Below are 72,089 nucleotides of genomic sequence, written 5' to 3' on the forward strand. Positions count from 1 at the left end.
TGACATTTATTTATTAATGTATTATTATTATTATTATTATTAGTAGTAGTAGTAGTAGTAGTAGTAATAGTAGTATCAATAAGACCCAAACAAAATAAATAAATAAATAACCTCAACTCCTAATCCAAACCTTTTACCCTAACAGAAAAATATATAATAATAAATGAATAATATTGATAATACTATTAAATAAACAAATAACAGCTGATCGAAAAGCTAAAAAAAAACTGAAATTCCTAGCAAAAAAATGATAGTTTTCTCTATTGACTAATTAAAAAATGCCAAAGCTCAAAATCTTGCATAAAAACGCACCAAAATCGCACATAAAAAAAACGAATGCACTCAAAGAAGCCTTAGCTCTCGCTAAGATCTTGCGATTTGGAATCATGGGCAGAATCATGGCGATTTTGCCTATGATTTTAAATAATTTTAAATTGCATCTGGGGCCTAAGTATCTGTCTGTTTTCAGGATTTCGGATTGATGGAGAACATGCAAGACCCTGGTTTGTATTTATTAATTATTTTGGGTTAGGGTGTTTAGTTACTTATTATTATTATTTTATTTTTTAAGGGTTAGGGTTAATTGTTTATTATTACCTAATATTCATGTATTGAATTTATTTGTTACTTATTTATGATTATTTGTATTTATTTGTGTATTTATTTTACTTTTATTTATTAATTTATTATTAGTTTTATTATTATTAGTAGTAGTAGTAGTAGTAGTATTAATATGACCCAAACAAGATAAATAAATAAATAAATAACCCCAACTCCTAATCCTAACCTCTTACCCTAACAGAAAAAATATATAATAATAAATGAATAATAATGATAATAATATTAAATAAACAAATAACAGCTGATCGAAAAGCTAAAAAAAATGAAATTCCTAGCAACACTGTCACACTAATGGTGGCAGAACCCATGAAACACATGTTTGGGTGCCATTATTCTTTATTGGCACCCCAAATGCCTAGTTTTCTCTATTGGCTAATTAAAAAAATGCCAAAGCTCAAAATTGCACATAAAAAAAACACAAAAACACCGGAAAAACACTCAAAGACGCTACGCTCAGATGTGAATGCAGCCTTAGCTCTCGTTAAGACCTTGCAATTTGGAATCATGGGCAGAATCACGGCGATTGTGCCTATGATTTTAAATTGCATCTGAACGGGGCCTAAATATCTGTTTTCAGGATTTCAGATCACTGGAGAATGCACAAGACTCTGGTTTGGGTGCCACTATTTTTTATTGGCACTCCAAACAGTTAGATTCTGCCACAATTGTTGCATGACAGAATTATTGCAGCAAAACGTGAGTTTAAAAATTGCGCAAAGCTTGTTGCTCAAAAAGTAGCAGGAGCTTCTTTTAGGCGACAAATACGCATAGGGCAGCCCATTGAAGTGAATAATAATCGCGATAAGTTTGTCATCAAAAAAGCAGCAGAAGCTTGCTTTTGGGCAAAAAAAAAAATCACATAGGGCAGCCTATTGAAGTGAATGGGCTGCTCTATGAGCGACACATAAAATTGCATGAAAATCACACTTTAAAAATCGCATGCTGGAATACTCGCTGCACGAGGCCTGAACGGGGTCTTCAAACTCACAATGACACAGATTAACAATAATTGTGGCAGAACCCAGGGGAGGCATGTTTGGGTGCCATTATTCTTTATTGACACCCCAAACGCAGTGCGATTCTGCCATGATTTTTGCATGACAGAATCGTGGCAAAATGTGAGTTTAAAAATCACACTAAGCTAGTCACTCAAAAAGGAGCAGGAGCTTCTTTTGGGTGACAAACACAAATAGGACAGCCCATTGAAGTGAATGTTCTGCCCTATGCTTGACACACGAAATCTCATGAATATTGCACTTTACAAATTGTGTGTGGGAATGCTTGTTTCCCCTGCACAAGTTCTGATAGGGGCCCTAAACTCACAATGACACAAAGGAACAATAAAACACAGTCACACTAATGGTGGCAGAACCCATGAGACGCATGTTTGGGTGCCATTATTCTTTATTGGCACCCCAAATGTCATGTTTTTATCACAATAGAATCACATGGCAATCGCAGCAAAAAGCACGTATAAAAATCGCACTAAGCACCTCACCCAAAAAGGAGCAGGATCCTCTTTTGGACGACAAACGCACATAGGCCAGCCCATTGAATGAATGGGCTGCCCTGTGTGTGACATGCAAAATTGTGTGAAAATCTCCCTTTAAAAATTGTCTGCAGAAATACTTGTTTCTACCACTCGAGATCCCAACAGGGTCTTCAAACTCACAATGACACAGTGGAACAGTAAATTACAGTCACACTGCTAAGCAGGAGGCAGCCTGCATTTTTTATGCACAAATATTGTTCCCTTTATGTACATCCAAACACATTTTTTCTGTGGACTGCTGAAACTGGAAAACATTGAATCAGTTCCTGAAAGCAGGAAATCATGGATCCATCATCTTTAAGTGTACAATGTAATAAGCATACAACTTGTAATAAGGTGGAGGAGTAGTCATGGTTCTACTCTCAGGAGCCCAGAAGTAGTTCCCTCTCTGCCACAATATTAATACTCCTAAAGCCTCATACACACGATCGGACTTCCATCTGACTTTTTGTCCGAATGGGAGTTGGCCATGAACTTGTTCTGCATACACACAGCAGAACATTTTCAGCCATCTTTCACCAAATCACGTGGTTTTTCAGCTCTTTACCACCATCCTTTGGGCAACTTCTGCTATTGATGGCTGATGTTTAGCATTGATTCTGAGCGTGCGTGTTTGTACTTTGGACTTTAGTCTGATGGACTTGGGTACATACGATCGGATTTTCCTCCATCGGACATTTGTTGTCGAAAAGTTTGAGAGCAGGAATAGAGAATATTTCTGTTGAAAAAGCAACAACAATTGTCCAATGGAGCATACAGACGGTCGGATTGTCCTATAAAACAGGTTTGTCGGGAATAAATTACGTACAGAATCCCTGAAGATTACTAAATTGGAACTTTCATGGACTGGTAGATTAGCAGCGTTCAAAATGATGCACTTACCTCAAATACTTTACCTATTCAGAACTCTACCAATCCCCATTCCCAAATATTTCTTTACATCCCTACAAAGGCTACTCAATCAATGTATTCGGTATGGAACAAAACCTAGATGTGCTCATTCCAAATTAAGAAATCACAAATTGGCGGGTGGGTCAGGCTCTATTGATTTCGAAGATTACTATATAGCAGCAATAATTGATCAATCTAAAGAATGGTTCCAAAACCCTCCAAGTAAACTCTGGAGTAACATCGAACATACCTTTCTATTAAGTCCCGGACTAAAGAACTGGCTTCTAAGTACTCCACTAGGGACTAAAATACCCAAAGATTTACCTCCCACCATGATTGCCACGACCAAAGCTTGGAAAATGTTAAACTAAGAAATTCATTGTGAATCTAGTATACCCCAAATGACGATTCCTATTGAATCCTTACATCATCTTTCACATGATCTATCTCTTCATCATTGGACTCAAAAAGGCATTAATCATATAAACCAACTTATTACAGGTACACAAATACAATCCTTCTCTGAGCTACAAAAACAATTTAATTTACTTCATTCAGATATATCTACATATACCCTACTACAAAATTGCCTCAACAAAATCAAACTTCCTCTATACAATATTTCGCCAACAATATGGAAATTTCTTAATTCCTCCTTAACTCATAAAAAAGGAATCTCCTTAATTTACAATATTTTACACCTCAAAAGTATATTTACGAAATCCACCTCTCATTCACATTGGGAAAATGATTTACAAAAATCCTTTACGGATCAACAATGGGAACAAGCACTTAAAAATATCTATAAAACTACTAAAAGCTCAGCACTATGGGAACTTACTCAAAAAATTTCACTTAGATGGTATTTGACGCCATCAAGACTAACATCCTTTAATTCATCTTTGTCGGATTTATGTTGGAGATGTAATTCCGCTAAAGGCGATATGTTTCATATTTTTTGGAGTTGCGATAAACTCCAAGAGTTCTGGAAAAGTGTCTTTCTTATATTAACAGACATAACTCAAATGCAGATTCCACTTCTACCTGAGTTAGCGATATTAAACCTAACTATAGAAAACATACCATACCCTTTTCGTCATGTAATGACACACGTCTTCCTGGCAGCCAGACTGTCCATAACCAGACTATGGAAATCTACAACACCTCCAACTGTCTATCAACTTTTAGATACTGTATCCTTACACTACAACTATGAATTAATGATGGCCTCCATTGCAGGCAATTTACCAAAAGAAAAATGTAGGTGGTCACCTTGGGAGGGATGGTCAAAATCCGCTGATTTTCTGAAAAAATCTTAAACAATATTTAGGCATACTTTACTGAGTTTTCAATTCCTGGTTTCATTATTTTTGGTTAATTTTTAGCTCTATATGTCTACAATGCTTAATATTGGCAACATTTCCCTCCCCTAGGACACAGCTGAGTACCCATAGAGGTGTTTAAGGGAGGCTAATATTTTTCATTTATACAATTAAAATATTTGTATTAATTAACTTTATGATTTTATGTATGTACTCTATTATTAATATCTTATTGCGTGAACTAAAAGTATTTAAGAATAAAAAAAAAATATATATATATATATATATATATTTTTTTTCCATTATTGTTCTTTTGTTTACGCGTATTTGAAATTTATTGTACAATGTACTTTCTATATGCTTTATTTTTAAAATCAATAAAAATCGATTGATCAAAAAAAAACAGGTCTGTCGGACCGTTGTTGTCAAAAAGTCTGATTGTGTGTATGGGCCTTAAGGTAGCTCTGTAGCTGTAGTATTTGGAGATACAGAGCATTATTTATAAAGGTGATCTAGAGGAGTACCCATTGATCTCCAATGCTCATATAAAAGTGCAGGCCCCTTTAACTTCTTTTCCGACAACACCCTAGGTTCCTGGAAATGTCCAGGGAAGGTAAGTCCTTCAGCCTAGGAAAAGTGAAGAGAAATGGGTGTTTGACGATGACCCCTTGGTATGTCTTATATCACCAAATACAAAAGACGTTCTAAAAATTCATAACTTTATTACAAAACGTTAAAAAACATTTTGCATTGGGCAGACTGTATGAACCCCCCCATGTATAAAACTAGAAAGATGGCAGCAGTCAGACTGTTTGGTGAGCTTCCCACCCATTTCGCAGCCACTTCAGGGCTTCAGCCTCTCATCATCTGACTCTAATATAAGTCAAAGTACATACATGAATCTATGCATATTTATAAAAATATTCAAACACCCCCTATTCAAAAAATAATAATACAACAGATACCTGGTGTTGTTATTTTTTTCTCCTTTTTCAATGGGGTGGGATAGGGGGTGTTTGAATATATTCAGAAATATGCATGATTCATGTATGTACTTGCATCTATTTGATTATTTATATTAAGCATTTGATTGAGAGAGAGTTGATTGATGAGAGACTGTAACCCTGAAGAAGCAGTTACGATCACTACGCTATGAAATGTGTAGGAGCTCTCCAAAGAATCTGACTGCTGCCCAGCATCAGTCTGTCCATAAGGGACCCAGGGGCGCTGGCCCCCAATCTCTATGCACTGGCCCCTAATCTCCATGCAGGGCGCCAGACGCAGAGTTCTACAATTATTATTTTCTTGTGAAGCACATGATTACAGCACAGAGCACTGCTCCCTGAGCCCACTCACTTGTGACATTAGTGAATGTTGATTCACTATTGTCTTCCTGCTTTTCCTCCCAGCCAGTCAGGACAGGAAGCATGTCCTAAAACTGGATTGGCCAGGAGGAGAAGCAACCACATTGGCCGGGGCGGAGAAGCCACCCGCACCCCGGATGTGGTAAGTGCCGGGCTTGCGAGTGGGGCTGGTGAGTGAGGGGGGGGGGACATGTGGGGGCTTTGTTTGCTGCCCCCCAAAAAATGGAGCACCAGTTGGCATCGTGGCTGCCATCTTTCTGTTTTTTTGATGTAAAATGTTTTTTAACATTTTGTAATAAAGTTATGAATTTTTAGAACGTTCTTTGTATTTGGTTATATAAGACATACCAAGGGGCCATCATCAAACACCCATTTCTCCTCACTTTTCCTATTTTTGACCATAAGTATCGGGTTGATGGCCTTTTGGTATAGAGCTGGATTAGTCATTTTAACCTGCCCCTCTCACATACCATTTTCATTGCGGTACTCATTTCTTTAGCCTCCTTCACTTAGAATCTCAGAAAGGCCATACCCCGTGAAGCAGAAGTAGCTGGGTAAGTGATCTGCACCTTCCCCAAAAGATACAACTTATGTGAGGCACCCCAATTGCTGTTAGGTTCCTGGTGATGAGCCCGACTTGATGGAAGAAGACTTCTCTTACAGCTCTGGTTCAGGGACCACTGGAATGGACACAGTGGCCCCGTGAGCGCAGCGGGGTAGGAGTGTCTGACTGGAAGCAGCGGCTGGTTACTTCTGGATGCTGGAACTGCAGAGAAGTTGGTAGACAGGCAGGCAGTGATCAGCAGGCAAGGCAGTGGCAGCAAGGACCGGGTGCAGCACACTTGAACAGCAGGGCCGGGTCACAATGGATAAGCAGACAGGTAAGTACAGCAGGCAGAAGAGAAGTGCAGGCAGGCAGAGGTTCGGCAACAGAGGTACAGTCCAAAGCAAGGTCAGGCAGGCCGGGGTCAGAGCAGGAGAGGTCAGCGAGGTCAGACGGTAGCCGGGTCAGATATCACAACAGCAGGCAGATAGCAGGTAGTTCAGGTACAGAGCTGCAGACAAACAGCACCGAGTAGATGCAGTAGCCTCCTTTAAATAGGCCCACTGGCGCCAAACTGTGCTAACGCGCATGCCGCGCACGCGAACGCGAACGTCATGATCGTGTACGCGAACGCCGCACGCGTACGTGCACATCGCGTACGCGCACCTGCGCATCCGCCCGTTCCGTGTGGGAGAAACCCTGACAATTGCTACCAGATTACTCTCATCGCAGTGGGGTGTCACTTTATATTTGGATTCCTCCATCAGTTCACTTTTGTTAGCCAGACTCTCTGTATTTATAAAGTCTCATAGAGACTGTGTTATTCAGTCACCCTATTTGAGTCATAGAGGCATTATTTGAAGAGCCCACATTTGAAGAGTCCACAAAAATACCAGCCACCAACTTTCCAAATAGCCAGTCCAGCACATGCCTGAAAAAAGGTACTGTCATCCAGCCTTCCCTTATAGCCAGTTCAACACATCTGTCAAAAAGACTACTGGCCTTAATCCTCCCCTAATAGCTGGTTCAACACATGCCTGAAAAAGAGTTCCAACCTCTCCTCATAGCTGGACCAACACACGCCTGCAGAAAAAAATACTGGCCTCCAACCTCCACTCATAGCCATCCAATGCATGCCTGCAAAAGACTACCAGCCTCCAACCGCCCCTCATAGCCAGTCCAATGCACACCTGCAAAAAAGACTAGCGGCCTCCAACCTCCCCTCATAGCCAGTCCAACAGACACCTGCAGAAAAGACTACCGGCCTCCAACCTCCCCTCATAGCCGGTCCAACGCACACCTGCAGAAAAGACTACTGGCCTCCAACCTCCCCTCATAACTGGTTCAACGCATGCCGGAAAAAAGACTACCATTCTCCAACCTCCCCTCATAGCCGGTTCCAATGCATGCCTGCAAAATCAGACTACCGACTTTTTGTCTGTCTTCTTTCTGGACAGAGTAGCACCCTGCTCATTTAAGTGCAGTCTGCTTCGCTATAAAGCCAGTATTCAATCATAAAGTCAGTCCAGTTCTCAAGACAGTTGGTTTGAGGTACAGGCAGTATTTCTGAAAACACTGCCTTAGAGGTTCATATCTTCAATATAGCTCCTAAGTCCCTACATTCATTTTGTAGGGTGCTCCATCTTCCACCCTACCACTAGTACCTGTCTATCCTTTTCTGTAACCTTGCCCCATCTTCACTGGAAGAGATGGTTCCCCTGGCATTTCTTTGGTGTCTCAATGTGAACTTCACATTCTGGTGAAGTCTCAATGTGAATGTCACATCCTGGTGGAGTCTTAAGCTGTCGTTTGCCTTTTTCTGCTGTTTCTTTTGCCTGAGATGACTGGAGATTCTTCTGCAGAGGGAGCACATTCTGATGGAGACTCAATCTGAATGTCACTTTTTAGTGGAGTCTTCATGTGAACATCACATTCTGGTGAGTCTAAATGTGAACGTCACATTCTGGTGGAGTTTCAATAACTCACCCTTTGGACGCTACTTGTGTCGTTTCGTGGTGTGCTGGCAAATATCTTCACTATTCTGTCAATGTGGATACCCATGTATAAAGCTAGAAAGATGGCAGCAGTCAGACTGTTTGGAGAGCTTCCCACCCATTTTGCAGCCACTTCAGGGCTTCAGCCTCTCATTATCTGACTCAATGCCTAATATAAGTCAAAGTACATACACGAATCTATGCATATTTATAAAAATATTCAAACACCCCCTATTCAAAAAATAATAATATAACATATACCTGGTATTGTTATTTTTTTCTCCTTTTTCAATGGGGTGGGATAGGGGGGTGTTTGAATATATTCAGAAATATGTATGGATTCATGTATATACTTGTACTTATTGCATCTATTTGATTATTTATATTAGGCATTTGATTGAGAGAGAGTTGATTGATGGGAGACTGTAGCCCTGAAGAAGCGGCTACGATCGCTACGCTACGAAATGTGTAGGAGCTCTCCAAAGAATCTGACTACTGCCCAGCATCGGTCAGTCCATAAGGGATGCAGGGGCGCTGGCCCCCAATCTCTATGCGCTGGCCTCTAATCTCCATGTGGGGTGCCGGACGCAGAGTTCTACAATTATTATTTTTTGTAAAGCACATGATTACAGCACAGAGCACTGCTGCCTGAGCCCACTCACTTGTGACATTAGTGAATGTTGATTCACTATTGTCTTCCTGCTTTTCCCCCCTGCCAATCAGGACAGGAAGCATGTCCTAAGACTGGATTGGCCAGGAGAAGCAACCAGACATACCAAGGGGCCATCATCAAACATCCATTTCTCTTCACTTTTCCTATATTTGACCATAAGTATCAGGTTGATGGACTTTTGGTATAGAGCTGGATTAGCCATTTTAACCTGCCCCTCTCACATACCATTTTCATTGCGGTACTCATTTCTTTAGCCTCCTTCACTTAGAATCTCAGAAAGGCCATACTCCGTGAAGCAGAAGTAGCTGGGTAAGTGATCTGCACCTTCCCCAAAAGACACAACTTATGTGAGGCACCCCAATTGCTACCAGATTACTTGCATTGCAGTGGGGTGACACTTTATACTTGGATTTCTCCATCAGTTCACTTCTATAAGCCAGACTCTCTGTATTTATAGAGTCTCATAGAGACTGTGTTATTCAGCCACCCTATTTGAGTCATAGAGGCGTTGTGTGAAGAGTCCACATTTGAAGAGTCCACAAAAATACCAGCCACCAACTTCCCAAATAGCGAGTCCAACACACGTCTGAAAAAAGGTACCGTCATCCAGCCTTCCCGCATAGCCAGTTCAACACGTCTGCCAAAAAGACTACTGGCCTTTATCCTCCCCTAATAGCCGTTTCAACACATGCCTGAAAAAGAGTTCCAACCTCCCCTCATAGCTGGACCAACACACGCCTGCAGAAAAAACTTCTGGCCTCCAACCTCCACTCATAGCCATCCAATGCACACTTGCAAAAAAGACTAGCGGCCTCCAACCTCCCCTCATAGCCGGTCCAATGCACACTTGCAGAAAATACTATTGGCTTCCAACCTCCCCTCATAACTGGTTCAACGCACGCCTGAAAAAAAACTACCATCATCCAATCTCCCCTCATAGCCGGTTCCAATGCATGCCTGCAAAATCAAACTACCGACTTTTTGTCTGTCTTCTTTCCAGACACAGTTTCACCCTGCTCATTTAAGTGCAGTCTGGCCCCGCTATAAAGCCAGTATTCAATCATGAATTCATTCCAGTTCTCAAGACAGTTGGTTTGAGGTACAGGCAGTATTTCTGAAAACACTGCCTTAGAGGTTCATAGCTTCAATATAGCTCCTAAGTCCCTTAATTCATTTTGTAGGGTGCTCCATCTTCCACCCTACCACTAGAATCTGTCTATCATTTTCTGTAACCTTGCCCCATCTTCACTGGAAGAGATGGTTCCCCTGGCATTTCTGTGGTGTCTCAATGTGAACTTCACATTCTGGTGAAGTCTCAATGTGAATGTCACATCTTGGTGTCTTTTGCCTTTTTCTGCTGTGTTTCTTTTTCTGTTTCATTTTTCTTTTGCCTGAGATGACTGGAGATTCTTCTGCAGAGGGAGCACATTCTGATGGAGACTCAATGCGAATGCCACTTTTTAGTGGAGTCTTCATGTGAACATCACATTCTGGTGAGTCTAAATGTGAAGGTCACATTCAGGTGGAGTTTCAGTATGAACGTCACATTCTGCTGAAGTCCCGTGATCATCACATTCTGGTAGAGACTTAATTTGAATGTCACATTCTGGTGGAGACTCAAACTGCCTTTTTCTGGTGTGTTTAATTTTTTTGCCTGGGATAACTGGGGGTTCTTCTGCAGAGGGAACACATTCTGGTGGAGCCTCAATGTGAATGTGATTTTTGGTGGAGTCTCAACGTGATCATCATATTCTTGTGACGTCTGAATGTGAACGTCGCATTCTGGTGGATTCCAATTTTTTTCCAATGTTTTGAACATTTTAGAGCTGCTCTGCTCATTTAAGTGCAGTCCATCCTTGCTATAGACCCAGTATCTGATTGAAAAGTCAGTCAAGTTCTCCATGAAGCCCATCCTCTCCTTCCTGCACCGTTCCTGAGCCACTTGTTAAGCTTCCAACGGTCCTTCTGCCTCCTTGGTATGGCTTCAGGTACAGGCAGTATTTCTGAAAATACTGACTTGGCGGTCCTTTTTTCTCTTTTCTTTCATATAGCTCCTAAGTCCCTGAATTCATTTTGTAGGGTGCTCCATCTTCTTCCATAACTTTGTCATTGGTACCAATATGTGCCATGACAGCTGGGTCCTCCCCAGCCCCCTCCAACAAGCTGCCCATTCAATCTGCAATGTCCCAAACCCGAGCATCAGGAAAACAACATACTGTTTGTCAATCACAGTCCTCACAGTGACAGATTGCCCTATTTGTTCCTATAATAATTGAACCCCCTACCACTAGTTTCTGCCTATCCTTTTCTGTAACCTTACCCCATATTCACTGGAGGAGGTGTTTCCCTGGTTACCCTGGCATTTTGGTGGAGTCTCAATGTGATCATCACATTCTGCTGTGGTCTCAATGTGGACGTCATATTCTGGTGCAGTATTATTGTGATCATCACATTCTTGTTGGGGGTCAATGTAAATGTGACTTTTTGGTGTAGTCTCAATTTGAATGTCACATTCTGGTGGAGTCTCAATATGTACATCACATTCTGATGTAGTCTCAATGTGAATGTCACATTCTGGTGAGTCTCAATATGAAGGTCATGTTCTGGTGAAGTCTCAATGTGAACATCACATTGTGGTGGAGTTTCAATGTGATGTCATATTGGGGTGGTCTTAATGTGATCATTACATGCTGGTGGAGTCTTAATGTAAACGTCACATTCTGGTGTAGTCTCAATGTGAATATCACATTCTGGTGGAGTCTTAATGTGATTGTCACATTCTTGTGGAGCCTTAATGTGAACTTCACATTCTGGTAGAGTCTCAATGTTGAATGTCACATTCTGGTGGAGTCTCAATGTGAACGCCACATTCTGGTGGAGTCTTAACGTGAACTTCACATTCTACTTGAGTATCAATGTAAATGGCACATTCTGGTGGAGTCTTAATGTGAACATCACATTCTAGTGGAGGGTCAATGTTAACGTCACATTCTGGTGGCGTCTCAATGTGAATGTCGTATTCTGGTGTGGTCTCAATGGGAACATTACATTCTAGCGGAGTCTCACTGTGAACATATCATTCTGGTGGAGTGTCAATGTAGAGGTCACATTCTGGCGGAGTGCCAATGTGCACATCATATTCTGGTGGAGTGTCAATGTTAAAGTCACATTCTGGTGAGTCTCAATGTGAATGTCACATTTTGGTGGAGTCTCAAGCTGTCTTTTGCTTTGTTGTGGTGTGCTCCTTTTTCTGGTTCATTTTCTCTTGCCTGGGATGACTGGGGATTCTTATGCAAAGGGAGCACATGCTGGTGCAGGCTTAATGTAAAAGTTACTTTTGGTGGAGTCTCAATGTGAACATCACATTATGATGGAGTCTCAATGTGAATGTCACATGTTGGTGAAGTCTCAATGTGGGCGACACATTCTGGTAGTGTCAATATGAATGTCACATTCTGGTGGAGTCTTAAGCTGTCTTTTGCCTTGTAGTTTGTTTCTTTTTCTGTTTTGCTTTTACCTGAGATAACTGGGGATTCTTCTGCAGAGGGAGCACATACTGATGGAGACTCAATGTTAACGGCACTTTTTGGTAGAGTCTCAATGTGAACGTCCCGTTCTGGTGGAGTTTTAATGCAAACGCCACATTTTGGCAGAGGCTTAATGTGATTGTCCTGTTCTGGTGGAGTCTGAATGTGAACGTCCCAACGGAGCTGCATCCTACTCATTTAAGTGCAGTCCATCCCTACTATAGAGCCCATAACCATTTGCTCCCCTCTGCAAACACCTTGGGCAACAGTTTGTGCTTAGGGTCCTGTCAGTAGATTCTGATTGCCTCATTCCTGTCTAAAAACTGTCCTCAGTATGTACAGTGGGGAAAATAATTATATGATCCCCTACAGATTTTGTAACTTTAGCCACTTGAAAGGTCTATAATTTTTATCATCATAGGTGTATTTTAAATGATAGAGACAGACTATCAACCAAAAATCCAGAAAAAAAAACACCTGGTACAAATGTTATAAATTGAGTTGCAGTTCAGTGAGTAAAATAAGTATTTGATCCCCAAGCAAAACATGACTTAGTACTTGGTGGAGAAACCCTTGTTGGAAAGTACAGAGGTAAGACATTTCTTGTAGTTGGTCACCAGGTTTGCACACATCTCAGGAGGTATTTTGGTCCACTCTTCTTTACAGATCTTCTCTAAATCCTTAAAGTTTCTTGGCTGTCACTTGGCAACTCAAAGTTTTAGCTCCCTCTATACATTTTCTATAGGATTAAGGTTTGGAAACAGGCTAGGCCACTCCATGACTTTAATGTGCTTCTTCTTGAGCCACTGTCAGGGCTATGCTCAGCCCTCCCTTCTCAGAGCTCAGCTGTGGGTTAATTGCCAATATTAATTCCACAGTGACTCACCTGATCATATCTTGTTTTTCAATCATTGAAGCTGCTTGCATCAGATCTCCTGTGGCTTCGCCTTGGTCAACATATCCAGATACTACTCTCTGCTGTGTTTTCCTGTTAAAGACTGGCTGACTTCCCTTCTGGTTCCTGATCCTGTTTACTGCCTCTGACTACGCTGATCTCTGGATTCCTGTTTTACTGGCTTATTCTGAATACCTGCTCTGGTTACTGAACCCTGGCTATGTTTTGACTGTTTACACTGTTTGTACCTTTTTATTAAAAAGTGTGATTTTTACCGCACATCTGTCTCAGTCTGATTCATAGTTCCTGACAGCCACTCCTTTGTTGCCTTGGTGGTATGTTTTGGTTCAATGTCATGCTGGAAGATCCATCTTCAGTGATCTGGCTGAGGGAAGAAGGTTCTCATCCAAGATTTTACATTACATGGCCCTGTAATTTGGCAAAGTCGGCTTGTACTTTTAGGAGAGAAACATCCCCAAAGCATAATGTTTCCACTTCCGTGTGTGACTGTAAGAATGGTGTTCCTAGGGTTATAGTCAGCATTTTTCTTCCTCCAAACGCAGAAAGTCAAGTTAATGCCAAAGAGCTCAATTTTGATTCAGAGAAGGATTGGGAGAAAGTGCTGTGGTCAGCTGAGACCAAAATTGAGCTCTTTGGCATTAACTCGACTTGCTATGTGTGGAGGAAGACAAATGCTGACTATGACCTTAAGAACTCCATCCCTACAGTCACGCACGGGGGTGGAAACATGATGCTTTGGGGCTGTTTCTCTGCTAAAGGTACAGGCTGACTTTGCCGCATTGAAAGGCCAATGGACGGGGCCATATATTGTAAAATCTTGGATGATAACCTTCTTCCCTCAGCCAGAATACAGAGATTATTTTTGTGATGTAGACCAAGGTGAAGGCAGAGATCATCTGGACTGGACGGCTTATGTAGACAGGACTGACGAGTAGGATCATCTACAGCTGAGTAACTGTGGAGAGATAGGAGCTGGCAATTAGCCGACAGCTGAGCGGCCAGCTCAGAGAAGAAAGGGCTTAACCCAGGCCCTGGCAAGCAGGGAATGACTGAATTTTTGTACACAATTCAATCTTTTGATTGGCTTCTGTACAACCAGCCTGTCGGGTTTTTCCAGAACAATCAGTGTCACTGGCTATAGCCAGAAGCACTCATTGTGTTCTGCAGACAGGGAAGGCCCCGCCGCCGCCGGCAGGACACAATAGCGCTGGGGGGGGGATTTATTTCCTTCATTGGAATCTAATGATTTTCTTTCTTTCCACCTGAGGGAATGCATGGGGTGTCACCACAACTAGTGTCCCCACTGGAAGATTTCCCCTCGTTTCCTTTTCTGGTGACAACCCGAGATTTGGGATTTTCTTTCACTTTTGGTAATAAACAGGACAAATAAGGCGATTCTCTCTAATGGGGGACACAGACAGCAATACAGGCCTGACATGGGTTCTAATCCCTCTATGCTCTATCCAAAGCTACAAAACAAAAGCACTGTTTTGCCTTTAGTTATACTTAAAGCGGTGTTTCAGCCCTAAAAAATTATTTTTAAAAGTCAGCAGCTGAAACAAAAGTAGCTGCTGACTTTTAATAAGGATACTTACCTTTCCAGGGCGCCCGCAATGTCGGCCGCCGAGGCTGACATGTCCCTCGGCTCCCAGCGCTGCCATTACAACGAAGGGAAACAGGCAGTGGAGCCTTGCGGCTTCACTGCCCATTTCCTACTGCGCATGTGTGAGTCGTTTTGTGAATGGGACGCGCTGTTTTAGGGAACACACAGTTCCCAGAACACAGCGCACCCCATTACCCAGAAGACAGCGCGGAGGAAGAGAAGATCGAAGATCACAGAGGAGCAGGAAGAAGGCAGTTTAGGAAGACTGCCTAGCAACAGAGATTTCTGGACAGGTAAAAAAAAAATTTTTTTTTCAAATGTTTTTATATATATATATATATATATATATATATATTTTTTTTTTTTTTTTTTTTTTTCTAGGGTGGCCCTCCACTTTAAATGACGACCCTTGGTTATGTCTGATAAAGGACGCCATTTTATTTCCTCTCCCAATTCTATTGGCTAATAAGAAGTGAGCTAGTCACTCGGATTTCATGGTAGAGTAGATGAGGACACGCCCCTCACCTTTCCCTCCCATAATTTTCCGCCAAAACATCCCCCCCCCCTCCTTATCCCCTCAGTGTGTGTGTGAGGTGGGGGAGGGGGACTTTGGCGCGGAATTTCTATTCAAAGCATCTCGGAAGTCCGGACAGCCGACGGCCAATCAGATGTAGGAGCTGCGCGCAGAGACCCCGCCCCGCCTCTGATTGACACCTGAAAATCGCCAATCGCCTGTGACCCCGCTCTACCAATCCGTGGGCGCACCGTGGAAGGTTCCACAGACAGCCGCATTCGGGGGGGGGAAAGCATTTAAAATCGGGAGAAAAATTCTACCGTTTATCTAAAGCGGTGTGTACGCCGAGTTCTGTATGCCGCTCAAAAGCGGGACTTATACGGACAGAGGAGAGTCGGGGGCGCAGTTAATAGAGGCGGGGCGTCGGGTGTGGTGAATTTTGCCACCCCTTTTATCAGGGCTGTGGGGCGGTCCGGTGGCGGGAGTCCGGGATAAGGGGTTAGGTTGTGGCGCGCTGCGCTTAGTAGGAGGAGAAGAGCGGCGGCGGGAGAAGAGAGCATCCCGAGTGTCATCATGTCTCATCACTGGAGCAGCCGTACTGAGGAGCCAAGGTGAGTCCGCCTACTTACCGCTCCTCATCGCCGGGGAGCATGACCACCAACCCCCGGAGGAGGGACACGGCTCTGTTATCAGTGTCAGGTCTGATGGGCCTATCACTGCCTCCACCCACACTGATATCAGATCTGATCTAGAAGGTTCCAGGCCCTTCTATAGTGTGTGTGTGGGGGGGTCTCCTCTCCTCCACCTGATAGATGGACGTCATCTTCTCTGTATAATGTCATCTCTGGGTGCTGAGAGTAGTCACACTGCAGGATAAACCTCCTCCTCTCCCATTGCAAGATAACCTCTTCTGTCCTATGGTAGCTAGTCCTCCTCTTCGTGTCCCCCCCCCCCATCTTATGTCCTACCATGATAACTACGCTCACTCCTAGTTTTCTCCTGTGATAACGAGATCTCAACCCCCACATCCTACCATAACCAGAGACCCCTATTGTGCAGGTGTGATAACCAGGCCCTCTTCTAGTGTCCTATGGTAACTAGTCCCCCTCTGCTTGGGCTACTTGACCTCCCCTTCTGATGTGTTAACTAGATCCCCCCCCCCTCTCTTCTAGCATAACTAGATCCCCCCCCTCTCTTCTAGCATAACTAGATCCCCCCCCTCTCTTCTAGCATAACTAGATCCCCCCCCCTCTCTTCTAGCATAACTAGATCCCCCCCCCTCTCTTCTAGCATAACTAGATCCCCCCCTCTCTTCTAGCATAACTAGACCCCCCCCCCTCTCTTCTAGCATAACTAGATCCCCCCCTCTCTTCTAGCATAACTAGATCCCCCCCCTCTCTTCTAGCATAACTAGATCCCCCCCCCTCTCTTCTAGCATAACTAGATCCCCCCCCCTCTCTTCTAGCATAACTAGATCCCCCCCCCTCTCTTCTAGCATAACTAGATCCCCCCCCCTCTCTTCTAGCATAACTAGATCCCCCCCCTCTCTTCTAGCATAACTAGATCCCCCCCCCTCTCTTCTAGCATAACTAGATCCCCCCCCCCTCTCTTCTAGCATAACTAGATCCCCCCCCCTCTCTTCTAGCATAACTAGATCCCCCCCCTCTCTTCTAGCATAACTAGATTCCCCCCCCCCCCTCTCTTCTAGCATAACTAGATTCCCCCCCCCCCTCTCTTCTAGCATAACTAGATTCCCCCCCCCTCTCTTCTAGCATAACTAGATTCTCCCCCCCCCCCCTCTTCTAGCATAACTAGATTCTCCCCCCCCCCTCTTCTAGCATAACTAGATTCTCCCCCCCCCTCTTCTAGCATAACTAGATTCTCCCCCCCCCATCTTCTAGCATAACTAGATTCTCCCCCCCCCCATCTTCTAGCATAACTAGATTCTCCCCCCCCCTCTTCTAGCATAACTAGATTCTCCCCCCCCCTCTTCTAGCATAACTAGATTCTCCCCCCCCCCTTCTAGCATAACTAGATTCTCCCCCCCCCTCTTCTAGCATAACTAGATTCTCCCCCCCCCTCTTCTAGCATAACTAGATTCTCCCCCCCCCCTCTTCTAGCATAACTAGATTCTCTCCCCCCCCCCTCTTCTAGCATAACTAGATTCTCTCCCCCCCCCTCTTCTAGCATAACTAGATTCTCCCCCCCCCCTCTTCTAGCATAACTAGATTCCCCCCCCCCCTCTTCTAGCATAACTAGATTCTCCCCCCCCCCCCTCTTCTAGCATAACTAGATTCTCTCCCCCCCCCCCCTCTTCTAGCATAACTAGATTCTCTCCCCCCCCCCCCCTCTTCTAGCATAACTAGATTCTCCCCCCCCCCCTCTTCTAGCATAACTAGATTCTCCCCCCCCCCCTCTTCTAGCATAACTAGATTCTCTCCCCCCCCCTCTTCTAGCATAACTAGATTCTCTCCCCCCCCCCCCCCTCTTCTAGCATAACTAGATTCTCTCCCCCCCCCCTCTTCTAGCATAACTAGATTCTCTCCCCCCCCCCCCTCTTCTAGCATAACTAGATTCTCTCCCCCCCCCCCCCTCTTCTAGCATAACTAGATTCTCTCCCCCCCCCCCCTCTTCTAGCATAACTAGATTCTCTCCCCCCCCCCCCTCTTCTAGCATAACTAGATTCTCCCCCCCCCCCTCTTCTAGCATAACTAGATTCTCCCTTGTGCCATATTTTAAAAAACAGTTTCCCCTCTTATCACGATATCTAGAGCCTATCCCTTGTGACGTCACAATAACTAGGGCCTCTCCTTGCAACCTCCTGTAATAACGAGATCTCTGTCCTGTCTTCTAGTACTAGTGTGATCACACTGATCCCCCTTGTGGCATTGATAATTGGGTTCTTGCCTAGCGTTCTGTGAGGACTATTACTCCCACATGCACAACCCCTCCTCATAACTAGACACTGCAAACTCTCCCAAAATTGGTGTTGTCTTTAAAATAGCAAGGCCCCTTAAGTGTCTTGAGGTAACCAGATCCCGTCCTCATGCACCCCCCTTAATGGCTGCCTCGCCAGTTGCACATAATTGTTTTCGTTTCTCTCCCCTGCCAGTGGTGTAGATAGGCAATGGTTACACTGGGCTTCCTAAGAGCTCCTTCACATAGGGGTCAGTAACAGTTGCTGTTTTATCACATGCTGAAAAAATGCAGCTGCTTGGTGCTGTACACATGGGACATTGTTTGCCAAGCGGTATCACCACTGAGGACAACACATTTAAAGTGACTAGGGATTTTTTATTGAGGGATACAACAAGTGTTGATTCAATGATGTCAAACATCCTCTGTGGGTGGCAATAATAGCCACATGTGAGCAACCCCATAAAGCTTAAGTGCTGGAAACTTGATGTGATTGCAGATCCAAAGGGCTGACGACTCAACTGCCAAACATAATGCCTCCCCAATAGGCCAACACTAGGCTGAGGACACTGACCCTCTCTCCTTGACCACCCAGCTCCTTTCCCATGTATGGCTCTAGACCAGGGGGAGGCAACCCAGGGCCCTCCAGCTGTTAAACTACGTTTCCCATGAGGCATTGCAAGGCTGGCAGTTACAATTACTACCTGAGGCATGATGGGACTTGTAGTTCTGTAAACAGCTGGAGGGCCCCAGGTTGCCTACCCCTGCTCTAGACCAAAGGGTTCAGGATGCCATGCTTCTCCATGTGCTGAGCCAGGTAGTGGTTGACTTGACTCCTTGCCTTGTTTTGGCCATGTGGCTGTGGACTCTATTCCTAGGACAAAGGGGTTGGGTCTCTGTCCTCCATGGGCCCATGATGGCCCAAAGGGCTGTGAACTTCTGCCCCATGTGATAGTGCCTTGCCAAGTACCAGTGGTGTGTAGAAGTGTAGAGCTATGTCCTCCCTGTACTTGGTAGTAATCAATATCTACCATCACCCCCAAAGGTGCAATACAGTAAATGTGCAACTGGAGGAGCTGGCAACAATGTGAACCTGTTGCTTTTCCTGCCTGTGGTAAAGTAAGATTTAAGCCGGTGTTCTGCCAAAATATGTCCCCCCCCCCCCATCGGATAGTGTCTGTACTGCGCAGCGCTTGCGCAATACGGAGGACGAGGAGACTCTGAAAGTCTCAGAAGATGAACGGCGCCTGCCCACTCAGTCCAGGTCCAAGCGCCACCATCCATGTGGACATACCGTAGCAGATGGTAACAAGGCTGCTCGTGGGCTCGCCTCGTTTGCCATGCTTCGTGTACGACCTCGCTTCGCTCGGCTATTTTCTATTCTAACTCTGTCCACTTGGATATTGGGGCTTCAACCTGGACTCAGTGCGTAGGCGCTGTTCATCTTCGGAGACCTTCGGCGCCTCCTTGTCAATACTGCGCAAGCGCAGTATAGGGCGGACACTATTCGTCACACCGGTCATAGCCAGATGGGCAGGCTGATGCCTTGTTCGATTCGGGTACAAACAGCATGTCAGTTTTTAGCATGTGATTGATACCGGTTGTAGCCATCAGCAGTAATCATTGTGTTCTTCCGGCAAGGATGGGTCCTTCTGCCAGGAGGACACAATGGCTCTGCCGGAGGGCTTTCCCCCATCAATGCTGACTGTTGATAAAAGGAATTGACCAATTTTGGTTGCCGGAATTAAATTGCATAATCTATGGTATGTCTTACTTTGGAGGATTGTTGGGGGGATGGGGCCTGTCTTAAGCTTTTGGTCCTCCCCTCCCCCCAAGCCATGCTGTCCCCCATAGCTGATGTCTCCTTGGCCAGCTGCTCATTTCCTGTACATTGTCCTCTGATTTGGGGGCATCTTTTGTCTGAGAATCTCGGAACTTCCCCTTCCAGAGAATAGGAAGCCATCATTGTACACCCGCTTCAGCCATAAAGCTTGTCAAAAAAATATCTTAGATTTCTCTGCACATGCTGTCTATGGCTATCCCAGTGTGGCCAGATAGCAGACAATACTAGACGCGTTTAAATTGTCTACTCTGAAAAATGTAGAAAATCATTGTGACCACCTCCCAAAGGCTGCTTCTGCCTGCAGTGTGAAATGCTGGTGGATTGTCCTGATCCCGTCAGTCATAATATTAAATGTTGTGAATTCTAAACGCACATATACCGCACTGTCAGAAAACAAGAAAATGGCAGCCAGCACAGCAGTAAAGTTGCAGTAAAGTAAATATTATTGAATGCTGGCTGGAGATGTGGGTTGCACAATCGTGTACACACCGCGGTAAGCCTCATGTGCGGTCTGTAGATTTTCCAGTGCAGGCCTGTTCTGAGGGGGTTGTTTCCGCTGCAAACAAGCTAAACCCCCAAATTTACCACCAATCAGAATTGCTGCATCTGCCCAACCTGCAGTGGATAGGTGGACACAATTTTAGTTATAGTTATTTTATTAGTTTTAGTTATTTTCTGCAGCTTCTGCTACTGTTGGGCAGGCGATGGATGAGAAGAACAAATGATTTGCTGAATGAAAATTTAAATTGTTACATTTTGTTTTTCATACTATTGTGCCATCAAGTTTTAGACATTTCACTGTGAAAATCTTTATTTCCAGGTTGAACTGGATAGACTTTTTTTTTTTTTTTTCCAACCTTACTATTGATGTGTTTTGACTTATTGGCTCAAAATAACAGTGGATTTATTATAAATGGCTTTGCTCTACACCCTTCCAGCCCCATCTATGTGGATTCCTTATTGATTACAAGGCTGCAATGTATGAAATGTTGATTTCTCTTGTCTCTTGGGCTCGGTTCACATGGCTGTGATGTGGGAACTCTGCGAATCCACTGCAATTTTCCGCATCGCATGTCTCCTGGTGACGTTCACACTGCCCTATGTGAACTGCTGGGAGTGACAATTGAAAGTTAATGACGCTTTCAAATCAGTTTGCATATCTCAACGCGAACTGGAAACTCAGCCAGGAATTGGATTGCCTTAATGTGAACACCCATGCGATCCGATTCTGCTGTTGACCAAAAAAAGGTTCCCATGCAAGTTTAGTCATACGATCTGTATGGCTGAGATTGCATTGCACATGGCATGTGATTTGCAGTGCGAATCACATCTGTCAGACACTGCACCAGTGGGAACCGGCTCTAACCGCTGGTGTTCCCGTCAATCGGCAACCCGTCTGATTAGGTAACAGAAGTGATGTTCCATCACTTCCCCGTGACTGCCATCTTGGTACACCCCACACTCGGCCACAGTAAGCATGCAGTCAGAAGGCAGCACTGGACATCTTTTTACACCCAGCCAAGTCTTGCATTTCACTCTTATTTTTACCAATAAACAGTTTATATTGTGCTAAACATTATTTTGAAATCCGTTGGACTGTTTTGACTTGTCAGATGTGAGATCAGCAGGCTTGCTGCTGTTTTAAAGTTAAACATCAACAGTGTTATGGTTTGAAAAATGTATTTCACTAAGCTCAGTTTACTGGTAAAAATAAGTGAAATGCAGGACTTGACTGGGTGTAAAAAGGTTCCCTTCTGACTGCAGGCCTACTGTGGCAGTGTGGGTGTAGCAATATGGCCATGCTGTCAAGTGACGCAATGTCACATATTCTGACGGGTCACTGATTCATATGGGACACTGGCTCTAGTTGCAGGAAACTTTATTTCCTATAGTAGAACTACACTATGGTCCCTCCTCAAAATAATGTGGCAGAGAATGCGTTTGCTCATGCACATTTTGGCTTTATTTTCCTTTGAGCGATAATCATATGCATGATTAGAAAATTGTTCTCATTTCCAATACTTTGGATGGCTGCACAAAACTCTGCTATTGCTGTTGACACACTGGTTTGAAAATCTTAAGTGTGAAAGTGTGTGGGTTTTTTTTAAATTTTTTTTTTTTCTCAGTCTGATTGTTTTTTTTGGCATGTGTATAGCCAGCTTTAGTGTAACCTGCACTGTATTAGGAGTTTTCACTCTGCAGTGAAATCCGTACTCCTTTGTGGGCAGCATCCATCTTTAACTAGACACATTGGGTTACAGTCTAAACCACCCAGAGGTTTATTTCGGTATAGCAGAGGGCTGTCCTGCTGAGGGCTGATGAGGGGAATAGAAACTATTCTAAAATCTCTAAACTCGATGCTTGGCGCATGAGCGTATGAGCCGGTATGGCTGCTCCCTGAGCTTTTAGTTACACATTAGAAAGTTTTAGCATTCTGTGTGATCAATACTTGCATGAATAAAAAAAAAAAGTTTGTGTATTTTGCATTCAGTGCAGACAGTGTTTTGTGGTGCTGTGTGTGAACAGTCTCCTGCATCGTTAACATCCCAGCCTCTAGTCTGTATACAGGCATGGACCGACCAATATGGTTGGAGGAAGTAAACATTGGAAGACAATCTATTACTGCTCTTGTGCCTGAGCAGGTCCTGAGGCCCTCTGTTTTAGTGGACTTGTAGTCTTACCAATCACAGATCCTATGAATGGATGATGCAGCTTTGCAGACAAAGACCACATCACCGTGCTGGGATAAGCATCCTGTGGGATGGGGGAGTTTTGAGGGTTGGTGTGACATGGTCCCAAAGGTGAACTGTGCCTTTAAGCCATTGATATGTAAAATGGCATTGTCAGAGGTGAAAGCATGAGTAGCTGTAAAATGGCTTTATTTGCCTACCTTATATTCACTACTCTGTAAAGGCTGTTATAATTTTTTGGGGTATGACATCACTTTTTTTTCTCTACTGGTTTCCTGGTGACTTGACTTGGTTTTGCTGAGTGTGAAATATTTTTCTTCTAATTTTATATATATTTTTTTTCAGACCTCAACCACCATCTCGCTGGTCTCAGGGACGTAAACGCCGCTCTGATGGTAACCTTAGAAGACGCAATGAAGATGAAGACTCCACTGTATTTGATAAACCTCCCCAAGACAAGCGTCCCGACAGGTACCATACAGTCTATCATGCCTGGCAACAGTATGACTTGGATGTTGCCAGTTCTGAGTTGGTCGTAAGACCTCTTTAACACTGGTCCATGCCACACCATGCTTTTGCGGTAAAGCGATGCTTGTTTTAGTGGTGCTTTACTACTCTTTAAGAGGTGCTTTTAACCTCATAAAAGGGTTTAAAAACTCCTGTGTTACAGCGATTCCGAATTGCTTTTCAGGCACTTCAGAAGTGCTTCCCATTCATTGTGATGGGTAGGGGTGTTTTGGGAGTGCTGTATACAGTGCTCCCAAACTGCCCCAAAGATGCTGCTTGCAGGACTTTTTCTAATGTCCCACAAGCACACCGACTGGGTGTCAAAGCACTCATGCAGTGAATTGGAGGCAGTTTTCAGGCACTTTACAGGTGCTATTTCTAAAGCTAAAATGCCTGAAAACGGTCTGTGTAAAAGGGGTCTAACAGAAAATGTCCAGGGCCATATTGCGTATAAGTAACTGTCTAAAGGCCAACTCCACCTTGATCTGAGCCTAATAAAGAAAAGGGGTTCATCTTGCATAACGGGGTATAAAAACTAGCAACGAACAAGATTCCTGAGGAACACTGGGAAGGTCTTGGAGGCATTGATCTATGGATTCTCTGTTCAATCTGCTCTGTCCTTTCAAAATCAAATGGGTTTTAATGAATGTAACACCCCAGAGACTTTTACTGTGTTAAATTTAATACCCAGATTAAAGCTGATCTTCACTACATCTGAGCACCAAAAACAATCCTTTTACTTTTTTTTTTATATTCAAAGCAAACTCTCCCTTCCATCCATGTCTTCTTTATTTTATTCTGCCTTTAGCTCAGGCATGCCAGCAGGTGGGCGTGCTTAGCTGAGAAAACCTCTTCTCTCCTGAAGACTCCTGGGATTTATATCATTGGCCTAGGAAGTAACTAAAGAAAGTTTAACCACTTCCCACCCAAGGTATATCCAGGGACGTCCTTGACTTTCCGGGGGTATATCTGAATGATGCCTGAGGCCATAGACATCATTCAGATATCGTAGTTTTCAGCCGGCGATTCCCTGCACCATAAGAACGATCATATCGGCTGTTCCGCCGCTTGGTCGTTCTTACGGGAGGGGACCGCCGCCCTCTGATGCTTCTACCGACTCACCGCTTCCATCGGTGAGTCAGTCACAGGATTCGCCGGCCCCCGGATGATGCCATAGATATTTCTGGTGGACCAAATCGTCCCCAGAGTCTCGATGATCGTTCGGAGGCCGGGCGCGATGTTATGACGTCACGCCCGGCCTCTGCATTCAAAATAACGGTGCAGATTTGGCTAGGAAGCCAGGATAGGGGGGGTGTTTTTTTTTTTTGTTTGTTTGTTTTTTTGGCTTCCCAGCCTAGAGGTGAGATATAGGGTCTTATTGACCCCACATCTCACTGTAAATAGGTCCGATCGTGACATATTTCTATTACAAGGGATGTTTACATTCCCGGCAATGGCGGCTGCATTCCCGGCAATGGCGGCTGCATTCCCGGCAATGGCGGCTGCATTCCCGGCAATGGCGGCTGCATTCCCGGCAATGGCGGCTGCATTCCCGGCAATGGCGGCTGCATTCCCGGCAATGGCGGCTGCATTCCCGGCAATGGCGGCTGCATTCCCGGCAATGGCGGCTGCATTCCCGGCAATGGCGGCTGCATTCCCGGCAATGGCGGCTGCATTCCCGGCAATGGCGGCTGCATTCCCGGCAATGGCGGCTGCATTCCCGGCAATGGCGGCTGCATTCCCGGCAATGGCTTGATTTTTTTTCCTGAAGTTTTCTTAAAGTGAAGGTGCGTGTTATATGTCAATAAATATGGTGTATCCAAATAGTACACTTGAGCTCATCTATTCACCACACACAGCCACAAAGGCAAGAGAATTCTTGTTGGGCCGTGTATTAGTGCTCGGATGGACGCACTTAGACCGAATTTTAATGGTTCAAAGAATGTCAGGCAAAATGGTCGGCCCTCGCGCATGTTCAGTTCATCAAATCCGGCCCTCTTTGAAAAAAGTTTGGACATCCCTGATGTAACCAGTAAACCTTTTTAAAGCGTCGCCTATGGGGATTTTTAAATACCAGTTTGGCGCCATTCCTCGAGTGCATGCAATTTTGAAGCATGACATGTTGGGTATCTATTCGATGTATCTTCTATCACATTATGCAAAAAAATTGGGCTAACTTTACTTTTTTTTTTTTTTTGGGCATGAAACTGTCTTTTTTTTTTTTTTTTCTGAAAACGCGTTCGAAAAATTGCTGTGCAAATACCGTGCGAGATAAAAAGTTGCAACAACCGCCATTGTATTCTCTAGGGTCTTTGCTAAAAAAAAACATATATAATGTTTGGGGGTTCTATGTAATTTTCTAGTAAAAAAATATGAATTTTACATGTAGGAGAGAAATGTCAGAACAATTGGAGAGAATTGTCAAGTCACACCCTATTGTCAGCAATGGCACCATTCCAATCAGTGTCACACTTTGGTGTGCCCCATAGATTTTGAAGAAAGTTCCTGAACTGTTTCTGGCAATTTCAGGTGCGTCTTGCCTAGACATCTGTACATGAAGCTGCACAGATGTCTTCAAAGTTGCACCCAACATAGCACTGGCATGCAGCTTTGAAATCATGTAATTTCATATGAAGTTGCACAATTTCAAAGTCACAGGGCTAAAAGGCTTTCAGATTTGTTTTCCTTCAAATATTGCACAAAATGATACAACTGACTGTTTGCTATCTTTTAGCATCTGCTTGAAAGTGTAGAACAGATTGGGGTACATTACTCCCTTGTTTGCTTGATCTGCTAGGCTGACCTCTCGACGTTACTTTCCTACCAGCTTCACCACCCCAGAAAGCCATAGGCCTGTGTCGAGATGTAAGGACTGGGGGTCAGCGGTGGAGGAAGAAGAAATCTTGAAAGAAACTGTAGAAAAAGATTTGGTCAGGTAAGGAGAAAAACATCTGAAGACTGACAATGTTGGGTATGTCTGGTTATTGGGTACTTTACCAAAACATTCTTTTCCTGTACAGATGAAAAATGATGCTAATAAGTTTGTTCAACAGTACGTTTTAGTTGGCTGTCAAGGTATTTTGTTTTCATCCAGTTAATGTAATTAAATTGGAAACTGAGTTAAAGTTCGTCTTCTGTTTCCATTTTTAGTGTGAAAGCTCTGCCCTCATGGTCTACACATGCAGCTCGCAGCGGGGGTCCAGGGCGTCCCTCTTCTGTTTTCAGGCACAAATCGGGGCTGCATTTTTGCCTGAATTCAGCCCTGAAATGGACCTCTGCAATCCACTCCACAGCCGCACTAGAGAGGTTTGAACCGGCTCCATAGAGGGCCAGTCACAATGTACTGTCATGCAAATTGGATGCAGGGGAACCAGAATCCAGTTCACACTAGTGAGCCCAGCTTAAAGGAGTGCTCATTATTGGTATGTTCAGGTCCCATTCACACTAGAATGCCATGCGGGAAACCAAGGTTTCATGCCAATTTCCTACACCATATTGAAATCTAATCTCTCATGGCCCTTGCAATCTGCAGCAGGTGTCAGTGCCAAGTGAACGACACCCCAAATGCAGATCACCTTACCCACACCAGATTGCATGGTACAAAACTACCATGTGCTGTAGTTGCAGTGTATGTCCTACTTTTGGTGCATTGCTATTTTAGCTCATGCAAAATGAATGGACTGAAATGACACTGCACAGAACTGTATGCGACTTGCACAGAAACACGCAGTGCATTTCTGTGCAACATGATGCCGTTTCAGGTGTCAATAGGCCCTTAAAGGATGTCTCCACCTTGAGCAACATGTTACAGGTACCCCAGTCCCCACCTACTGTGGCTCCCATAGAGATGAGTCAACTACAAGCTGTCTGCCACTGTGGCAAACGGACTAATTTCTTGAAGTTTAAAATCTGATATAGCGTGTGCTGATCAGCACAAGTCCATTGATGCATTATACAGCTCACTAACTGAAAGCCTATACAGAGGTATAGACAGTTTGTGGAAGCTTGGGTGCAATCATTTTGCAAAAAAAAGTACCTACTAAAACATGCGATTAACGGTAAACATAGCCTGCCATGCCAAACGGAGGATTCATGTTTTGCAATCCATATTTTAAACACTGATTGCCCCAAATATAAAACCGTTGCTCTGTCCTCCAACACTTGGCTTTTTAAATTGTTGCAGCCCCCCCCCCCCTTTTTTTTTTTTTTTTTTTTTTTAAACTGCTCCTGTGATTGCCTAAACCTGTGCATGTACAATTCTAACATTTCATTTTTTTTTTTTTTTATGCTTTTACTTTAACCACTTGACCTCTGGGCACTTAAACTACAGCTCAAGGAAAGAGCAGGAGCTAGAGCAGGGGTACGTGGCCTCCTAACCAGACCAATTTTTGGCTTTAAGTGCTCACATTTTGAATTACTCAGTCATGCAACACTACCTATATGACATTTTTGTCCTCTTTTTCACACAAATTGCTTTTACACACCATGGCCACATTGAGAGGCCCAGCATGTAGGGAGCGCCATCAAGCGTTTTCTAGGGGTATACGTTTCAAATCTGACAACCTATTGCACTTTTTATGAGGCACTGTAGTGACATGCATGAATGGGGATGGCTGAGCATGGAGGGCTGAGGATCGATGAGTATGGTGAGCATGGATTGATGGATGGGTATGCAGAGGCTGGCTGCAATGGGCAGATCAGCGCTGTGGGCACTGATCTTTCCCCTCACACTGTACATAGGGGAGAGAGGAACTGGATGTGATGGACAGTTTTTCTGTACAGCATGTCATGGCACTGGTGAGGAGTATATCTGCTCGGTGTGCATATTGTATTTTCTGCCCTCTCCCTGCAAAACTTTGTGAGGTCACTTGTTGCTGCAGTTCATTGCAGATTTAACTTCTTTTCAAAGTGGAATATATTAGGCTATAATTTGTGTATAAAGTGTTCAGAAGCTGAGTTTACAGGCATTTCAAGTGCTAAACGTGGTAACTCTCGTTTAGCCACGTTTCATGTACAGGAGTATTTTCATTTTTCGGCTATTTTGGAGAAGAATTTTTTTTTTAAATGCAACAAAACTGACATTTAAATGTGGGTTACGATGTCAAGTTGCATCATTCAGGAGAGGTTGTAAAAACATCCCGTGTACATGAAGCCTTAATGCATTTGTGTTGGAGGCTTGCATAAAAGTGGACAGTCTGGTTTTAAAGTAGATCGATTGCATTTAGGCTAACCATTACACCAGCAGCCAGTAATTCAACATCAAATGTGAGTGAAAAATGCAAAAAGCACCGCAGAAATGGGTCAAAAGCAAACATGCATAGGTGGGAGCCAGACCTAAATGACGGTTAGTTCTCAACTGAATATAGTTGTGTGCATATTTAAAGGCAAGGTTTGCCTTCCTGAAGTTTTTTTTAATTTTTTTTATTTTTTTATGCAGCGCTTTACAACTTGAGGGTAGACGGTACAAGTTTAATACAGTAGGAATCAGAGGGCCCTGCTCATTAGCACTTACAATCTAATCTATAGTATACTGTGAGCAGTGCCGTCTAAATGAACGCCCCATCAATGAACAGATCTTGGCACAACACTTAGGTGTACAAGGTTTACCTGGTTGTGTGTGGGCCTTTTTAATATTTGATTGTTGCTTTCTTTTCAGGTACAAGAGAAAGCTGCTTATTAATGACTTTGGGCCAAGGGAAAGAAGATCATCTTCTGGAAGGTAATTCAAAGACTGATATGGTGAACTATTTGGAGTTTTCTACTGTGTGGAATAAACACCTCTGTCTTGGTCCTGCAAAAGGGTTGGACTTTCTAGAAGGAAAAAATTGCTTGCTTGGTTATAGGGTGTACATTGCCATATATTTTGGGATCTGTGGAGAAACGTTTTAAAAGCAAATTTCTCCTTTTTTGGGGGGAGGGTTTATTTTATTCTGGAGCCTGCAGATTGCAGGTGCGATCTCCTGGTTCCTGCAGACTCAGGATGGCTATCTGCCCGTACATCATATGGCCAGGAAGAATTGCTGAATTACCAGAGCCTTTGTAGTTTGAGAGCTAAAAGCCGTCGGCTGCAACGGCTAACAATATTTGTAGGCATTCATTCACAGGAAACTGGATGATGTGGCAGGAGTCCGCAGCTGATATGTTATTAAATTGTGACAGTGGAGAAGATCACACCACAATTTAATCTCTTCAAGAAGGTGTAGACCACTGATGGCTGCCTCCATGCTTCTCTCATGTTTCTAGTTGAGATTGCATATCTGAACTTGGTCTTCTTACAGGAATGTGTAACTGAGCTATTTAGCCTGTCTACACTTTCTAATTTGGTTGTCTGTTTTTTTTTTTTTGTAAATAATTTTTATTAGAAGAATTTCACAGTATAATCAAGGTACAAATCACAAAGAAATCAGGAAATGACCACCAAATAATCACAACATACTCACAAGATTGTCGCAAAGTCATCACAAAATAATTGCAAAGTAATCATAAAGAAATCTCCACATCCCCCCAACTATTATATCAGACCCTAACCTCCCTCCACCCTGAAAGCACTCCAGCACGCTGAATTAGAGTAGTGAAATGGCAGGGGGGAGGACATAGAATAGTGGGGAGGTGGGTGAGACAATGGGTGATCAAACTAAGAATAAAACTAAGCTTAACATGTGAAAGAAAGGGAGGGAAAGAAAGGAGAAAGGAAAGAAAGAGTGAAACTGTCAGAAATTGGTCTGTCATACGCTCAAGGTTGATACTAAGTAGGCACAAGAATGGTCCCGTGTAGACTCCGCATCCTACTAGGAGTAATTGGTCAACGGTCATGGGCACACATCTGGAGTTTTCCTACGCCATGTTTCCCACATTTGCCAATTATTATCAAACTTTAACTTTTTTCCAAGCCTGAGGGCTAGGGTTGACTCATACGTGTAGTGCAGATTAGTAGTGGCCCATACCTCTGAGGCATTAGGTGCTTGATTGGTTGTCTGTTTTAAACATCACAAAACATAACATCTGCTGTGATTAAAAAAAGTTTAATGACCACCCATCACACATTTACTGTGGCAGGGCATCCTCTCTGCGACAGATCACATACCTAGTACATGATCTGACACTTCTGGGTCAGGTGCGCACAACGTCACTGACCAGTCCGCTTCTGCTCTGATTATAGACAACAGGAGCCCAGCTGTGGGTACCATGGACAGTCCCCTTATGTCTCTCTGAAACGTGTTGGGCATGGCTATGTAATCGCGCACGCTCACTGACCAGTGGCTGAGTCTGGTGCGGCCACACAGCCTGCTGCAAATGGGAGAGCAATTACTAACTACAATGGGGCTTTAAACACTGCTTAGTACATACCTTTACTGTAAGGTTTCCTCTATTCACAGCTCTGATTCCAAAGATTCCTCCACTCGTGGTGAAATGGAAACTGACTCATCTGTTCTTGCCAGAAGACAGAAGCAGATAAACTATGGAAAAAACACAATTGCCTATGACAGATACACAACAGAAGTTCCAAGGTATGACTGGAGTTATATCAACCTAATACAATAGAGTAGCTTTATATAAAACCTTCCTTGTCTCTAAAATATAAACGATATCAAATGTTTAGCACTGTTGGCAGTTAAAGGGGTTGTATACCCACATTTTTAACTTTTACCTACAGGAAAGCCTATAATAAGGCTTAGCTGTAGGTAAAAAAAATATCTCCTAAACCTGTACGGTTTAGGAGATATTCCCCTCGGTATGCGCCGCTGACTGCAGCGGCGCATGCGCGCAAGGGGTTTCTCGCCGTCAAAATCCGGCAGCGGCCGGACTGAAATCTCCCGCGCGCATGCGCGGGAGTGACGATATCGCAGCTCCGGCCACTCACAGCGCCGGAGCCGCGATACCCGGAAGAAACTCAGAGGGAGCATGTCGGCTCCCTCGGCGTGAATCGGGCCAGATGTCGGGGCCTCGTTCTAAGGTAAGTATTTTATAATGAGCTAGTATGCTAGTTAAGTATTCTAGTAAGCTAGTTAAGTATTCTTAACATTCAACAAAACGTTTTTTTGTCCTAGCAAGGGAGATTCTCTCAAGTTGCCCTGATCACAAATGTCACGAGTAAAAGTGAGGCAAAGCTAAATTTATAAAGGGAAATCTTCAATGAGTCCCTGTGATTTGGAAGAGGGGGAGAGTTTTCCTGAGTCATGGATGTCGAAACAGTTTATCCAAATCTGGCATGTTCAGAAAGTTACAAAAGTGATTTCTCTTGAGTATATCCCTGAGGTGGACCATGAATAAGGACGGTTGTAGCTAGCGAAATAGCCTTTCTAGCATAATCATTCATCCATTCTCTAACACGGCCCCATCCAAGATGTCCACGTCACTCAGCTGTCTGGGACTCTCCCTCCTAATTGACTGAGACACAACAGTGGCGCCATTGGCTTCGGCTGCAGTCAGCCAATCAGAGGGGGCAGGGCTGAATGGCAACTGTGTTCTGGACACATGGAGCTGCATTTTGGCTCGGGTGCCCCCATAGCAAGCTGCTTGCTGTGGGGTCACTCAACAGGAGGAAAGGGGCCAGGAGCAGTAAGAGGGACCCGAGAAGGAGGATCAGAGCTGCTCTGTGCAAAACGATTGCACAGGGCAGGTAAGTATAACATGTTTTAAAAAAAAAAAAAAGCTTTACAATCCACTTTAATGTTATGCTAATTTTTAAATGACTTGTATTTTTCTTTAGACACATGAGACAGCCAGGCATTCATCCTCGTACCCCTAACAAATTCAAGAAATACAGCCGCAGGTCATGGGACCAACAAATCAAGATTTGGCGCATTGCTCTACATGCATGGGACCCTCCTACTGAAGAAGGCAGTGAACTGCAGCCCTTGTAAGTCCAATCACTGTACAGATTTCTATGTTTTGTGGGTGATCACTTATAACCATGTGGTGATGGTGTCAAGCCTAGTTTGCTGTGAAAGGGGGAAAAAGTTGATTGCCATTGCACTTTTTATAGAGGAACTAAAGTCTGCATTTACTTTCCTTCACCGGTCCAATGTCCCTTGCTGTCATCTTTTACATGGCTTCTTCTGGCTGTCAGGCTGAGTCAGCCCCCATTGGCTGGTGTGGGATGACATGGCTCCTTCACAGGGGTCATGCAGTGCACTAATCTATGCCAGAATGTAAACCTAAAGACTTGGTAAGCAGATCGCTCTCTTGCTATAAAATAGACCTTTCATGTCGCTTCTGGCGTCAGTGGACTTAGCCCTTCTCTATCCAAACTTAGAATGGTTAGATTCAGCAAGCCTGAGCTGTGGCTGTGAGTCTTGCATTGGCCACTGATTTTATACAGCAAGGCACATTGCTACTTTCCCATACAAAAGGGAGTGTCGAGGTGCTACTTTAACAAATCCATATTGATCGGCCTCTGAAAGATTGTCCTTTATCTTTACAGTAATGAGGACGACATGACCACTGTAGAAGATACATGTGAAGAAGACCTTTTGGTAAGTACTGAATATTTCCCCCCACTCTTGCCTGTTTGTGAGTTATAGCCTTTACAAACTATAGTATACTGCATATATGTTAACTGGCTGCACTGAAAACCTGTCCAGTTCACATGTTGGGTGAGTCATATGCATTTTAAAAAGCCTGTTTCGTATAAATGAACAGAACCTGGAAATTCCTAGACGGTAGAAATACCACTGAATTGGGAAGGGAGACAGTCTTGGGTATTCAGAGACATGGAAAGTTTCCCTCCCTCACCAGTGCAGTACAGCGTCTCATGACAGGTGTGTAGTGGTGATCAGGGATAATGACTTTTTAACCACTTGGTGTCCAGCTTCCGCACATATTCTGTGACAGGTCAGCTCTTTTGTGGCAATGACGTACCCATACGTCGGTCCGTGCATGTGATTGCGGGCTCAGGGTCTGTCAGCCCCACGCAAACTCTGTTCAGAGTCAGAACAGGGATTTGCCTTTGTAAACAAGGCGGATCCCCGTTCTGATGGGACATGTCAGATCTGTTTACAGTGACTGGAATCCGTGATCAGTCATGTCCCATGTCATCCCGCCCACCCCCCCCCCCCTACTGTTTGAACATGCTGAGGGAATGTATTTAACCCCTTGTTCACACACTAGTGTTAATCTTTCATGCCAGTGTAATTTATACATTGATTAGTGCTATTTTATCGCTTATCAATGTAGTAATGTCACTGGTCCAGATTGCCGCTATTACCAGTAAATAAATATATATTTATATTAGCACGAAAAAAAAACAGAGGTCATCAAATAGCTCTGTGGGAAAAGACCTCGATTTTGTTTGGGTACAGCATCACAAGACCGCAATTGTCAGTTAAAGCGACGCAGTTCCTTATCGTAAAAAATGGCTGTTTCATAACAGCTGTGATTACCATTGTGGATTAAGTGCTGCTATTAATGAAACCCATTCATAACAGGTGTGTGTATTGCGATCATGTAATACCCAGGAGAACACAGCTGTTGCAGGATCACCTGGCAATGTACAAGTGATCCAGCATGCCCACCCACAGTAAATCTTCTGTGGGCGGGCAGGAACTGGTTGATTAAAACTATCTGCATTTTTGAAGAAACTTTAATCTAAAAGTGGTGCAAAACGGCAGGTAATGGAGGAAAAGGTGAAAAGTTCTGCTGTGATGGTGGATGTAATGTTTGATCTGTGCTTTGACACTTTGTGTTCTGTTCAGTTTGAAGGAACCCCAACCAAGATCAGGAAAGTTGAAGCGGACAACGGCTTGGACCTGGAAATCATGTGCGATTGAGTTATTTCTCAGCTTTCCTCCCAGCGGGTAACATGGGATCTTTTTATCTGCTCTGTGAAGGCAGAAGGTTTCCCCGCTGTTCTGCAAACTCTTGGACTTGTTGGCCACATATAATATATACGTAATACTGGTGCTGGCAGCTACCTATTATAGAAGCACTTGTTGGAACAGCAGTGCTGTGCCTGGCCAATTATTTACTGGAAACATTGTACTATTGTGCTGGATTCACTGGTTTAAGGCAGCACAGTTCCTGGAGCTCATGAAAATGGCATTTAAGTTTTTGGTTTTACTTGGACTTTTATTCTGTTTAATAATTTTTTTTTTGCGTTTTGGTTATAAATGGTATTTAGTGTTATGCGGCCAAATTTCAGTTTGAGTCTTCTCTGTTGGCCTTGAAATTTATGTAAATCTAAAACCTGTATTTCAGAATGTTTTGTAATTTTTCCACTGTACAATTAAAGCTGAAATCCTTCATCAGCTAGCAAACGTTTTCATTCCTCAAGAGGGCATCACTGCCATGCAAGGCATATTTCTACATTTGCATGGCATGAAAGTCCCAGCTGATCTTACTCCTGGCTGTAATATATTTAGGATTTCAGCTTGTATAAGAGCAGTGTGACCAGCAAGCTTTGACAAATCATTCAGAGCTTTCGGCAAGCTTTGAAGCTTTTAAAGTACCAGTCAGCTCCAGTTTGTAAAAGTTGAACACAGATCCTAATGGTATAGCTGTTTGCCACTTTAAACGGGCTGCTAGCAGGCTTTCAATATGCTTCAAGAAGTGCTGAATCCTGCTAGCTTGTTTCTAAAATGGCAATCAGCTCTCCCATTGGGATCTGTGTATACCATTTACAAACTGGAGCTGATCGATACTTGAAAAGCTTCGACACAGCTTGCTGAAAGCCCTGTAAATGCCTTGTCATATAACTTACTGCTCCTATACAGGCTGGGGGAGGGGCCTTAGACCCCAGCATTATGGTTGCAACTCCACCCTTTCTCCATTCACGAAACTGAACTTGGCTTTGTTTTGTGACTGGTCGGGGGCAGAAATGCAATCGGCTTTGAGACCTGCAGAACTTACAGCCAAAGTGGAGCTTAGGGGAATGTAGCGCTCACGAAGGGAGACTACCTAATCTTGGTGTGCCATCCACAACACTGATGCCAAGGCTCTTTCCACACTGGCTACAGAAAATCACCCGGGAACACTAGTCCTTATTACAAAAGTTTATTGGCCACATCAGAGCATCATAAAATGGCTGACATGTTTTGACGAGAGCCTTAGTGCTACTAAGGCTCTTGCAGAAATGTGTCAGCTATTCTATGGTGATCTGATGTAGCCAATAAACTTTTGGAATAAGGACTACAGTGTTGCTGGCTCTCTCTTTCTGTTTGCAGCAAGAGTGTCCAAAAAGTACAGCAGGAGCTGGATTTCCTCTGGCATATAAACAATTCGTTGAATATAGAAGTGTGACTGCATGATTGTGAAGTCCTCTCGAGGAGCAAGGTGGGGTTTGCATGTTAACCTGTGAAGGTAATCTTGCCTGGAATTGGGCTTTAGACAAGTTTCTTATTGCAAAGCTTACCTGGAGATCCCGCCAGTAACAGCACTTCTGTTGCTGCCAGCAAGGCTCTGCCTTTGCAAGGCTCTGTTGCCAGCCTTTCATGCTTTCTAGTACAGTTGGCAATTGGGCTATTAGATGTGAAGCCCAGTAGCCAACTAAAGGCTCATACAACACTGATGCTAATTGTGAGGCAGTGGCTCAGTGTTGGCTTGAAATGGGAATTGCTGTTTATGGCAGGATCTCTGAGTAAAACGTTGTAAGATTCACAAATTTAAATTAAAACTGCATACCAAGGCACACAGCATTTGTTTGGATTGCATTCTATGTAAACCCGTTTAACTTTCAACATTTTAGGAAATGCAGAGATGTTCTAAATGTGTGTGCTTTTTTTTAAATTTATTTTTGGGGGGGGGGGGGGGGGGGGTTTCATTACTCCGCCTGTCTCTTCAAAACTCCTATCCGTTATGGGCCCGTTTACACTAGAATGCTGTGTGGGGAAACCCAAGTTTTGTGTTTGTTTCCTACACTGCCTTCAGAACACACCGCCCTTTCAATCACTTTTGCCTGCAACGGATCTTGTGGTAGAAAAGAATCATGCAGTCTGGTTGCGGTGTATCCAAAATACTGCATGTACTATTGCTTTGATATTTTCGCCTAGTCAAAATGGATGAGCTGAAATTGCACCACACAGGAACACATTACATTCCTTTGTAGTTCCTAATGACTAAGAAAAATAAGCTTTCAGACTGAGTAGTGTGGTTGGAGATCCCCACAAGTTCACTCTGAAATGACCTATGGCTCGAAAGGTGGTAGCTAAAGACTTGCCACATTGTCCCATATATAACGAGTGTGGCATAAACATGTACATGATTCCTCTTGTGACTCCACTGCAGGCATCGGATAACTCTGTATTCGCTATTCAATGTATTTATCACTGACCTCTTCCTGGCTTCTCAGTCAATTAATATTGGCTGCTTGTTTGTTTTGCCTCCAGAATCTTTTTGCCTTATCCAAAGATGATCCTGCTGTGACTCCAGTTTGAGCAAGCACATTATTTTTTGTTCCATTTTAACTAGCGTGTTGAACAAAAATTGACAGAATTCCCCCATCCTCAATGTGGATGGGGGAATCCTCCCTGCTGAGCTTTTGTGTCCTGATGGTGACGACTTTCTGCTGTCAGAATACATGAATTGGTGCTGCTGACATGCATTTTTACCATGATTTTGCTGTTTCAGATTTGCTTTTGAGTTGTCTGCGCCTGTGAAAATGGACATGTGACTCATTGTGGCGCAATTTTACCACAATTTCATTTCAGTATAAGGCTGCATTCTTGGTGCGGTTTTCAAAGCCACAGCAAAGATGCAGCATGCAGCACTTTTCAAAATGCACTGCACCTGTAATGCAATGTTGTAAATGGTCCCATTGGATTTAAAGGGAAACCCCCCCCCCCTCCCACGGTAAAGCAGGAAAAGCATAAGGCCCCTTTCACACTGGGGTGCTTTGCAGGCATTACAGCCCTAAAAATAGTTCCTGCAAAGCGCCCTGAAACGGCCGCTGCTGTCTCTCCAATGTGAAAGCCCTGAGGGTGTTCACACTGGAGCGATGTGCTGGCAGGACGCTCAAAGTCCTGCTAGCAGCATCTCTGGAGTGGTGTATACACCGCTCCTGCCCCTTGAAATCAGTGGGGCAGTGATGCTATACTGGCAGCATAGCGCTGCTGTAGCAGTGCTTTGTGGTGGTTTTTTACACTACCCAGCGGGGATTAAAACCGCCCTGCTTGCGGCCAAATAGCACCGCTTTACCGCTGACGCCAGCCCAGTGTGAAAGGGCCTTTAGTGTATAGCTGCAGCCCTGTGAAGGCAGGCAAGGCAATGAAGCCACCCTAAAAGCAGATATCAGGGCACCAGTTTGTTTAGAAGGTAACAAGTTTGCTACAAAAAAGATCCGTGTACTGGAAGTGATTTCACCAGAATTTAATGCCATAAAAATAAGCTGCATGTCGCATGCTCACCCCATACTGGGCATTTTACTTCACTCCTGGCAGCTGAACAGTGCCTGAGGATTGAAGAAAAGGTAAACTGCTGGGGATGAGGGGAAGAGCGCAAACATTTTAAACTTTAACACCCATCAAAAACCCCACCTGCTGTGAAAGATCTTGGCTAGTTAATATTGGCTCTATACAGCAGTAATATATTAGCCCTAATATCTATATTAGTGCAGTATATAGAGTAAGGGAACATTTAACTTGGTTTATTTTCTGCACCAGTATTTCATCTTGTGCATTTGTCTGCATGGCTCCAGGGACTTGTCCAGCCTTTAGTTGAAATGTTACACCCGTTAAATCTGCACAATTGGTGCCTACATAAGAAACGTTCTAAAATAACCCTGTGCAGGTCCATTAAGTGACTTCATAACATAACCTTACTCTGCATGATTACTTTTAAATGCGATTCTGTAACCAAACCTCGTTGTACATAGTTGGCAGCATTGTGTATATATTTTCTCACTTTAAGCTGGCAATGCATATAGCTAGACAGAATTTTTTTAAATCTTGTAATCATCAATGTACAAACATTATAAATGTTCACTTTTGTACGTGGCAGTTGTATACTTCATGTTTACCAATTCACCTGTAACAAATTTTGATAAATAAAACAATTGCTGTCCTTTTTTGTTCTTACAAATGTCTGCATATCCTTTGTGCGTATTCTAATGCACTGTACTGAAAGTAATTTATAGGCTGGCGTTGACCATCTTTCCTTATAAGAATGGGATTTGCTTGGTGTTAATGCTGCCCTTGGGATTTTATAAGTGAAATATGTATGTGTATACAATATGTACACTAGGTGCACATAAAAAAATCGCATCTGGCAAAATTTGTAAAATGATTCCATAACCTAATAAAATAGAAATTATGCCTGCCTTATTATTGATGGTGACAACAGTTTGTGCAGCACTTAAAGCCTAGTATACACTTAGTTTTGGGTTTTTTGTTCAACCCAGCAGGGCTAAGCAATTGCTATTGTGTTCTGACAGGGGGATGGAGCACCCACCTCATTGGCTGAGAGCGCTGATCAGCAGACCCTTTTTTGGTCATGCTCCACCGACTGCCTGCAGTACACACGGGCCCACATGTTGGCTGGTTTCTATTGAACCAGCTAATACTGCCTGACACTTGATCTGTCTATACTAGGCTTTAGCTGGCCATGGTGATCCGTGTATTCTGATTGTTGGGATGACTCCCTGCTGTCAGAATACAAAGGCTCAGCAGGAGAATTTCCCAATCTACATCAAGTGTTTTTTCTAACCAGGTTAGAAAAATCTATGGGCTGCTGAATGCATGCTCTGCTCAAAAAAAACCTTTCCTCTCCAAACTGAGAAAAGTGTCTGCTTTGTTCCAGAAAAGGGTATCTTGCTATCGGGCAGCTTTCAGGAACTTTTTCTGAGTGCTTTGGGTTTTAGTGAATTTCCTTGGACATGTGGAAAGCGCTGTATGCTATCTTTCCTGGTTGAGTATTTTTGTCTATGTAAAAAGGATCCTATGGTTCAATTGCTGGTTAGTGAAACTAAAGGTGATGAAGGTACCAAGTCAAACTGGTGCTTCCTTTATAAATTCAGGAAAGATTGCTTTTTGTAAGCAGCAAGCCTTGGACTCTAAATCAGACTTGCTCCTCAGTTACATAAGAACTAGACCCTCAAATGCTAGATCTGGAGGCAAATCCTCCTAACTGAAGGAGTTCTTGTGCCTGTCTGGACATGGATTACTCGGTCTGCAGCAGTGTCCAGAGGTTACTGAAAGCTTGCTGCTTTGTGCTCAATATCTTCTACACAGAACTTTTTTTTTTTTTTTTTTTTCTCTTGCTCTTCTGTAAGAGCCGATGTCCCAGGTGGTCATCACTCTTCTGCTGGAAGATGTCTCGTGACATCTTTTTCCATCCTGTTAATGCTTTCCAAACCAAATGGTGATAGCCTAGTCTGGATGTCCAAGGGTCTCAACAAATTCCTGAAAGTACACACATTCAGAAATGGAGACTACCCTATTGGTAGTTTTTGCTTTTTATTGGGGTATTTCTGGCATCAGTAGATATAAAGAATTCCTACCTACACAAACAACTTATTTTTTATTTTTTTCTCTTAACCAAGTAGTTTCTACAGTTTGTGTTCTTGACCATTGGGCTTTTTACGGTCCCCTAAGTATCTACCAAGTTGTTGGCCACATTGGATATTTCCTTAGTCAGGAACCTGATCAATGTGTGCTGCTTGGCAATCTGCTTGGAAGCTGACCTAAAATGTCCATCAAATGGTGCAGGTCCTGTAAAGGTTGTTTACTGAATTACTGGAGCACTTGGCTTAAAGCAGAGCTCCACCCAAAAGGGAAGTTCCTCTTTAACCACTTCCCACCCGGCCAATGCATATGTACGGCCGGGTGGGAGCAGTCTACTTCTGATAGGACATTCAGGAACGTCCATCAGAAGGAGCGGGATCGCGCCCGGACACGGCACATCTCAGATCGGCAGGAGGGCTCTGTGATTGGCCCTCCTGATCACATGATGGCCGTGTCCAATCACGGCCGTCATGTGATGTAAACAGCCGGTTGCTAGGCAATCGGCTCTCCTCACACGGAAGTCATCGCTGAGGAGAGCAGATCGCTGCAGCCGGCTGATGATCAGTGAATATGATGTTTTTTTACAGCTTTTTACTCACTGATCACCAGTCTAGTGTAATACACACAACACACCACACAGTATAAACACAATGTCCCCACACATGTCCCCAAAACACACATGTCCCCAAATAATAAAAACACATGTCCCTAATAATAAAACCATGTCCCCCACATATGTCCCACTAAAATCACATGTCCCAATGATTATCTGCACACATATGTACGTGATCACCTGCACACATATGTACATGATCATTTGTGTACATATGTCCGTGAGCACACAAACCAATTATTATACACTTAACGGATTTTTTTTTTTTACCAAAAACATGTAGCAGAATACATTTTGGCTTAAATTTATGACTTTTATAAATTTGATTTTATTGGATTTCTTTTAAAATAGAAAAAAGAAAATATTATTTTTTTTCCAAATTTCCGCTTTTTTTGCGCTTCTATCGCAAAAAATAAAAAACGGAGTCGTGAATAAATAACACCAAAATAAAGCTCTATTTGTGCGAACAAAATAACAATTTCATTTGGGTACAGTGTAGCATGACCGCGCAATTGTCACTGAAAGCGCGAGAGCAATGAAAGCTGAAAATTGGGCTGGGAAGGAAGGGGGCGAAAGTGTCCTGTATTGTAGTGGTTAAGGACTCGTTCTCCACTTCTCTTAACCAGTTTCAGACCAGCTGCTGCAGTTGAACTGCAGCAGGTTAACTTGGCTGGCGGGTGGGACAATTGGAATCTATTCAGAACCGATCAGTGCCCAGGCCAATGATTTCTGGCCTGGACCTGATTGGTCCTGGTGAATGAAATCCTTTCCCTGCCTGTAAGTGTAAACACAGGCAGGGGAAGTAATGGAACTTTTTCCAGAGAAGAGACATCTCAGTAAGTTGCACCAACACTACACTGATGCAGTACACATAGGCACACTTTTCAACCCCTAATTGCCTCTCCAGTTAACCCCTTCACTCCTTGTCGGTGTCACCCAGTGCAGTGTTGTGTTCATATTTTTCTTTGATCACTGTACTGGTGTAATTTGTGACAATCAGTATTGGGTCTAGGACTCCCCCTGAGCCTACTAATAAAGGTTAAATCCCTTGATCACCTCATCACCAGTGAACATGCTATTGGTGTCATGGGTAATGTTATTGGCTTTTTTTTTTTTATAGCATCAGGGCACCCACCGTATATATTTTCTAATAAAAGGTTTAACCCTCTTATCACCTGGCAGGTGACATCAGTGAGGTTTTAGTGTCAGTCAGGGTCTGTCGCCACAGGCAGTGTCAATTACTAGTAGCGCTAGCACTAACACACACCCATGCACGCACCATACACCTCCCTTAGTAGTATAGTGTCTGAAGGATCGATATCTTTGATATGAGCAGAACTATATTGGTGTTCCCAAAAATGCAGTGTTGGTGGGATCAGTTCAGCTACCTGCTAGCCCCTCCGGCCAACCCACCAAAGTGCAGTTTCAATCGCTAAACGCAAAAATGCAGAGCTGTGCTATCTAAATGCTCCCACCTGGCTGAATCTGAATGACCGATGTTATCACAACAAACCATCACCATAATGAATAAAAATAAGTGAATATTTTCCCAAATTATTTGTCAACATATAAAGAGTAATAAATACACAAAATTCATAAATGTTACTAATATCAGTGAACGATAAAAATAAATGGTGAATAAATAATTGTACAAATTAATAAATAAAAAAATGCACAAATTGGTAAATGATACTGATACGTGACAAACAATGAGGGTGAAAAAAAATTGAATCAATAATCTTAAAAAAGATAAGGGCACCAATACATAAAAATGTGAAACGGTCCACATACGTCCTTTCAGTGAGAAGAATGGCTCCTTCAAATATCAAACGTGCAATCCTCCTTCCCAACAAACTGTGCTGATCACCAATAAGAATGCACGCTTACCAGAGGGAAGCGTGTAAATGCTCACTCAATATGCAACGTGGTCTGCTGGATGGATCGCAAAATCCCCACCAATTCTGACTGGAACCTCTCCCGGGAAACTCACATGCACGTAGATGGTAACTCAAATGGCGATTCATAAAACATAAATAGAGAAGCCTCCTATGGTGTAAAACTGGCAAGTAACTTTATTCATAATAAAACCACATGTTACTCACACAAGCCAAATAACGGCGTATATGCCAGCCGTTAAGCGAGCGCCTGTTCGCTCAGAAATCACGTGACTGCGTCAGAACGTCTAAGCCACCTGATGCGTGTTTCGTCATTAGGTGACGACGTCACACCCTAGATGACGTCGCCTTATGGCGAAAAATGCGTCGGGTGGCTTAGATGTGTTGACGCAGTCATGTGATTTCTGAGCGAATGGGCGCTCGCTTAACGGCTGGCATATACGCCGTTATTTGGCTTGTGTGAGTAACATGTGGTTTTATTATGAATAAAGTTACTTGCCAGTTTTACACTATGGAAGGCTTCTCTATTTATGTTTTATGAGTCACCATTTGAGTTACCATCTACGTGCATGTGAGTTTCCCGGGAGAGGTTCCAGTCAGAATTGGTGGGGATTTTGCGGTCCATCCAGCAGACCACGTTGCATATTGAGTGAGCATTTACACGCTTCCCTCTGGGAAGCGTGCATTCTTATTGGTGATCAGCACAGTTTGTTGGTAAAGGAGGATTGCACGTTTGACTGATATTATTTGAAGGAGCCATTCTTCTCACTGAAAGGACTTTTATGTGGACAGTTTCACTTTGGGCTGTGGGTTACTGTTTCACATTTTTTTATGTATTGGTGCCCTTTATCTTTTTTAGATTATTGATTCAATCATCTTTTTTTTTCACCCTCATTGTTTGTCACGTATCAGTATCATTTACCAATTTGTGCATTTTTTTTATTCACTATTTTATTTGTACAATATTTATTCACTATTTATTTTTATCGTTCACTGATATTTATTAGTAACATTTATGAATTTTGCGTAATTTATTACTCTTTTATATGTTGATGAATAATTTTGGAAAATATTCACTTATTTTTATTTAATTTATCATGGTGATGGTTTGTATGTTGTGATAACATCGGTCATTCAGATTCAGCCGGGTGGGAGCATTTAGCGCAGCTACACATTTTTACGTTTACTGATATTTTGGATGTGTATCACATCTTAGTAGCTGCAGCTTTAAGAAGTTAGGTGAATTATTATTTTGTAGATTAGGAGCGCAGTAATTTTCAATTTTTCAGTATCAATCACTGCCACTTACAAAACACTACTGCAGCATTCGCATTGACAGGCCTCATCCTTGCAAACGCCAATAGTTTATTTTTTATTTTTTTGGTAGCGTTTGAAGCAGTCGCTGACAGTCAGGTGCCCCCCACCTTTGAGTTGCACTAGTGTACCAGTATGTTTAGAGGTCAAAATGTTCAAGGTACACTAGTGAAGAGTCCTACACATTTCTGAGAGTAAAGAGCAAGTTGCCAATCTGTCTGATTCAGGCTCAGAATACAAACCAGCAGCGGCACCCTGACAGATTAATGGTCCTCGCCGAGGTCAGGTGTACCCAACCCTGTTCTGTTGAGGTGCAAGAACTGCAGGGCTCTCATATGTAGCGGAGAGCCAGTACTAGTGCCGCTCATCCTGGTAAACTGGAAAAAGTGTGAGGACAGTTGCTGAGGTCCAAATATACACTGCAACCCCACAAGTTTTTTTGGTGGACTATCTTGATACTGATACACATTAATACATTTTGGTAAAAATTATAAAAAAATAATTTCAATAAAATTTCAAAACCGGTATACAAATACGCAAAGGTTTCCCCAGGAAGTATTGAGTTTTTTTTCATAGATTAACCAGTCCTCTACTAGTTTCATGGTACAGACTGTTTCGTCAGGAGGGATCTATAAAAGAAAATGTATAAAGCAAAACATACAAAAGCATATTAGTACATAAAATGCAGCAGTATCGCTGTGAAGTTGCTTACCCAACAGCTCCTACACCAGGTACAAGACTTAGCTACTCAAAGGTTCCTCCCTGTGGCAGAAACGGGGGATTGGGTTAGAGTGCATGTTTTGACAACCTCAGCAACTGTCCTCGTGCTCTTACCCTCTCTCTCTTTACCCATATAAATTCTGGATGATACTTTTTTAGGCTGTTATTTGAGGCTTTACTCAAAACTTTCTTTTCTGGTGAACTGGCAAGCACCAGCAGCCTAGTACATCCAGCACTGCAGTATCATGTGGCGAGTCCCATAAGTGCAGGTCAAGCTGGTGAGATGGCTAGCACAAGTAGAGCCCTGCAGCCACCAAGACGACAAAACGCAGGCCCGTTGACCCCGTAGTGCCCTTCCTGCTGCATTTGCCATTCCGAACTGGGAGCCCACCACTTCTGCAGCACCAGTTCTTCCCCCATTCACTGGCCAACCCAGAATTCAGGTGGAAACAGTTCTAGATCTTGCGGTTCATGCATTTCAATGACAATGTACTCTCACCCTCCGGGTGACCGTGGATACGATCGGCTCCACAAAATTCTGCCCCTTGTAAACCACTTCAACCATCAGTTTGCAGCCTTGTTTACTCCTGATCAAGTTGTCTGCGTTAATGAGTCCCCGATTAAGTTTTCTGGCTGCTTGTCTATCAAATAGTATCTTTCCAGCAAGCATGCCAGATATGGGGTCAAGTTGTATAAGCTCTGTGATAGGGCCACAGGCTATACATAGTTTTGCGGTTTACTATGGAAGCGATAGTCACATGAAGTCAGAGAACTGCCTAGACTACATTGGGGACGCTGGTAAGATTGTGTGGGACTTGGTGTCACCCATATTTGGAAAGGGGTACCACTCGTATGTGGACAATTATTATACAAGTGTGCCACCTTTTTGATTGTGTAGTTGGTGTATGTGGAACTGTGCAATCTAATCCTCAGGGTTTCCCCTAAGTGCTTGTAGAATCCCAACTTAGACGGGGGAGAGAGCCTGCTTGAAATGTAATAATTTGTGAGCAGTGAAGTGGAGGGATTCATGGAATGTTTTTGTCCTGTCCTCTCATGCAGATACGACTGTCCAAATTCCTACAGCGACTGGTGTTGTGGAGAAACACCTCTGTCCACAAATATAACTTTATTATGGGAGGGGTGGACCTCAATGACCAGTGGTTGGCACCGTACCTAATTGCCCATAAGGCCAGATGCTGGTACAAAAAAAGCATCTGTATATTTATTCCAATTGGCTCTGCTGAATGCGTATGTGCTATACAAAGCTTCTGGACGAACTGGATCCTTCCTTAAATTCCAGGAAGAGATCGTCACAGCCCTTCTGTTTCCAGATGGTGCTGTGGCCCACCTTCCCAACACAAATGCAGAGAGCGACGGCTACCTGAGAGGCATTTTCCATATGTCTTCCCTGGTACCCCTACTCAAAGAAGATGTGTCTGCAGAAAATGTGGATTTAGGCATGACACCCGCTTTTATTGTCCCTCCTTTCCAGACCAACCTGGTCTCTGCATCGTTTCAAACGCTACCACACACTAGTGGAGTATTATCGCATGCAAAGGCGAAAAGCAAGCACTGGTCTGGTGTCATATGTAAACAGCAATAGCACCATGCATGTTTGGTATCACCGCGAAGGTCAGGTGGAGGGCAGTAACTTTAGCATTAGACCTCTTCTGTAAATCTAAAGTGGTAACCTGTAAGGATTTTAAAGTCTTTTAAAAATGTATGTAGTTTGTAGCCGCTGATAGTTTGTGCGCATTTTTAAAGCATGTCATGTTTCGTATCCATGTACTCGGCATAAGATCATCTTTTTATTTCATCAAACATTTGGCAATATAGTGTGTTTTAGTGCATTAACCACTTAACAACCGGCCCATAGCCGAATGACGGCTACAGGGCAGTTGTTTAACTCTGGGAGGCCGTCATATGACGTCCTCCCAGAATTCCGCTCTCACGCGCCCCCTGGGGCGCGCACTCGAGAGCATCTGTGACCGCCGGGTCCTTTACCACGTGATCGCTCCGTCAAATGACGGAGTGATCACTTGTAAACAAACCGGCGTCATGTTTGACGCCGGTTCCTCCCTCCCCCTCGCTGTACCGATCAGAACAGCGGAGGGGGAAGAGATCGGTGTCAGCAGTGCCCACATCGCTGCTCACCGAAATTTAACCCCTCAATTCCCTGCCAATACTCTGCAATACTCTGCATTACTCTGCATTACTATTCAATACCCTGCAACACACTGCAACACCCTGCAACACCCTGCCAAGCTCTGCAACACCCGCCAATACCCTGCAATGCTCTGCAACACCCACCAATACCCTGCAACACTCTGCAACACCCGCCAATACCCTGCAACACCCGCCAATACCCTGCAACACTCTGCAATGCTCTGCAACACCCGCCAATACCCTGCAACACTCTGCAACACCCGCCAATACCCTGCAACACTCTGCAATGCTCTGCAACACCCGCCAATACCCTGCAACACTCTGCAATGCTCTGCAACACCCGCCAATACCCTGCAACACTCTGCAATGCTCTGCAACACCCACCAATACCCTGCAACACTCTGCAATGCTCTGCAACACCCGCCAATACCCTGCAACACTCTGCACTGCTCTGCAACACCCGCCAATATCCTGCAATGCTCTGCAACGCAATACTCTGCAACGCCATACTCTGAGATACCCAGCCATAGTCGGTGATACCCTGCAATACCCAGCCATAGACACCCCCCCCCCCCCCGCCGCCCTCCGGTGCTTCTATCGACTCGCCAATACGATCAAAGCCAGAATCTTTTTTTTTTTTTTTCAGGCTTCCCAGCTTAGAGGTGAGATGTGGGGTCTTATTGACCCCACATCTCACTGTAAAGAGAACCTGTCATGCCATATTCCTATTACAAGGGATGTTTACATTCCTTGTAATAGGAATAAAAGTGATCGAAAAATTTATTTTTGGGAAAAAAAAAAAGTCAAACTAAAAAAAGTAAAATGGACAATAAATTTTTTATTTTTTTTTAAAGCACCCCTGTCCCCATGTGCTCGCATGCAGAAGCGAACGCATACGTAAGTCCCGCCCACATATGAAAACGGTGTCCAAAACACACATGTGAGGTATCGCTGAGAACGTTAGAGTGAGAGCAATAATTCTAGCCCTAGACCTCCTTTGTAACTCAAAACATATAACCAGTAAAAAAAAATTAAATAGTCACCTATGGGGATTTTTAAGTAGCGACGTTTGGCGCCATTCCACAAGCGTGTGCAATTTTGAAGAGTGACATGTTAGGTATCTATTTACTCAGCGTAACTTCATCTTTCACATTATGTAAAAATTGGGCTAACTTTACTGTATTTTTTTATTTTTTTTTTAAAGCACAAAACTGTTTTTTTTCCAAAAAAAAGCATTCGAAAAATTGCTGTGCAAATACCGTGCGAGATAAAAAGTTGCAACGACCACCATTGTATTCTCCAGGGTGTTTGCTAAAAAAACATATATAATGTTTTGGGATTCTATGTAATTTTCTAGCAAATAAATGATGATTTTTACATGTAGGAGAGAAATGTCAGAATTGTCCTGGGTGCTCCAGAACGCCTTATGGTGCTCCCTGCATAAAACAAACAGAGATTTCACCGCTCCAAGTCAAAACCACTGACAGGCTGCTAACTCTCCAAATAGATGGGGGTTCCAGGTGCAGGCTGATTGCATAAGCCAAATGTGTAGAAACAGAACGAAACTCTGGATAGCCGCACTCCGGATTGTGTAAAAATTAAATGCCTTTATTTCTTCAAAGTGCAAGTGCAAAACTCCGTTGAACAAAACATTACAGCCAAAAGGGAACAAAAAAGGATTTTTGAACAAAATTTCTAACGCGTTTCACGCTACAAACAGCGCTTACTGTAATGTTTTGTTCAACGGAGTTTTGCACTTGCACTTTGAAGAAATAAAGGCATTTCATTTTTACACAATCCGGAGTGCGGCTATCCAGAGTTTCGTTCTGTTTCTACACATGGTGCTCCCTGCATGTTGGGCCTCTGTATGTGGCCACACTGTGTAAAAGTCTCACACATGTGGTATCGCCGTACTCGGGAGTAATAGCAGAATGTGTTTTGGGGTGTAATTTGTGGTATGCATATGCTGTGTGTGAGAAATAAACTGATAATATGACAATTTTGTGAAAAAAAAAAGTAAAAAAAATCTTGATTTTGCAAAGAATTGTGGGAAAAAATGACAACTTCAAAAAACTCATCATGCCTCTTACTAAATACCTTTGAATGTCTTCTTTCCAAAAAGGGGTCATTTGGGGGGTATTTGTAATTTTATGGCATGTTAGGGTCTCAAGAATTGAAATAGGCCGTCAGTGCTTCAGGTGTGATCAATTTTCAGATATTGGCGCCATAGCTTGTGGACTCTATAACTTTCACAAAGACCAAATAATATCCACCAATTTGTACTTATTTTTACCAAAGATATTTAGTAGTATAAATTTTGGCCAAAATTTATGAAGAAAAAATTACTAATCTGCTAAATTTTATAACAGAAACAAAGAAAAATTCATTTTTTTACAGAATTTTCTGTATTTTTTCTTTTATAGCACAAAAAATAAAAAAAACGAGCGGTGATTAAATACCACCAAAAGAAAGCTCCATTTGTGTGAAAAAAAGGACAAAAATTTCTTATAGGTCCAGTGTTCCATGACTGAGTAATTGTCATTCAAAATGTGAGAGCACCGAAAGCTGAAAATTGGTCTGGTTATTAAGGGTGTTTAAGTGCCCAGTGGTCAAGTGGTTAAAAATAGTTTTTTTTCCCCCCAAAAAAATTGCGTTTCAAAAATCGCGCAAATACTGTGTGAAAAGAAATTTGCAACACCCACCACTTTAATCTGTAGGGCCTTTGCTTTAAAAAAAAAGAGAATTATCTATCTATATATATATATATATATATATATATATATATATATATATATATATATATATATATATATATATATATAGAGAGAGAGTGTTTGGTGGTTCAAAGTAATTTTCTAGCAAAAAAAAAATTTTTTTTTCATGTAAACAAAGTGTCAGAAAAGGCTTTGTCTTCAAGTGGTTAGAACAGTCGGTGATGTGTGACATAAGCTTTTAAATGTTGTGCATAAAATGCCAGGACAGTTCAACTCCCCCCTCCCCCATGACCCCATTTTGGAAAGTAGACACCCCAAGCTATTTTCTGAGAGGCATGTTGAGTCCATGGAATATTTTATATTTTGCCACAAGTTTTGTGAAAATAACTAACTTTTTTTTGCACAAATTTGCCACTAAATAATATATTAAAGCATGCCATGAGCATATGTGGAATTACACCCGAAAATACATTCTGCTGCTTCTCCTGAGTACGGGGATACCACATGTGAGACTTTTTGGGAGTCTAGCAGCATACAGGACCCCAATCACCACCTTCAGGATTTGTAAGGGTGTAAAATGTTGATTTCACTCCTCACTACCTATCACAGGTCACAGGCCATGAAATGTCAAGAAAGCACAAAACCCCCCCAAATTGCCTAATTTTGGAAAGTAGACACTTCAATTTTTGCTGATAGGCATATTGAGTCCATGAAATATTTTATATTTTGCCACAATTTTTTTTTTTTTTTTTACACAGTTTTCACTAAATGATATACCTAAACAAAATATATTGTTCAAACATGCCATCGTTATATGTGGAATTACACCCCAAAATACATTCTGCTGCTTCTTAGTACGGGGATACCACATGTGTGAGACTTTTTGGGAGCTTAGCCGCGTACAGGACCCCAAAAACAAATCAGTCTTTAGGTTTTTACAGGTGAAAAAAATGATTTATTTTTAAAATTTTCAAAAACTTTGTGAAAAAAAAGCGAGATCTGCAAACTACTCAACTTGCCTCTCAGCAAATAGCTTAGGGTGTCTATTTTCCAGAATGGGGTCATTTGGGGGGGTTGTGCTATCAGGGCATTTCACGGCCTCCGAAACTGATAGGTAGTGAAATCAAACATTTACGTCCTTAGAAAGCCTGAAGGTGGTGTTTGGTTTTTGGGGTCCTGTACACGGCTAGACTGCCAAAAAGTCTCACACAAGTGGTATGCCTGTACTCAGGAGAAGCAAAAGAATGTATTTTGGGGTGTAATTCCACATATAACCATGGCATGTTTGAACAATATATCATTTAATGAGAACTTTGTGTAAAAGAAAAAAAAAAGATTATTTTCCCGAAACTTGTGGCAAAATATAAAATATTCCATGGAGTGAGGAAGTAAAATCAGTTTCTCTTACGTTCACTCACTGACACAGCTCCTTTATTTTTGACCATTGGGTTGTTATGCCACATTCAGGAGAGGACTAGGCAGAACATGTTAACATGTACAAAAAACAGAACTTTCTAGTTCTGCCCAAGGGGCGGTCCCTCCAATAACAACCCTGCAGCCTCAGTTTTTTTCTGCCTAGTGAAGAAGGACCTAGGAAGCCTGCGGGCCCATCGGTCCGTGGATTTTGTCTGCAGAAGTTTGCCTTTTGCGCAAGATTAAGATCTTGTGATTTGCTATCAACAGCTGGCTTTGTAACTTATCCTTGTAGTCTCCCCAGCCTGGCCAGTGAGCATGTGCAGATCAGAGCCCAGCGCTGGGTCGGCCACGGCATGCCCCCCCCCCAGGCTTCAGGGGCGGCTGGTGAGCGTAATGCTCCGGGGCACACATATGACCGGCCTACTGATGTCTGCGTCAGTGTGCTGGGCCAGCAGCCACCCCGTACTGATCGGAGAGTGGCTCTGTGATGGAAAGTTCCCCAGCTTGTCAGGACTGATAAGTACAGCTCTCCCTGCCTCGGTGGGGCTGAACAGCTGGGCATTCCCTGGGAGGTCGATTCGGGGGTCCCTCACCTCCCTCTCCCTGTCTGCCCCCCCCCCACTGTGGGGGATGCTGCATGGGCTGCTGAGTGGTGTGTGTGCCACATAGACAGGGGCCTCACCTTGGGTGGGGGGCTGCGCTGGGTGGCTGTGCCCTGGATGTCTGTTGTCTCTCCCCTGGGTGTCAGGAGGTCTGTGTCTGCTGATCGCTGTAGCGTTGTTTGCCACCATTTCCTCTGCCTGTGTTTCACTGTCCCTCTCTGTATACAGTGTTAAGTGGCCATTTTTGGTGTGACCAGGGAGAAGCATGGTCAGTAACCATTTTTCTGTAGTTTGGCAGCCATTTTCCTTGTGATTATGTCCTTTGTACTGGACGCTCAGTGGCCATTTTGTTGTAGCCTAAGCAAGTTTTTTATGCCTCAGTGCTGTTCCCTGAGGCTCAGCACAGCGCGATTTTCTCTCACAAGCACCAGGGAGCTGACACAGAACACAGGCACAGAAGGCTAGACAGCGTAGAACTCGGACAGGCTGGTGAGTCCTGCGGTGGAGGCCACTCAGCCTGCAGCAGTTAAGAGGGTGGGACCATCACTGTCCTCAGTCCCCAACAGGTGTTAGACAGTGTAGGGTCAGCATGGCTTCAGAAACTGGTGTTTCTTCCCCCAAAATCCAGGAAATTGCAATCGGTTCACCTGCAGACAGTGCAGTGCCCCTGGACGCTTTGTCGGCGGTCCTTAACACGTGCGTTGCCACGATGGAGGCGGTGCATGGGTGCAAAGGGGTTAAAAAGCGCCTCCCCCCCGTCCTCCGGGGAGATCTCTGGCGCCGACTCGGGCCCCTGCTGAGGCTGGTGACCCCTGCTCTGTTGTTTCAGATAACGGTGACCAGGATCGATCGGACAGTGTGGATGAGTTCCCATCTGGGTCCACGTGCGACAAAAGCGCTTGTTGGAGCACTTATCACAGCTGTGGGTGATACCCTGAAAATTCAGGACACAGCAAATTCCTCTGCTGAGGTAGCGGTCCCTTTTGGGTCCCGTAAGCCAGCCCGTACACCTAAGGTGTTTCTGTATCTGACTTATTTCGATAAGTTAATTTACAGGAATGGGGGCGACCGCAACGGACCTTTTTAGGTCCCAAAACGCATGGCGGTGCGTTCCTCCTTGAGGAGAGCCTTCCTAAATAATGGTCAGCTCCTCCGGTCATGGACCCCCCAGTATCCAGGTTAATAAAAGTAACCACGATCCCGGTAGAAGAGGTTACTGTGATTTAGGACCCCACGGGCAGGAACCGAGGCAGTGGCCGTTCCTTATTTACGGTTGGGGGGTCAGACACTTACTGAATGGGCAAAACTTTTGCACCGCAAAATGGAGAAGCAGCAGACTACTCCCGTCTGCGTGCAACTAGCAGACCAGTTACTGCACGATCGTAAGTACATTGGAACATGGCTCTGGATACGTTTCCTCTGCTATCCAGGGTTTCAGTGTCAGCAGTGGTGCTGAGGCGCCTGATTTGGCTGAAATGCTGGTCAGCAGACCAGGCATTTAAAAAAAGCTTTGATGGATTTACCCTTCCTTGGTGAGCGGCTCTTTGGAGCCTCGTTGGATGACATTATTAAGAATGTCACAGGTGGGAAGAGTATCTTGCTCCCACAGGCCAGGAAGACTAAGGAGCCACGCTGCAGGCAAAGGCCCTCATTTTCCTCTCAAAAGAGGCTTTTCCGTCAGTCCGGGACTTCGGCAAAACGCTCCCAGTCCAACAGGACGACCCTTGGGGACGAAAGCGTCCCTGGAACTGCAAGTCTGACAAGCCAGCGAGAAAGGTGTTACCGCATGAAGGTTTTCCCCCATCTGTCATTGGGGGGGGGGGGAGGTCACCTTCGGGAGTTTGCAGCCCGGTGTGCCTCTCGGCTATCTGGCAAATGGGTCTGTGAACTGATTTCCTTGGCTACAAGATAGAGTTCCTCTCTTGGCCAACAAACAGATCTTCCCTTCCAGCATACCCTTCCTCCCGGGAGGCCCCATGGGGGCAGTATGGGACCTGCCTCAGGGTGATAGTGTCTGTTCCGGTGTCGGAAAGTTTACAGGGGTTCTACTCCAATATGTTTGTAGTCCCCAAACAAGGAAGGGGTACGTCCAAACTTGGACCTAAAAAGCCTTAATTGCTTTGTTTAAGTACAGAGGCTCAGTCTGGAATCAGTTCACTCAGTTGTCACTGCACTTCATCAGGGGGACTCCCTGGCGTCTTTAGACATCCAGGATGCATATCCGCACATACCCATATGCTTCAAGCATCAGAGGGTTCTGAGAAAGGTAGTCGGGGAAGCCCACTACCAGTTTGTGGCTCCCCCTTTTTGGCTTGGCTTCAGCACCCCGAGTCCTTACCAAGGTATTGACTTCAGTTTTGGCGTTGTTAAGACAACACGGGTTCGCAAATTGTAAGTTACCAGGAAGACCTCCTTCTGAGAGCAGCTTCCGCCTCAGAATTAAAGGTGGATGTGGCGATCACCATGCAAACCCTGCAGGTATTTGGGTGGCTGTTGATCCTAAAAAGTCGGTGTTCATACCGAGTCAGCACTGGAGTGCCTAGGCTTACCGCTGGACTCCATGGAAGCGAGAGTTTTCTCCCTTCAGGCAAACTGCAGACTCTCAGAGCCGCGGAAAATCTATCACTGAACCGCAGGTGGTCGTCGCTGCGTTTCTGCATGAGAGTTCTGGGCCTCATGGCGACCTCCTTCGAAGGCGGTACCGTACGCCCACTTTCCACCAAAGTCTTGCAGAAAGATATATTGACACAATGGGACATATCTTCGTTGTCCCTGGATCAGCAGATTCAGGTGAGCCAGTCAGTCAGGGACTCCCTGCTCTGGTGACTGAGGTCCTCGGCACTTCGGTCCGGGAAGTCGTTCCTATCTCTGCATTGGGCTGTGATCGCAACAGACGCCAGCCTGACCGGCTGGGGTGGAGTACTGGGAGTACAGTCGACCCAGGGTCTCTGGTTGGGTGAGGAACCCAAGTTGCCGATCAGTATGCTCGAACTCCAAGCGATCAGGCTTGCCTCTCCACATAGTCGATGAGACTACGAGGGCGTACGATCAGGATCCAGTCAGAAAACGCCACAGTGGTGGCATATGTCAACCATCAAGGAGGAACAAGTAGCTCGGCTGCAGCACGGGAGGTCACTCACATCCTTCAGTGGACAGAGCTACAGGTACCGGCCTTGTCGGCCATTACATCCCGGGAGGAAGAAACTGGCAGGTGGCCTACCTAAGTCGCTAGATGCTTGGCCCAGGAGCATGGGTATTGCATCCAGACATGTTCAGGCTATTGTACCTGTGGTGGGGCACACCAGACGTGGATCTCCTGGCTCCCGTCTCAATTGGAAGGGGCCGAGATTCGTATCCAGGATAAGAGATCCTTGGACAGACGTGTCAATCGTGCTGGTGGCTCCATGGGATCAGTACTGGCTGATCTATGACTTTCCTCCGCAAAAGCTGCTACCACGTCTGCTCCACAGAGTGGAGGCCGAGGGGGTTCCAGTAATACTAATACCCCGGATTGGCCTGGGTGTCCCTGAAGCACCGCCCTAGTATGCCTGGTTGCAAAGGCTCCCTGGCGACTGCCGTTGCGAGAGGACCTTCTGTGTCAAGGTCCGATTCTCCATCTTGTTTTACCATAGCTGGTTTTAACAGCATGGCTGTTAAGATGCTAATGTACCGAGGCCAGACTTGGTGATCTCAACTATGTTGAGAGCACGGAAATCTTCTTCTCAGAAGATATACCGTCATACCTGGAAGGCATACATCTCTATGTGTGAGGAGAAAGGGTGGCATCCGTGCACCTACTCAGTTTCCAGGATCCTGCTGTTTCTACAGCGAAGAGTAGACCAGAAGTTGGTTTCAAGCATCATTAGGGGACAAATATCAGCCTTGGCTGTCTTTTTTCAGCGACCTCTGGCGTCTCACGTTCTAGTGAGCACTGTTGTTCAGGGAGTCCGATTTGTAGTTCCTCCGGTGCATCCACCGTTACCCCGTGGGATCTGAACCTGGTGTTATCGGCACTTCAGAAACCTCTGTTTGAGAACATCAGAGGAATTCCCTTGTTGACTCTTGCTCAGAAAAGGGGTCTTTCTAGTGGCCATTACATCGGCCAGGAGGGTTTCAGAACTGGCGACCTTGTCTTGCAAGTCGACCTATATAGTTAACCATAAGGATAAGGTGGTGTTGCGTTCACAACCTTCCTTTCTGCCGAAGGTGGTTTCGGCGTTCCACATCAATGATGATAGTGTGTTACCATCTCTGTGTCCTAAACCGACACATCCTAAGAGGTGGCCCTTTATTCCCTGGATGTGATCAGGGCTATAAGGATATATTTGTCTGCCACGGCTCCCCTTCGAGAGTTAGATCTCTGTTCGTTTCGGTAGCTGGTCCGAAAAAGAGGTATAGCGATCTAGTCGACCACCATCTCCGGGTGGATCAGGCAGATGTGATACAGGCCTACGCCTTTCCTGCCATGGCCCTTTCCACCAGGACAATTGGGGCCTCTCGGGCTTCCGACATTGAGTGTCAGTCGCTCTGGTGTGTAAGGCGGCGTTCACACTTTTACCAAATTCTAATGAGTGGATATAAGCGTATCGTCTGATGTCTGCTTGACTGCAAGTTTTTTCTAGAGTGAATGTAAATGCATCGTCTGATGCCTGCTTGGCCGCAAGTTTTTTCTACAGAGTGGATGTAAGCGCATCGTCTAATGCCTGCTTGGCCGCAAGTTTGCGGGCGGCCGTGTAATGTTGCAATTCTGCACTACTTTTTCTGTTTTAAAGAAAATACAGTTACTTTTGAGTATAATGCATTGTTGCATTGTTACCGCAAGTTCTGATGCAGTTAGATAAGGTGTTGACTCCCTTGTTAGGGAGCACTTCTGATTGTGGGTGAAGTTCTTTTATGCTGTTTCCCACCCCTCGTTATGATACTGCTTGGGGACGTCCCAATGGTCAAGAATAAAGGAGCTGTGTCAGTCAGTGAACATAAGAGAAAATAGGATTTTTGTATTCACCGTAAAATCCTTTTCTCTGTAGTTCACTGACTGACACAGCACCCTCCCCTCTTATTGTTTTTACATTATACTGCTTGTTGATGTGGCTGCAGGATGCAGGCTGGAGGGTTGTTACTGAAGGGACCACCCCTTGGGCAGAACTAGAAAGTTCTGTGTTTTGTACATGTTAACATGTTCTGCCTAGTCCTCTCCTGAAGGTGGCGTAACAACCCAATGGTCAAGAATAAAGGAGCTGTGTCCGTCAGTAAACTACAGAGAAAAAGGATTTTACGGTTGAGTACAAAAATCCTATTTTGTACTGTCCTGCCATTTTTGCACCTCAAGAAATGAGATGGGCAGTCATAAACTAAAAGCTGCGTAAATTCCAGAAAATGTATCTTAGTTTGTAGACGCTATAACTTTTGCGCAAACCAATAAATATACTTATTTGACATGATTATTGACTTTTTATTTTTTTATTTTAGCAAAGACATGCGGCTGAATAAATTTTGGCCTAAATGTATGACTAAAATTGAGTTTATTGGATTTTTTGTTTTATAACAAAAAGTAGAAAAATGTCATTTCCCCCCCCCCCCAAATTTTCTGTTTATATTGCAAAAAATAAAATTTCCGTTCTGACTGCCGTGAGAAACTGCATCCACCATTCACCATGTGCAGCGCGACCTGCAAATGCGCAGTGGGTACCCGGCTGTGAAGCCGCAAGCTGTCACGGCTGGGTGCCCATGGTGAACGTGCAAGGGACGGAAGACAATTTAATTTTTCTGCAGGTGATGAACTCCGCTTTAAGCTGGCCATACACAATTTTCTTATGTAATTTCCTTTAGATTTACCCTTTAACCATGTATTTCAAGACCCTGCCTGATTGCATACAAATTGAAAGTGCTTAGGTCAGTGCTGTCCGATATGCCCAGTTTCATTTCAGAGCTCTTCAACTCAACATCCTGTCAGGAGTGTCAAAAGATCGTTGATAGTTTTGCAAAGATTTGCCTGTCGTGGGGAATGTCAGTTGTGTATTTCTTGGTATCCAGATTCAACACAACACTGGACAGATTTGTGTCCTGGTCTAGGAAATGGACGTTGGCTGCGGATGCCCAGGTGATTCAGTGAGATCAGTTTTTCCTGATCTACGTATGTCTTCCCTACACTGCAGCTTCTTTCTTGCCTGTTGTGCATGATAAAGGCTTGTAATTTTTATCTCAACAGTATGTAATTGAGCACAAGCTGGCATTTCTCTAGTCCTTGAAAATTCTGTTTCAGAGACCTATAGCATTCCTTTGTGTAGGGTGTCACATGGATTTTCCTGCTTGTGTGGCCCCCTTTGTTTCTAAAGCCTCGTACACATGGTTCGATTGTTGGAAGGGGATTGTCTGTTGACAGACTGTCGTCCTAAATTTTTACCATTAGTACGCTCCTTTAGACAATTGTTTTACAATTTTCGGCCAACAAATGTTGGATGGCAGGCTAGTCAATTTTTGGCAGACAACGGCTCCGTGTCTGATTTTTGAATGGTCAGTACACAGATCAGTCACACAAAAGTCAAAAGTACAAACACACATGCTTGGAATCAATGCTCACCAAACACAACATTAGCAGAAGGGGCCCTAAGGGTGGCTCTCAAGAGCTGAAATTCCTAGTGGTATCTCACTACGTTCGTGTTTATGGCACAACAATTTGTGTAACGTTAGTATGCAAGACAAGATCCTGCCACATTCCCTTTTGCCAAAAATTATACCCTCAGTTGGCCAACCAAAGTACAGTGTGTACAAGGCTTTAGGGATCCTAATTTGGTCCTGGCAGTTTTGCAGACTTTGTTTTTACAGCCTCTAGGAGAGATTACCTTGTTGCTTTTTATACTCAAAGTTTTTTGTTGCCCTTTCAGGGTATTAGTTTCCTGCAAGTGAACCTTTCCTGGTTCTTTACAAAGATAAGGTGGTATCAAGACCTTCTTTTTTTTTTATATATACTTATGGGGGTTTCATTACTCCATCTCAATCAGGACATTGGGGATTATTTACTAAAGGCGAATCCACTTTGCACTGCGAATGCACTTGAAAGTGCAGTCGCTGTAGATCCGAGGGGGACATGCAAGGAAAATAAAAAACAGCATTTTAGCTTGCACATGATTGGATGATAAAATCAGCAGAGCTTCCACTCATTTCAGATCTACCACTCAGATTCACAGCGACTGCACTTCCAAGTGTACTTGTAGTGCAAAGTGGATTTGCTTTTCGTAAATAACTCCCATTGTGTAGCTATCTTTTTGTATTAATCCTAAGGAGGTGGTTCACGTGACCCTAAAACCTCTAGTTAATATAGAATTGAATATATATATTTTTTTGTAATGTACCTTCTACTGCTTTCAGCCATCTCTAAATTAATTTTTGTTGCTGGCATGTGGCTTCCCGTTAGAGGTTGTCTATGTTTGTTCTCCATGGTTCCACTGTCTGTAGGAATGTAGCCATCCTCTTGCTTGGTCCAAATCTGAACTGTAGGCTCCAAATGGAAGTAAGGAGGAAAGAGGTTTGGGAGCTCACAGAGGATTATACCCTGAGGCAGTAAACACAGTAAAATGTTTTCATGAAAAATGGATTACTAGGCCATTATTTAGTGAATGTGTAAGGCTTACGTTGGAGACTATTGTTTAGTGTCTTTTATTCTGATTTTTTTTTTCAAGCTGTTTTATGTTTACAGCTTTGTATCAACAGTTTTCAAGTTCTAGCAAGAGTTATGCCGCATACACACGACCAGACTTTCTGGCAGACTAGGTCCGACGGTCTTCCCGACTGACTTTTCAGCGGAGTTCTGACAGACTTCCCAACGAACGGACTTGCCCACACAAAACGAACGGACTAAGTCCGTTCGTTTTGACCATGATGACGTAAGACGGGACTAAAAAGAAGTTCAATAGCCAGTAGACAATAGCTTCCCTTGCGTTGTATTTGGTCCGTTGGACCAGCATATAGACGAACGGTTTTGATGTTCTATTTTTAGGTCTGTCAGATTTTTATAACAAAAAATGGTTAAATTAGCCCACACACGATCAGATTGTCCGACTGACTGATCCCGTCGGATCCAGTCTCCCGGAAAGTCCGGTCGTGTGTATGCGGCATTAGACTGCTTTTTCTCACTGTTTCAAGAGGGATTTGTCAGCTAATTTTTCAGGCCTATGGTATCAAGGTTCCTCTTTTTCTGGCCAAAACCCATTCCACCAGGAATCTGTACTTCCTGCTTGACTCAGTGTCATGCTTCTGTTCAAGTCTGTAAGGCTGGTAGACTTTCACCGCTGTGAATGCCGTTTTTGGACAAAAGGTCTTGCAGATGGCTTTGTAATGGCATCTCTCCTATTCTGTTTTGGCTACCTATCATGTTAACCACTTGCTGCTCACCCACACACACATATACTGCAGACATGTGGAACATGCAGGCCGGACATTCTACCTGTATGTCCTCGCCTGGCTTCCAATTTTAGGGTGCACTCTCTGCTGACCTGTGCTGTGATTGGACACAGCACAAGTTTGGAAGATGATTTTGGTTTAAACCTGCTTATTGGTTCTATGTTTTAACGAAACAAAGGTGCTTTCTTGTTATCAAAACAAATAAGAAAGAGCATACAGATTATCGGTTCTATGTTTACAAACACACAGAAATCTGCAGTGAACAGCGCTCTGGCTATTTCTTCTCCCTAAAAAGCAGGGAGAAAAAATAGCCAGATGTGAGTAAAAGCAGCATCCATTACACCAGCGGGTCTCAAATTGGCAGTATCCAGCTGTTGCAAAACTACAAGTCCCATGAGGCATTGCAAGGCTGACAGTTACAAGCATGACTCTCACAGGCAGGTGCATGATGGGACTTGTAGTTTTCCAACAGCTGGAGGGACATCAGTTTGAGACCCCTGCATTAACACATTGTTAGGCACTTGGTTAACCCTTTGTCCCTTGATGTTAACCCCTTCCCAGCCAGTGTCATTACTACAGTATTATCACTGAATTAGTGTCACTAATGACATCAGTGTCAGTGGCCCTTCCAGCCAGTGTGTAAGCATCAGAATGCCTGGCGCCCTATTACAGTCCCACTAGAAGATGCTGATCACCGCCATTACCAGTATAACGACTATAGATATGTAAATTCCCTATATACTATAGTTTTTAGATGCTATAGCTTTCACACTAACCAACTAAAATACACTTACTAGGATTTTTCTCTCTTCAAATACGTGTAAAATAATACATTTTGGCCTAAAGTTATTAAGAAATGTATTATTTTTTTTTTGGATATGTTGTACAACAAAGTAGAAAATGTTGGTATTTTTATATATACAGTGCCTTGCGAAAGTATTCGACCCCCTTGAACTTTTCAACCTTTTGCCACATTTCAGGCTTCAAACATAAAGATATAAAATTTTAATTTTTTGTAAAGAATCACCAACAAGTGGGACACAATTGTGAAGTGGAACGAAATCTATTGGATATTTTAAACTTTTTTAGCAAATAAAAAACTGAAAAGTGGTGCGTGCAAAATTATTCGGTCCCTTTACTTTCAGTGCAGCAAACTCACTCCAGAAGTTCAGCGAGGATCTCTGAATGATCCAATGTTGTCCTAAATGACTGATGGTGATAAATAGAATCCACCTGTGTGTAATCAAGTCTCTGTATAAATGCACCTGCTCTGTGATAGTTTCAGGGTTCTGTTGAAAGCGCAGAGAGCATCATGAAGACCAAGGAACACACCAGGCAGGTCCGTAATACTGTTGTGGAGAAGTTTAAAGCCAGATTTGGATACAAAAAGATTTCCCAAGCTTTAAACATCCCAAGGAGCACTGTGCAAGCGATCATTTTGAAATGGAAGGAGTATCAGACCACTGCAAATCTACCAAGACCTGGCCGTCCCTCTAAACTTTCAGCTCAGACAAGGAGAAGACTGATCAGAGATGCAGCCAAGAGGCCCATGATCACTCTGGATGAACTGCAGAGAACTACAGCTGAAGTGGGAGAGTCTGTCCATAGGACAACAATCGGTCGTACACTGCACAAATCTGGCCTTTATGGAAGAGGGGCAAGAAGAAAGCCATTTCTCAAAGATATCCATAAAAAGTCTCTTCTAAAGTTTTCCACAAGCCACCTGGGAGACACACCAAACATGTGGAAGAAGGTGCTCTGGTCAGATGAAACCAATATTAGAGGGGGCTAATATCCGTCTACCAGGAATCAGGGCATAATCACTGGACCCTGTTGCTTGCTTGATTTGCTGTTTACCTTACAGCAGTAAGGTAAGGGGCCACTCTACCTGGTGTGCCGTGTACACTGGAGATACAGGAATCACAAAACACGGTTGCTGGCACCTGTTTTTAAGAAGCACTGAATAAGTCACTGGTCACAAAGTGATACTAAAGGATCGTTTTTAATTTTTTTTCAAATAACAAACATATCATACTTACCTCCACTGTGCAGCTTGTTTTGGTACAGAGTGGCTCCGAACATCCATTTCTGGGGTCCCTCTGTGACTCTTCCCCGCTTTAGATAACCCCCTTGGAGAAGCGCTCTCCCGAGGGGGTTATCTTGCGGGCACGTTCCCGAGTCCAGCATCCGGCATCCATAGAGGCTGAATGCAGAACACGGCCCCGCCCCTCCGGTGCCTGTGTCATTAGATTTGATTGTCAGCAGTGGGAGCCAATGGCTGCGCTGCAATCAATCTATCCAATCAAGAGCCGGGAACCCGTGGAGAGAGGGACTCACTGATGGAAATTCAGGGCTCAGGTAAGTAAAATGGGGGGGGGGGGGGGGGGGGCGGTGATCGCCAGGTGTTTTTTCACCTTAATACATAGGATGCATTAAAGTGAAAAAACATGTACCTTTAATCCAGTGTTTGTGTCTGCAGCAGCTCTGTCTTCTCCCCGATCTCACAGGATACACTAAGAGCAGTGGGAGCCATTGGTTTTAATAAGTTTTAATTCATTTGTACATAAATTAAAGTGCTAGGGTACATTTACAATATTATATTGATAGTCTTTGTTTTTTCTGGTAAATTACAATATATCACATAGGATCGGAATGGGTCAGTTGACTCTTAAAAAAAAAAGTGTGGGATAAAAAATAAAAAAAAACACCACTAACAACCAAAGCATACATATTCACCTATGTGGATGCAGCATCAGTCCCCCATCGGCTCCAGGACTACTCAGTTCTCAGTCTTCAATTAACAGAGAGCAGTGACTGTCAGTCAGCGGCTCTCTGCTCCTCCAGCACTCACTGGAGCACCGGGCTGTGACTTTTAGTGAGCTGAGAGACTGAGCCAGCTGCTTGTTGGGCATCTGGGCAAATCCCAACATTATTGCTGGGTTTCCTGCAAAGCCTGGGCCAACTCTACAACATCAAGTGACAGCAGACTTTAGCCCTCTGTCAGCTGAATATGGGGTCACAGGACTAAGTGACCCACATGAGAAGTATGGCCAAACAAGGTTTAGCTATACTTCTCCTTTATTATAATATTCCAAAATAGTTTTTGATTTCAAATATATGGTCTGATCTTATTGAACAATTTTAATTACTTCCTAATCAATCTTACAATCAAATAAAACTGATTGACAATACAATCGTGCAATGGTCACCATTATACACAAGCATAATAATCAGCCAGTGCAAGGAAAAGGTTGTCTCATATTTAATGTTGTGTATTTGGCGCCCTCCTGTGGTGGACTAGCAATTCTTGCATGTCAAAAATCAGCCTAAAAACCTCAGAACTGTGTGAGGGGATCAACCTCATAAAACAGCTGACAGCTATGGTGACAGCACACCTTACATATTTCCAACTTGAAGTTGTACTCTAATTTTATGGGGAAAAAAATATAGCCAATAAAAAATAATACAGCGTATATAATTGCTATACAAGCCATATTGTAATTTCATGTTATTTTAAATTACCTTTACGTTACAGTCTGCAGCTGCTGTAATTTTCTATAAAAAAAATGTGGAGGCAAATTGTCACACCACTGATATGGACTGCTTGGGCAAAATGTGCTTGGAAAAAAAGCACTTGACTTTGTTTTCATATAATCACTATGTCATCACTGAGCTACTGGTGCATGGCTTTGTAGAGGGAATAAAGGTAAATCCCTAACCTAAAATGTACCCCTACCCATTCACCTATGAAAAAAAGTAAAAAAAAACTACAACACACAAGGGTTAAAATAGTTTATTGCACAGCTCCGGGGGTCTTCTTCCGTCTTCAGGGGTCTTCTCGCCGGACTCCTTCTTCTGCTCTTTTGCTAGCTCTTTCACTAGCAGAGGAGCCCGGCTTTCTTCTTCGCGGCCGCCCTCTTCTTCCGACTTCGGGGGTCTTGTCCCCCTCTTCGGGGGTCTTGTCCCCCTCTTCGGTTCTTCTTGCCGGGCCACCGCGCCTTCTTCTAGCTCTTTTACAAGCGGTGGCCCGGTCTTCTGTCACCGCTGCCGCTGTCGCCGTCTTCTGTTCTTCTCTTCTTCTGTTCTTCTCTTCTGGAGATGTTGCCTCGTCGCTGTCTCCGGTCACAATGGCAGGGACGCGGCGTGCGGCGACTTATATAGGGACATCACCAGATGATGTCCCCGCCCATTATGATCTCACAGTCCCAGCATCCTCTGTGACTGTGACTTTTTTTTACTTTTTTTCACAGGTGAATGGGTAGGGCTACATTGTACCCCATACTCATTCACATAGAGTGGGGGGCCGGGATCCAGGGGCCCCCTTATTAAAGGGGGCTCCCAGATTCCGATAAGCCCCCGCCCACAGACCCCAACAACCAACGGCCAGGGTTGTCGGGAAGAGGCCCTTGTCCTCATCAACAAGGCTCAGGAGGGGGGGCGCTCGCTCGTCCCCACCCCCTTTCCTGGCCGGCCGGGTAGCGTGCTCGGATAAGGGTCTGATATGGGCCTGGGGGGGGACCCCCACGCCGATTTTTCAGCGTAGGGGTTCCCCTTTAAGTCCATACCAGGTGACGGGGCCAGCAACGCCTCCTTCGCTGGCCTCGGCTACCTGGAGACGTGCTCAAAATTAGCGGTCTTTTCTCCGGGAAAAGTCCGTTCATTTCAAAAGTACGGCGGACTGGCACACACATGGCTGGATTGTCCGCCGAAATGTGAGTCCAGCGGACAGATTGGAGTGCAAAAATACTTTTAGTCTGCCGGACTTTTGGGTAAAAAAAAGTCAGCTGGAGCCCACACACAGCGGGATTGTCTGGCGGACTTGAGTCCGCCAGACTTTTCCACCAGATTGTTTGATCATGTGTACGAGGCATTTGAATGACAATTGCGGAGTCATACTACACTGAACCCAAACTAAATTTTTATCATTTTTTTCACACAAATAGAGCTTTCTTTTGGTGGTATTTGATCACCTCTGGGGTTTTTATTTTCTGCTAAACAAATAAAAAAAGACCGAAAATTTTGAAAAACATTTTTTTTGTTTCAGTTACAAATCTTGTAAATAAGTAAGTTTTCTCCTTCACTGATGGGCACTGATGGGGCTGCATTGACGGGCACTGATGGGCACCAATGAAGTGGCACTGATGAGGTAGCATTGATGGGCACTGATAGATGGCACTGATAGGTGGCACTGATATGCGACACGGATGGGCACTAATAGGTGACACTGATAGGCAGCATGTATTGGCATGGATAGGCAGCACAGATGGGTTTGGATAGGTGGCACAGATGGGCACTGATAGGCGGCACGGATGGGCACTGATAGGTGGCATTGTAGTGTAAAGTATTGAACTGATGGATGCCAATCAGTGCCAAAGAATAATGCATGCCCATTGTGGGCACTGATTGGCATCCATTGTGGGCACTGACTGGCATCCCTGGTGGTCTAGGGTGGCATACCTGGTGCTGGGCATCCCTGGTGGCGTCCTTGGTGGTCCAGTGTGGGCATCCTTGTGGAGGCTGCTGATAATCGATCAGTACAGACCCCCCCCCCCCATCAGAGGAGCAGCCGATCGGTTCTCCTCTACTTGAGTCTGACAGACGCGAGTGAGGAAAAGCCGATCACCAGCTCTTGCTATTTACACTGTGATGAGCCGTGATTGGACACGGCTGATCACGTGGTAAAGAGTCTCCGTTGGAGACTCTTTCCCGAGATCGTAGTTGCAGTGTGTCAGACTGACACACAGCACCACCCCCCGGGGGCACAGCTGCTTAATATCCTGAGGACATCATATGAAGCCCAGTGAGGATATTGGAACCACATTGCCGCCGTCATTCTGCTATATGGCGAGCGGCAAGTGGTTAAACCCGAAACCAAAAATGTAATATATTACAGCTTACCAATGATTAGGTGGTGTGGTTACATTAATTTTATTTCTTAGGCTTTTTCTCCTCTGTTTTCACCTGGTAACACCTCCTGTGTTAGAATACGCCCACTCTGGAGGAAGAACCACAGTAGGCACGGTAGACAGCAGCTTTTTCAGTCTGGAGGAGGGGGAGTAGTAAATGTTCTAGCATATTTAGATACACTAACAAATTGAAGCCAAACCCCAGGTAACACTTTATAGTCAGTTACAGAAAATTGCTTTTTTCCTTTTAGGATAAATGTTTTACATAAATAAAAGCTGATTATTTTAAGCACCCCTGCCAGTGTTAACTGGTTTGTCTCATCCCTGTAAGTGTAAACTGATACATCTGGAAAAACAACAGACTTACTGGCTGGATCACCAGATGAAAATAGAAGAAAGAATGCCTAAAAAGGGAATCAAATGCATCCTGTCATACTGTCATTTTTTAAAATTTGGTGCCTTTAAGTTTTCAGTAAACCGTAAATGATATCCTGACATTGCTTCTGGGTTACTAAATCTGAGACCCCATTTATGCCGATTCTGACTTTTTTTGGGTCTCCGACCAGCTGGTGGATGTGGCGGCTGGTCGCTCGGGCCTCCCGGTGGGATGGGAGAACCCTGGCGAGCCTCAGAAAGTGGTGGGAGGGAGGGGAGCATCCACTCCCGCTGTTTGGGATAACAGCCAAGTGGCTGGCTAGCCCCATCGGTTGTTATCACAAGAAAGCCGACCGTCGGCTCTAAAACGCTGTACCAGGGTGATGCCTGTAGCTGCAAGCATCACCCTAGTACAACCCCTTCAAGGCGAAGGCCACATATTTGCGTTTCGTCGCTGTGAAGGAGCTGAGTACAGTTTTCCATTTTAACCCGCGTCCCAACCGCCTCATGCAGATATATTGCGGCAGAAGAGGCGGGTTGTGGGCGTGATCGCGGATCCCACGGACTCGATGTCCGCGGGGATACCCACAATCGTCTCACTGAGAGGAAGAATGAGGAAATGCTAATGTAAACAAGCATTTCCCCGTTCTGCCTAATGACACTGATCATAGCTCCCTGTAATCAGGAGTGGTAATCAGTGTCATGTCACACACAGCCCCTCCCCCCCTCACAGTTAGAATCACTCCCTAGGACACACTTAACCCCTACATTGCCACCTAGTGGTTAACCCCTTCACTGCCAGTTACATTTACACAGTAATCAATGCATTTTTAATTGCACCGATCGCTGTATAAATGTGAATCGTCCCAAAATTGTAGCAAAAGTGTCCGATGTGTCCGCCATAATGTCACAGTCATGATAAAAAATCGCTGATCGCCACCATTACTAATAAAAAAAAATTATTAATAAAAATGCCATAAAACTATCCCCTATTTTGTAAACGCTATAACTTTTGCGTAAACCAATCATTAACACTTATTGCGATTATTTTTTTACTAAAAATATGTAGAAGAATACGTATCGGCCTAAACTGAGGAAAAAAAGTGTTTTTTTTAATATTTTTTGGGGGATATTTATTATAGCAAAAAGTCAAATATAATGCGTTTTTTTCAAAATTGTCGCTATTTTTTGTTTATAGCACAAAAAATAAAAAACGCAAAGGCGATCAAATACCACCAAAAAAAGCTCTATTTGTGAGGAAAAAAGGATGTCAATTTTGTTTTGGAGCCACGTCGCACGACCGCGCAATTGTCAGTTAAAGCAACGCAGTGCCGAATCGCAAAAAAAACGTTCTGGTCTTTGGCCAGCCAAATGGTCCGGGGCTTAAGTGGTTAAAGTTTTAATTCAACTTTCAGATTGTTCTGTTCTGTAATTGGAAAGACTTCAAGACCTATTGGCCACCATGGCAAAGGGACTCGCAGATCTCAATGAAGCACAAGTGCCGTGACGTCACAACACATTTACACTGTTCTACAAGCTGTACACTCATTGTAGCAAAGTTTTCTTTCTTCAGTGTTGTCACATGAAAATATAGAATAAAATATTTACAAATATGTGAGGGGTGTACTCACTTTTGTGAGATACTGTATAATTTCTTTTTTATTCAAAAGGTTCACCATGTCTTTAATTGGGATAGAGTAAATACCAAAGTCAATCTACAGGGGGCAGTAAAAGACCTGTGTAAGGCTAGCCTTCTCTGGATTCCTCCTACACAGTCCTACAACAGAATATTCCAGTTTTTGTGACCTTCAGATCAACCTCTATAAACAGTTTTCACTCCTACTTGTAACAGAATGTTCAAATTACTTACAATTCACAAAAAAAAAAACCTTATTCTGTCATCTTCGAGTATTTCTGTTTAAAGTGTACCCATCGGTCATACACAGGGAAAGCAGCAATTCTGTGAGATGGACCAGCGTTCAGCTCCTTGGTACATTTTCCACTAGACAGTCCACCAAGTTCTACTAAAGTGATAGGATGATGTATCCAAAATCCTCCCCAGCTACTAAAATGTCATGACAATTTCTGACAAATCCCATCCCTTTGTTGCCTTAAAGTGGGGTGCCCCTTAAAAAAAAAAAAAATTTAAAATTCAGCAGCTACAAATACTGCAGCTGCTGACTTTTAATAATCGGACACTTACCTGTCCCAGGGTCCAGCGATGCGAGGGAACGAAGCTCCGCTCATCCCCCGCTCTGCTCGGCGGCGCCGGAATTCTTACTGCGTGTACCCGGCTGTGGCTTCACAGCGGGCACCCACTGCACATGCGCGAGAGACACCATGAGCCGTGATACGCCGCGCAGTCATCTGGGACCTGTCACGTGTCCCAGATGACTGACTGCGCTGAGGGGAAGTGACGTTGGGTGCCTGGGCACTGAAGGAGGCAGACTACGAGGGGGACCCCCCCCCCCAGCAACAGGCATTTAGAGGTGAGTTAAAAAAAATCCAATTTTGTTTTTTTTTTTGTTTTTTTTTATTTTACTCATATATTTTTTTTTGGGGGGGCACCACTTTAACATGGCCTAGAGTGAATAGATTAACAAATGTATTTACATCACATGAATCTTTATTCTGGGTGAACTGAGGGGCTCAGTTCTTGTAAATGTCACAGCACCCTGCCTTGGATCTTCTTTCAAGAGCATTATATGACAGAACACATCCCTAGCATCCCTTTAGACATACATGCTCTTCCCTGCTGGCCCTGGGTGCGGCAGACTTTAGCTGTGCTGATCAGTTGCTCAATTGCAAAACCAGCCGATTCAAGCAACTGATCAGCAGATTGCACCGCTAACGTCTGCACCACCCAGGGAGCATGTACTTCTAAAAGGAGCCAAGTGTGTGTTCTTTCATATAATGCTCAGGAATAAGATGATTGATGGCGGAGAAAGCTAGTAGCTGCGAGTAGAGCCCCATACACACTATCAGTTTTTCTGCTGAGTTTTTCCTTCAGATTTACCAAAACCATATAATATGAGGTCAAACCTTAGGAGTTTCAATTTGGATGCTATCAGGCAGGCCCTTCTACTACATGGTTTTGGTAAATCTGAAGGAAAAACTCAGCATAAAAACTGATAGTGTGTATGGGGCTTCACAGTAACAACAGTAAAGATCAGGAGGAGAGATGATGATCGAAGTCGTTCAGACAGGAAATGAAGGCAAGCACAAGATAGCTTCTGTAGGGTTATATTGTGGGGATTCATGTTTACAAGGAGCTGAGAGTAATCAGTTTCAACACAGAAAAAGACTTGCCACACAAGTTGGAAAATATATAAGGCTGGAGTTCAGCGTTAAATATATATATATAAACCGCCTAAGGATTTTAATTGTGTTTATTCAATTTTGTAATCCAGGCACCCCTGCCAAATGGCATAATCGGGTCACTGCTTGCACTTTTCTCTACTGCAGTTAAGTAGCACAGTTTGGTCAACAACCTGTCCTCCACCTACGATTGGACAATATAGGAGAAGCAACCCCATGAAGGCTACTTCCCGCTTGTATGTTCACATTCTTCAAAGTAATACAGCAATGAATGATTCATAGTACTGAGCAGCAAGTGTTCAGTAGACTAAGTCAGGCAGCAGTGCACTGTGGGAACTGTAGTCGCGAGGAGAGACTCTATTGTGTAATCAAGAGGTTTTGAATTACATTCCCAGAGATTGCTGGGAGGAGGGGAAAGAGCTGCATTTTCTCAGGCTGTACAGGAGACAGCTTCCTCTTGCCATGAGGGAGCCTGGAGAGTGCAGATGCTGTCCACTGTGCACCACCACTGCTACATATCGGCGGCCTGAGCAGGATATGGAGTGCTGAGTCCAGATGTGGCGACAGCCAGAATCACTTAAGTGCAGAGCAGAGAGTGAACTAATAGCTGTGTGTGACCGGATGGTAAACTGCAATATTGCTGGGACTGGTAAGATGGTGTTGTGGATATTTACTAACTGCTGTTAGATAGAGAGCCTGAGCCTTTTATAAACTGACCATACAGCCATCTAGTAGCCTTATTGCTGCCTGCAGGATTGACTGGGACTATTCTCATGTGCACCAACGATACAACTGGGCCTCAACGCTAGCTGGCTGAAGAGATAGGAATAAAGACTGCTCCTTTTACAGCTGCTACACAGATACCTTTACCTATTGCTTAGGCTATGAAGTACCTCTAAAGGCAAATTTCACCATATACTAGCCATTCTCACAGAGTGCACTGCAGACTAGTTACAATGTTGTTATTCACATTGCAGTTATTGCTTATATGCACTGTATTGCTGACTTTGCTGATTTATGTGTTAATTCCAGTCTAATGGTACAGAACTCTCTTCTAAGTTACTTTGGCATAGTGTACAGGCAATCCCACTCTTCCTTTGGCCGTTAGACGAACAAACAGACTGCTGTGTTTTTATTTACTTTTTTGCAGGCTTTTTATTAAAAAAATAGTTTCCATCATTTCTGTTAGTGGTCTGGACTATTCATTCTCCATGCAATTATATTCAGTGAAGTGTGGCATTGACAGAAAATTTTCTTCTTTTCTTTACATGTTTCACTAGATTCGGATTTTCAATATGCAGGTCCAATGTTGTTTCCCTTGAGAAAGAGCAAGTCTTGAAATGCGTTGGTCTCGTGGGCATAGCACTTGCTTTGCATTGGATGAATATGTTGGTACATTCTATGCCACACATGTGCACACAATACAGGATGTTTATCACTATAATATAATATGTAATCTGATAATAACACAGCTCTGTTTATTTTATGTATTGGGTTATGTGAAATATACAGTATGTCGCCGTTAAAGCCCCCTAACCTGTTCTCTTTTTACCTTTGTCAAAATTGTCATGTCCTGTGGGCTATGTTAAAGGCACGTTGGTGCGCAACAGCTATTTGTCCAGTTTGGGACTGTGGGATATCTGTCATAGAAAAACAGTGGAGCAGTGGCGTCTATATCAATAGGTATCATAAGTGTTAGGTATGCCGCCATTGTTATTAGGACCTCCTCTATATCCTGAGCAAGTGATCCAGTGCCTTCTACTCCTATACTGGGATTCAATAACCTGACATGCCTATACCTAAGCTTTAGACCGAGTCGGTGGCCCCCCAGGTGTGGCTCCTTTTGGCTTGTGGGTCCATCTGGTATGCACTATTGCAGGGGTACGGAACCTCGGCTCTCCAGCTGTTTTGAAACTACAAGTCCCATGAGACATTGCAAGACACTAACAATCACAGGCATGACTCCTAGAGACAGAGGCATGATGGGATTTGTAGTTTCAAAACAGCTGGAGAGCCAAGGTTCCCTACCCCTGCACTATTGTGTGCTTATATTGTGTCTAACGGCCCTGGGAGAAACATGAAATGCCTTTTTGGGTCTCCTAAGATTAATGTCTAAAGTCCCTGAAGAAGCCGACGTGCCGAAACCCGTTGGGCTGAGAGTTTTTGTTATCTCTCCCTCATATGGAAAACCAAACGTTCTGTGTAAACACAGGATGATCTCAAATTTATGAGTGTCATGTTTACACTTCCTGGGGGAGGAATTACTATCTACGGGAGGGGGGGATCTTGGTATTATAATGAGTTGTGAGGAACTTTCATGTTATTTAAGGGGCATCTACTCTTAATATTAGACACATTTTTAATTAATTGTACAATTAAATTAACTTTTTAAATGTATGGTTGTGTTTGGAGTATTATTCTGAGAAGAGATTTCAGCACTTGATTCTTTTTCTAGTTTTGCCTGTTCATATTTTGGGAATGTGGTGCTGACTTTCAACTGAGCTCATGTCTTTGTTGACAACCTCTTTGTTAATATCGGGATGTTGGCACCATGCATACTGTAGTTTCAAATCACACTGCTGCATTTTGTACATTTACACGCTGACACAGACATCTACATACACGGGATGATAAAGAGAACCTTTATCACTATAATGCCTGTGTGTTTTATGTTTTTAATCTGACGATATTAAAGCCCTGTTTATTTGATGTATTGGGTTGTTTGTGATATACTGTATGG

The 72,089-nt window shown here is 43.9% G+C and overlaps 1 protein-coding gene across 2 annotated transcripts; it reads left to right on the forward strand.

Annotated features, from left to right (window-relative positions):
• Positions 1 to 15,975: 15,975 nt before the first annotated feature.
• On the forward strand, positions 15,976 to 38,731 carry SLBP (stem-loop histone mRNA binding protein). 2 transcript variants are annotated; one of them, XM_077477934.1, is made up of 8 exons: positions 15,976 to 16,132; positions 23,316 to 23,441; positions 26,275 to 26,412; positions 29,134 to 29,196; positions 30,854 to 30,985; positions 32,188 to 32,337; positions 32,902 to 32,953; positions 34,172 to 38,731. In XM_077477934.1, exons 1-8 carry the CDS (start codon positions 16,095 to 16,097, stop codon positions 34,244 to 34,246), a joined length of 774 nt encoding a protein of 257 aa, XP_077334060.1. In that variant the 5' UTR covers positions 15,976 to 16,094; the 3' UTR covers positions 34,247 to 38,731. The 2 variants fall into 2 exon arrangements, with proteins under 2 accessions (XP_077334060.1, XP_077334061.1); XM_077477935.1 differs by having other exon boundaries at positions 26,305 to 26,412.
• Positions 38,732 to 72,089: the final 33,358 nt, after the last annotated feature.

The sequence above is a fragment of the Lithobates pipiens genome, unplaced genomic scaffold (genome assembly GCF_037356315.1).
Source record: "Lithobates pipiens isolate NorthernLeopardFrog02 unplaced genomic scaffold, aLitPip1_a1.2 Scaffold_13, whole genome shotgun sequence".
NCBI lineage: Eukaryota > Metazoa > Chordata > Amphibia > Anura > Ranidae > Lithobates > Lithobates pipiens.

Bases quoted from the DNA above. Each gene is read 5' to 3' on its own strand.
- SLBP (XM_077477934.1), top strand. From the start codon at position 16,095: ATGTCTCATCACTGGAGCAGCCGTACTGAGGAGCCAAG. The intron at 16,133-23,315 runs GTGAGTCCGCCT...ATTTTTTTTCAG, and splicing joins AGCCGTACTGAGGAGCCAAG to ACCTCAACCACCATCTCGCT. The intron at 29,197-30,853 runs GTAATTCAAAGA...CTCTATTCACAG, and splicing joins AGAAGATCATCTTCTGGAAG to CTCTGATTCCAAAGATTCCT.